At 33.7% G+C, this 72,089-nt stretch overlaps 2 protein-coding genes and 1 long non-coding RNA gene across 8 annotated transcripts; 2 read left to right on the forward strand and 1 right to left on the reverse strand.

Moving 5' to 3' along the window:
- Positions 1–32,606: 32,606 nt before the first annotated feature.
- LOC107917797 (uncharacterized) lies at positions 32,607–37,702 on the forward strand. 6 transcript variants are annotated; one of them, XM_041098147.1, is made up of 13 exons: positions 32,616–32,749; positions 32,902–33,056; positions 33,690–33,833; positions 33,933–34,069; positions 34,254–34,298; positions 34,388–34,441; positions 34,667–34,771; positions 34,854–35,057; positions 35,265–35,350; positions 36,000–37,015; positions 37,113–37,323; positions 37,418–37,463; positions 37,552–37,702. In XM_041098147.1, exons 1-12 carry the CDS (start codon positions 32,664–32,666, stop codon positions 37,455–37,457), a joined length of 2,283 nt encoding a protein of 760 aa, XP_040954081.1. In that variant the 5' UTR covers positions 32,616–32,663; the 3' UTR covers positions 37,458–37,463; positions 37,552–37,702. The 6 variants fall into 6 exon arrangements, with proteins under 6 accessions (XP_040954086.1, XP_040954081.1, XP_040954083.1 ...); XM_041098149.1 differs by having other exon boundaries at positions 36,000–36,091; positions 36,197–37,015; positions 37,418–37,702; XM_041098150.1 differs by having other exon boundaries at positions 36,000–36,091; positions 36,212–37,015; positions 37,418–37,702.
- Positions 37,703–51,142: 13,440 nt separating this feature from the next.
- Positions 51,143–51,892, reverse strand: LOC107908744 (uncharacterized). The gene is made up of 2 exons (XM_016836008.2): positions 51,575–51,892; positions 51,143–51,301 (listed from the first exon to the last, which is right to left on the reverse strand). The coding sequence occupies exons 1-2, from the start codon at positions 51,890–51,892 to the stop codon at positions 51,143–51,145; spliced, it is 477 nt and encodes a 158-aa protein (XP_016691497.1).
- Positions 51,893–56,708: 4,816 nt separating this feature from the next.
- Positions 56,709–58,380, forward strand: LOC121220395 (uncharacterized). The gene is made up of 3 exons (XR_005917565.1): positions 56,709–56,762; positions 57,233–57,318; positions 58,141–58,380. It is a non-coding gene; the product is annotated as an uncharacterized lncRNA (long non-coding RNA).
- Positions 58,381–72,089: the final 13,709 nt, after the last annotated feature.

Below are 72,089 nucleotides of genomic sequence, written 5' to 3' on the forward strand. Positions count from 1 at the left end.
ATGTGAATTAGATATAAATTAAATAAGCATGAAATCGAATCATGGCATGTTTTATTAAATATGATACATATTGAAATCTATTGTTTTAGATGTAGATTAAATGATATGTGATTGCCAAATGTGATTGTTAAGTGAATAATATTAGTTAAGTACTTAAGCAAATCTATTGTTTTACTTAAGCTTAAGAGCAAAGAGGATCAAAGTCGGATAGGGGAAAAGAGAAAGTAAACGAATAGCCGTGGATATCTAGTCGTCGACCACTTCCGAGGTAAGTTTTAAGTGATTAAACGTTGAGTAAATTCAATCATAATAGGACATAATGAGTTGATTTAATAAGATATGATGTGGCCATGATATGTCTTAAACTCAAATGGTAAGTTCATAAGTGTTTGGACTTGGAAATTTAAGAGCAAATTGCAATAATTTGCTTAGGACAGCAGCCGTAACGTGATTTTAGAAAATCACTATAAATTTTTGGTGTGGAATTATAGGCTGAATAAAATATGTAATCAAAGCTTAATTAGTCTAGTTTCTTATAAAAGAGACCGTGTAAGCAAAGAAATTTCCTATAAAGAGATATTTAAAGTTGTGTGAGACAGTGTCAGAATGACTCCGAAATCCCCTGTCCTGTATTTAGAAAATCACTATAATTTTTACAAAAATGGTTACAAGATAAAATTTATATGCTTAGACTCCTTAATGAGTCTAGTTTCAAATGAAATCAAATAGAACATATTTTGAATTCTGTACAATGAGAAATTTGATTCGTAGTGAAGAGTGGTCAGATTAGTCAAACAGTGAAATAGGGGAAACTTTAAGAAAAATCTGGTATTGATTGGCCAAACCTAAAATTCTGGAAATTTTATGGATGGAAGATATACGAGTCTATATTCAGGAAAAATTAACGTAAAGTGATTTGGAGTTTTGTAGCTCCAGTTATAAATAATTTAGTGACTATTTCTCAGGAAAAACAGCTTGTGCTGAATTTGAGATTATGTTGTAAACCTTGATAAACTTGTTTTAGTTGCTCATAAGCTATTGATTAAACCCATACGTGAATTCTAAATTGTGATATTGGAAAATGATAGATGTAGATTCAGCCAAGACAGTGTGTATACGTGAAAGTATATGTGGTATGTGAAGTATATTTGGATAATTGTGATGTGAATACATGAAAATTTATATTTTGATTTAGGATTTTATGTGATGGATGTGAACATGCGTATGTGTGATAAGGCCGAATGGCCAATGTGATGAATGTGAACCCGTATATATATGTGTGATAAGGCCGAATGGCCAATGTGATGAATGTGAACATGCGTATGTGTGATAAGGCCGAATGGCCAATGTGATGAATGTGAACCTGTATATATATATGCGTGATAAGGTCGAATGGCCAATGTGATGAATGTGAACATGCGTATGTGTGATAAGGCCGAATGGCCAATGTGATGAATGTGAACATGCATATATGAGATAAGGCCGAATGGCCAATGTGATGAATGTGAACATGAATATATGTGATAAGGCCGAATGGCCAATGTGATGAATGTGAACCCGTATATATATGTGTGATAAGGCCGAATGGCCAATGTGATGAATGTGAACATGCGTATGTGTGATAAGGCCGAATGGCCAATGTGATGAATGTGAACCTGTATATATATATGCGTGATAAGGCCGAATGGCCAATGTGATGAATGTGAACATGCGTATGTGTGATAAGGCCGAATGGCCAATGTGATGAATGTGAACATGCATATATGAGATAAGGCCGAATGGCCAATGTGATGAATGTGAACATGAATATATGTGGTAAGGCCGAATGGCTAATGCGAAACATGTATGAGATGGATATGTGGTAAAGCCAAATGGCTAATGTGAGATATGTACGAGATGTGTATATATATATTGTGGCCAAATGACAAACGGTGAAAGGTGTGTATTATTAGATTTTTGGATGAGGCAAATGAATTACAAATATGACAGTCGATGTGAATGTTGTAACATGTGATTAAATGTACATGAAACTTGGAAATATATTCCGGGTAAGACCCGATGACTACGTGTGGAGATTATGTCCGGGTAAGACCCGATGACTACGTGTGGAGATTTTGTCCGGGTAAGACCCGATAACTTCATGTGGAGATTTCGTCTGAGCTAAAGGTCTCGCTGATAATCCGAGTAGAGGTTACAGCTATAAGACTTCGTAATAAGAATTGCATATAAATATATTCAATGCGAAAGGTTAAATAGGTATGTACTCCAAGTTTATATGTGAGCTTGATTTGAACTAAATCATAAGGTAGTTATGTGATGCATATGAGAGCAATCTATGAGACTATTCCTATGATTATGTGACTTCGGATCAGTGTGAGAGGATATGTGAAATCATACAATATATCTATGTCACATGAGCTCACTTTTATGTGAAAGTTTATCTGCCTATTGTATATGATGAGATGTGCATATTCGGTAAAGGGATGGTATGCCTGAAGGAAGAGTGAAATAAAAATATGAACAACTATGTTATAATTTGATTGTTATCTGTTGTCATTGCTTAAAACTTACTAAGCATTGTAATGCTTACTCCGTTTACTTTGTTTTCTCTATTTTATAGATCTCATTGCGAAGCTATAGGCTCGGGGATCGTCAGCAACTAGTCACACTATCACTATCCACTGCTTGTTACTGTTATGTATAGAATAGACTAGTAGCGGAAGAATATTTTTGGCTAATGTATATAAGCCATGCGAAAATGGCATCTTTTGAATGTTTACTTAGAGAAGTTTAAATTTTATCCCTGGCTGTGCTTAGTACTTATTTAAATGAATGATCTTTATTTCAAGAAAAAGTTCAAAATTTTACTGTTCTGACATGAGTTACAAGTCCGGTAATGCCCCTTACCTATTCCAGCGACGGTTACGGGATAGGGGTGTTACAATTTATGGATATAGAAGAAAATTTGGAATGAATATGAAATTTAGCTCAATTAAATGATTTCATCAATTAAACATTGTGTATACCAGAATGTGTTAGTGAATTACATATTCATAAATTGACATTCAAAGTTCAGTTAGTGATATATGAAAATAACATGAAAAGATTTATGATTGTGATTAATATTGATTCTGACTTAAAGTGGATTCTTCAATATTGGATTGATTTAACAGATATATTGAGCATATGAATGGGTATGTATTCGGCCTCGTAAACCCTAATTAGCGACTCGAAGATAATAATTTGAAAGTTTTTAATTTGGATGAAATTTTATAACTCGGTTTAATATGTTTATAAGTGTATTTATTCTGGTAATGCCTCGTACCCTATTCCAGCGTAGAATACGGGTAAGGGGTGTTACATACAAGGTAAGACTGGTTGCAAAGAGCTACAGTCAAGTGGAGGAAGTTGATTTTCATGATGTTTTCTCTCCCGTTGTGAAACATATGTCCATTCGGACACTTTTTGCCCTTGTTGCATCAAATAATCTTGAGTCAGAGTAGTTAGATATAAAGACTGTTTTCCTTCATGGTGACCTTGAGGAGGACATTTACATGCAACAACTGGAAGACTTCAAATTTGAAGGTAAAGACTCTTACAGATGTTTTTGTATGGTTTAAAGCAGTCTCCTCAGCCGTGGTATAAAAAGTTTAACTCCTTCATGTTGAGTATTGGTTTTTCTCGAAGTAAGTATGACAATTGTGTTTATCTATAATGTGTTGATGATGGTTCTTTATATATTTGCTGCTTTATGTTGATGATATGTTAATTGCGACTAAGAATCCATTTGAAATTGATCGACTTAAAACCATGCTTAAATCTAAGTTTAAGATGAAGGATTTAGGTGTAGCAAAAAAAATTACGAGGATGGAAATTTTGAGGGAGACATTCTGGGAAATTGATTTTTTCACAATAAAGGTACATCAAGAAGATTCTTGAGCAGTTGGAGATGCAAGGTGCAAAACCAATAGGTACTCCTTTACCTGCACACTTTAAACTCTCAATTTCAGATTCCCCACAAAATGAAGAAGATGAAAGGTACATGTCAAAAGTACCTTATTCAAGAGCAGTTGGAAGTTTGATGTATGCAATGGTATGCACCCATCCTGATATTTCACATGTTGTTAGTGTTGTTAGTCGATATATGGCCAATCCTAGTAAGTTGCATTGACATGCGGTTAGGTGGATTTTTAGATATTTACGGGGTACCTCTAACATGTGCTTAGAGTTTGGAATAACTCAAAAGGGTTTAGTTGGATATGTTGATTATGATTATGTAGGAGACTTAGATTGAAGAAGTTCTCTCACAGGTTACCTATTTGCTTTTGGGAATTATGTCGTTAGTTGGAAAACGACACTTCAAGCTACATGGGCTTTGTCGACTACTGAAGCAGAATACATGGCAATTGCAAAAGCAATAAAAGAAGCAATTTGGTTAATGGGTCTGTTCAGTGAACTGGTAAGTAAAAAAGGGGAAATTGTCGTATATTGTGATAGTCAAAGTGTCATACATCTCACTAAAGATCAAATGCATCACGAGATAATGAAGCACATAGACATTCGTTATTATTTTGTTCGAGAGGTGATCATTCAAGGGGATATCCATATTCTTAAAATTGGCACAAAACATAATCTGATCGATATGTTCACAAAGAGCCTTCCAATTTCAAATTTTGAGCATTTGGTAAGTATCTAATGAAGAATCAGTTAAGCCCGTAATAAGGCTTGGCAAGGGAGTTGGTCCAAATACGAGTCAAGGTGGAGATTTATGAGAGAATGTCTCTTATTTTGGCTTTTCTTCTCCTAGCTAAACTCTATATTTTAGTTTCCCACTTAAAATCTAATTAACTTAAAGTTGTTGTAGCCATATATGTTATGAATTTCAGCCTATAAATAGGCCTTAGTTACTCTAGGTTTTACACAACAAAAAATATTTAGATTGAGAGAATTTTATTCTTAGTTTCGAAGGGTTTTCTTGTTGGGCTTCAGATTTTTCTTTTAATTCTCTCCATCTTTTGTACTCTCCTTTATTATAGTGAAATATCCTTTTGCTCGTGGTTTTTTATCCTCTTTTGAGGAGTTTTTCCACGTAAAATTTTTCCACGTAAAATATAGTACAAATTCTGTGTCCTAGAGGGTTGAGCTTTAAAGTGCACAATGAGGGGCAATTTGATTGAGTGTTTTTTTCGAAGATATCAGCCAAGCAAAAGGCGTCAGCGACAAAACCGTAATAAACTTCAAGAAATGATAATTCTTGAAAAATGACATTCTGCATTCATTCAAATGTCATTCACACATGTCTAGTTAGGAGCATTTGATGCATTTTATGCCATCCTAATCATTAGGCATAATTAGGTTCACTATACAGGTCATGTTCCCCAGAGAGCAGATCAGTGAAGATAACAGATCGAGTCTTATCGCCCTGAAGTTGCAGTGGAGCAGACTAAGTAGGCAAGTCTTATCCTCCTGAAGTTGCGGTGAGGCAGACTGAAGATGGGAAATCTTATCTCCCTAAAGTTGAGTAGAGCAGATTAAAGTCGATAATCCTATCTCGCTGAAGTTTCAGAGAGCAGATCGCATCTAGTCTTATCTCCCTGAAGTTGCAGCGGAGCAGACTAAGTAGGCAAGTCTTATCCTCCTGAAGTTGCAGTGAGACAGACTGAAGAGGGAAAATCTTATCTCCCTGAAGTTGCAGTGGAGCAGATTAAAGCCGGTAATCCTATCTCGCTGAAGTTGCAGTGAGCGGATTAAAACCTTAGATCTCATCTCTCTAAAGTTGCAGAGAGCATATCGTATTTAGTCTTATCTTGCTGAAGTTGTAGTGAGCAGATTAAAACCTTAGATCTTATCTCTCTGAAGTTGCAGAGAGCAAATCGCATCTAGTCTTATCTCCCTGAAGTTGCAGTGGAGCAGACTAAGTAGGCAAGTCTTATCCTCCTGAAGTTGCAGTGAGGCAGACTGAAGATGGAAAATCTTATCTCACTAAAGTTGCAGTGGAGCGGATTAAAGCCGATAATCCTATCTTCCTGAAGTTGCGGTGGAGTGGATTAAAACCTTGGATCTTATCTCCCTGAAGTTGCAGAGAGCAGATCATATTTAGTCTTATCTCCTTGAAGTTGCACCAGGAGTGGACTAAATCAAGTTGAAGCTATAAAAGTTGCAGTAAAGTAGATTGAAGCATTAGTTCCTATACCTCTGAGGATGCAGTAGGAGGGAATGAGGCTACTTGAAGAAGAAGAGTACCAAGATCCGACAAGACCGGGCAAAATTGGGCATTTTAAAGTCTTTGCTCCATTTTCGTTACACGACAATGAGCAAAGAGGGACAGCTGTAATGACCAATTTATGCTCGGCCCGTACCAGGTAAAAAATATAACAATAACAGTCCGGTTACAAAATGGGCCACAAGGCCCAAACCAAAACAAATTGGGGCCCAAATACGGACGCCCAAGACAGAGGATAAAACCCTAGGGTTTCTAATCTTCAACAGCACCGCAACCGAGCCAAGTCGAATCTACGTAATCTTCACCTGCAAACACAAAAATGGAAAGTCAAAGAATAGAAAATCAAATCGGAAGGAAATCTGTTCCTTTATTTATTTTATTATTATGGCTATAAGTAGCCTTTGAACATACTGTAACGAGGATCCCGATTTTCGAAATTAAAAATGAAAAACTACTACTTTCGCAATATAGAGAGCAGAAATCAAATCAAAGGCTGTTATTTATTTTCTATTGTTATATTTATTTTTTTACCATTATATACGTACGAATAAAATAACTAGGGGAAAAGAGAGAAATCACCTATGTTTTGAACCCTAGATCTTCGTGGATGGCCGAGGGTGTCGTCTCCGATGACAGACGACCGGAAGCCGAAAGGTTTCCCTACTTTTAGAGGCACTTTCATTGATATTTTTTGGGATTTGAGCCCAGATTTAGGCTCATGGGGACTAGAAGTCAAACCAGGGGTTTTTTTCCCTTTTCAGCCACCGCAGATGGTGGTGCCGGCACCGGAGATCGGTGGTCGGTGACCGGCCGATGACCGACTGATGGCGGGAGGACAGAGGGGCTGAGAGAGTTTTAAAAGGTTTTTTTTTGTTTTTCTTTTTTTGAAAATGTTTTAAAATGAAGTTTTTGAAAGAATGGGGGCTTTTATACGGTACCAAAACGGTACCATTTTTGGAGGGCCTCCAGACGCCCAAAACGGCATCATTTCGGGGAGGCCAACCCGAATCCGACTTGACCCGGCCTAGGATCCGCGTGTTTTTGAGCGGAGGGGTAAATTGCGCTTTTAGCCCCTCTCGCCTTTTAATGTTTTTACAATTAAGTTTTTTATTTTCTTAATTTACCCTTTCACTTATTATTGTTTTCAATTTCATCCAAATGTGAACGCTGTCGTTTTGAGAAGGGAAAATTGCCCTTTCAGCCCCTCTGTGTAATTCTCGCGTTCAATTTAGTCCTCCAGACTTGATTTATTTGCGGATTTACCCCAGTTTTTTTTACTTGCAGTCCAATTTAATCTTTTTTTAATTTTTCTTAAAATCAATTAAAATTGATAATATAATTGTATTTTTTTAATTTTCATATGTAATTATATTTATTATATATATATGTATACTTATTTTTATGTACATATTTATGCCTTAAAAAACTAATATTTTTTCGCATATTTATACATATACTTGTTTTATTTATTTAATCAATTTTGATATCATTTCAAACCTATATATTTTCATGTGTACATGTATGCATCTTCTTTGTTTATTTCAATTATTTGCTTATCAATTGATGTTGGCATATTTTTTTTATTTGATATTTTGTATGTGATTATTTTTATTATGTATATTGATTTTATTTATTCATTTATTTATATTATTTCTATGACGCTGTAATATTTATTATTGCATTGTATATTTAATGTAGCATCACATCATTTTTACTCGATTTCAAACTTTTCAAAATTGAGAGAATGCTCGTATTTAGGGTTTTCAAGGAAATTGAGCCTTAACGTATTGGGTTCCGATTTTTTTCGTTAAATCTAACAATCGAGCATTCCTCTTTAATCAAAAAAGTAAGAACTCATTATTGGGAATTCAACACGTTGTGTCCTAACGTATTGGATGTGACGCATTGATTATTCGAAATGAAGATTTTTTCTAAAAAATAATAGAGGAAATATTCCGAGTTTGGGATTTTGGAGGAATTGTGCCCTAACGTATTAGGCCGCGATTTCTTAAATCTTGAATAAATGGATATTCTTTTAAGTTTTCATTGTACGAGTATTTTGGCCTAATTCATTTTCGAGGACATTAGAATGTCGTGCCCTAACGCATTGGGTGTGGTATTTTCTTTCTCTGAAATGATAAGGGTTTTAATACATAACGTTTTTAAGTTTTTTCTAAGGATTATATTTTTTTTCAAATTTTCGACATTGAGACATTAATTAATTAACTAGGTACCAATTTTTTGGGCGTTATGAGGGTGCTAATCCTTCCTCATACGTAACCGACTCCCGAACCCGTTTTCTAAAATTCGTAGACCAAAGTCATTTTTAGGTGATCCAATCACACCTTAATAAAAGATTGGTGGCGACTCCCAATTTTTCATTTTTTTAAGTCGACATCTAAAATTTTTGTTTTTCAAAAAAAGGGTTTCGACAGCTTGGCGACTCCACTGGGGACATTTTAAAAAAAAGAGAGTCGAGCCACAAAGTTGATTAATTTTTGTCTTATGACCGAGAAAAATATTTTTTTTAAAAAAAGCTCGTGACATCCTTTCGTATTCATTATCTTATTACTTAAATATTGTTTGCATTATACATTTCATGGGTTGAACAATTTGACCCTTTTAAGTGGGAGTGAGAAGCTATGCCTTCGTGAGGTTTTCACCTCCGTGTAGGGTAGTGGATTGCTTCCGGGATACATCCGTACCTATGTCTTCGTGAGATTTTCATCTCCGTGCAGCCATAGGGAAATGTATTCCCCTGAACCGAACTCGATCCATATGAGCCTATAATGGGTGCGGATTGAGGAATCTGCTGGTTCGAGTACCTTTACTCTAGAAGCCGAACTTCATATAATGAACCTCAGGAATTCACCCTAGGTAGAACTATACTAAACCCTAGTAGATATCCAATTAGGGATTTTTACTATTTATTGATTATATCTTATGTTCCTATGTGATACTAACTTTTGGTGTTTTATTTGCATGACATGGCATTTCATTTCATCATAAAAGGCGTCAGTCCATATTCAGTTGCTAGATAGAAGGCTTATCATGGAAAGAGAGTTTCTTGATAAAGTGGAGGACAATGCGGCTGTCTGAACTTGGTCTGAAACAACGCAGCAAGAAAAGGGTGATAGTTTGGCTGATGGGCATGTATCGGAGTTATGGGACTTTACACATATCAGTGTAGCTCAAAACAATTTGCAAGAATTGAAGGAAATCTGGCGGTCAGTGGAGTGATGAGGTTAGACAGTTATTTTATAATAATATGGGGATTTGCCTTATTTGCTTGATGTAAAGGTAGACAAGCATTTGTTTCAAGCTCTCGCCCAGTTCTGGAATCCTGCTTACAGCTGCTTTACGTTTGGGAAGGTCGATTTGGTGCCTACAATAGAGGAATATATGGCTTTACTCTGATGTTCAAAGTTTCAAGTGGACAGGGTCTATTCGAGAGCGGTAAATGTGCCAACCTTTTCAAAGAAGCTGATGAGTGTAATAGGAATGAGTGAGCAGTAGGTTGTCGCACGAATTAAGTAAAAGGGGGATAGTAAGTGCGTTCCTTGGAGAAGCTTGAAAGATGCAATTCTCACACACCCAGATGTAAGGAAAAGGTTAGATGTTTTTGCTTTAAGTATATACTGCTTGGTTGTCTTCCCTAAACCCTTGGAGTATGTGGATGAAGCAATCATTGATTTATTCAACCGGCTCAATAAGAAGGTTACACCGATTCCAGCAATTTTGGCAGAAACTTTTAGGTCATTGAGTGCATGCCGGAAGACGGGTGAAGGTAGATTTATTGGATGTGCACAGCTTCTACTCACATGGTTTCACAGTCACTTTTGGAAGCTGGATAAAGTTTCGTATCAAGTTTTCTCTGAAAATTATTCACCACTAAAGGAGATAGTCGCTACGCCGAGGAGAGACGACATTTCGAAGGAGAAGTGGATGGAAATTCTTCAAAATCTTCAAGAGGAGGATGTTGAGTGGAGAGCTTATTGGTTACTTCCAGATGAGATCCTGTATAAGTGTCGTAGTTTTGATTGGGTTCTTTTGCTGGGTATTTGGGGAGCTGCTATATATGCCCTATTATTGGTACTAAGGCAATATAGGTCAAGGAAATTTATACCTGCGACCCAAGGGATAGCTGATTGTGAATTTTCGTACAAGGATGATGGTTATAGAAAGAAGATTCAAGAGATGTCTAGTGCGTGGAAACAGACTCACCGAATGAAGAGGCTAGCTGTGGGTCCAATGACAACTCCTGAGTATCATGAATGGTGGCCTAGAAGGATTAATGATAATACACCTAAGTTAAATCAGGAAGACAGTCAGTCAATAGAATAGCATTTGCGAGTCATTCCTTCTGAATTGGAAATCATAAGGCAAGATTTTGAGAGGAGAAATGCGGATTCGGAGAAAAAGATAGAGCAAATGGAGGTGAAAAAGACGAACTTAAGATTGGATATAGATGTTCAGAAGCTTGAAAATGAGAAGTTAAAGAAAGAGAAAAACAAGGCTGAAAAGGAGCTGAGTAGTCTGAAGACGGATTATAAAAAAATGCGTTTGTCAATGAGAACTGCTGGGCTGGGAAAGACTTCAGAACAGTGGCGAGTAGAAATCCGAGAAGAAAAGGACAAAGCTGATAAATGGGAACAGAAATTTCAGGAGATGCAGAGACGAAACGAAGTTTTAGAAAAGAGTTTTTCAGAAAGCCAAAAGGAAAAAGGCAAGCTAAAGGATAGGGTGGTTGTGTTGGAAGGATGTCTTCGTCAATATCGAAATTGAAATTTGGCAAAAGAGTGGAAAGCTAGCTTGAGCAAGATTGAAGAAATGAAGAAAAGAATCGAAGAGCTAGAAACGGAGCTACAAAATTGTGAGATCCAGATCAAGCACTTGAAAGCAAACGGGAGTCGTAATAATGAACAGCTTCATCATTTTCAGAGTCAAGTTAGAAGCAGAGATCATCTTATCGAGGAAGCTGTGGTCCAGATTCCAGAAGTAGCTGATCATATACAGACTTTAGCAGTACAGGCTGACACGCTGAGTGTGAAGTATGAATTAGAATTGGATCGGGGACAAGAATTAGCTTTGTTACTTAGAAAGATTAGAGTTCTGGGTATTAGGGCAAAGTCTTATTTGTAATTCACTTTATGTAAAGGAATTTAATTTCTAGTAAAGTTTTCTTATATGGAATTGAATCAAAATTGAAGCATTTCTGCATTCATTTCATGCATTGCATTGTTTCATATGCATTAAGAAATACATCAAGGGATTCTAATTAATTTAAATCACTCCTTAGTTAATCTGGAAATCAACCAGCCTACTAAACACCGCTACGGTACTCGATTGAAAACTAAGGATATGGATCAAAGGATGGAAAGGCTAGAACAATCCCAAAGGGAAATGCAGGAGCAGCTTTAAAAGCAAATGAATGAGCAGCAAAAGATGATAGACAAAATGATAGAATCTCAAGGGAGTATGATGGCTCAGTTAACTCAATGGTTCAACAAAGGAACTGATAAAGGAAAAGGCTCTATGCTCAATATTGAAGAAGGAGACAATGAGGGACCTGTCTATCCTCCAGACTTTACTCCCCAACAAGTTGAGATATACCCGCGTAGGTCCTCTGTTACCATTAATCCTCCGGGTGACGCTACAACGCTAATGAATCTCCAGGCAGGATCAGGCTCTAACCCTAGAGCCAACTTTGTTAATCCTGTTATTCCTAATTTCGATGAGACGACTGGAAAGGAGAAAATGAATGATGAATTGCCAAAATAACTAGAGGAAAAGTACAAATGGCTGGAAGAGAAATTTAGAGTGACGGAATGTGCAGAAGGCTACTATGGGATGGATGCTAAAGAATTGAGTCTAGTTCGGATTTAGTGCTCCCTTACAAATTCAAAATGTCAGAGTTTGAAAAATATAATGGAACCAGTAGCCCAGAAGCTCATATTACCATGTTCTGAAGACGAATGACCGGTTATGTCAATAATGACCAACTCTTGATTCATTGCTTCCAGGATAGCCTCACAGGGGCAGCATCCAAGTGGTACAATCGATTGAACCGTACCCAGATTAAGTCATGGAGAGATTTGGCACAGGCGTTCATAAAGTAGTACAACCATGTGACTGACATGGTACCTGTTAGGATCACTCTGCAGAATATGGAAAAGAAACCAAGCGAAAGCTTTAGGCAATACGCGCAGAGATGGAGGGAGGTTGCTGTACAAGTTCAGCGTCTCTTCTAGAAAGAGAGATGACGATGCTTTTCTTCAACACATTGAAGGCACCATTTATTACACATATGTTAGGAAGTGCTACTAAAAGTTTTTCCGACATAGTTATGAATAGCGAGATGATAGAAAATACTATCAGAAGCGGGAAAATAGATGCTGGAGAAAGTAGCAGAAGGGTGGCCTCGAAGAAGAAAGAGAATGAAGTCAACAACACAAGTTCATATTCGAAGACAGTTACAGTGAATCTACCGAGAAAAGTGGCTATTAACCAGCAAGGATCATCAAAGCAGAGATCTGATACAAGATAAAATACAGAGAATATTCAATTTACGCCAATTCCAATGACGTATAGGGAGCTATATCAGAATCTATTCAATGCACACGTGGTTTCCCCTTTCCACTTGAAACCTCTGCAGCCTCCATACCCCAAGTGGTACGATACAAATGCACAGTGCGACTATCACGCGGGAATTGAGGGGCATTCTATAGACCATTGTACGACATTCAAGAAGCTAGTGGAAAGACTTATAAGCATAGGTGTGGTTAAATTGGATGATTTGCCCAGTACAGAAAATCCGTTACCTAATCATAACGGAGTGAACATGATAGGTGGGAGCATGGGTAGAAAAATCAAGGAAGACATAGCTGAAGTGAAAATTCCTTTGAGGTGGGTCTAGAGAAATATGGTAAAAAGGGGATTGATTGTTCCGAATTCAGAGAGAAGCTTCGAAAGGATGGAAAATTACTGTGAGTTCCATCACGATGAGGGACATGAAATCTAGGAATGCACTGAATTCAGAGCCCTGGTTTAAGGCCTGATGGATAATAAAGAAATGGAACTTTATGAGGAAGTTAGGGAGGAAGAGAGTATTTGCACATCTGAATCCTCAAAGGTTCCAAGAGTAGCGCAGCCTGTGGTCATCATCTCGCGACCAAAGAAGGATGAAGTGAGAACGCCAGTGATGCTAAGAATCATAACAAAGAAACCTGCAACCTTTACTTACCAGGACAGTACGAAGGTTCCATGGAGCTACGAGTGAATACAACTGTCCCTGGAAAAGAGACTACAAAGGACCAGTGTGTGAGTGTCAAACCAGAACCTATGAAATGGGTCATAATAGGGGAGCAGAAAGGGAAAATAGTTGAGCCAGTGAAGGAGGAAGAAGTTGTGGAATTCCTCAAATTTCTGAAGCATAGTGAGTATAATGTCGTCGAGCAATTGCATAAACAACCGGCTCACATATCTGTACTAGCCTTACTCTTGAATTCAGAAGTACATCGAAATGCACTAATGAAGATGCTAAATGAAACTTATGTGTCCAAGGATATTTCTGTCAGCAAACTAGATCGGTTGGTCAATAATATCAGTGTTGATAATTTCATATTTTTCAATGATGATGAAATACCTCCTGGGGCATGGGATCTACCAAAGCTTTGCATATCACTGCACGATGCAAGGGGCATATTTTTTCAGGAGTACTGATTGACAATGGATCAGCTTTGAACGTATTGTCATTATTCACACTTAACAGGCTACCCATAGACAGTTCGCACATGAAAACATGTCAAAATGTAGTGAGGGCGTTTGACGGTACAGAAAGGAAGGTCATGGGAAGAATTGAGATACCCCTACTGATTGGCTCAACAGTTTATGAGGTAGATTTTATTGTAATGGACATCAAACCTTCCTATAATTTTTTATTAGGAAGACAATGGATACATTCGGCAGGGGCAGTACCGTTATCATTACATCAGATGTTGAAGTTAGTGTCAGATGGTCGGCTAGTGACAATAAAAGCCGAAGAGGATATAATAGCAGCTGTATCCAATGAGACACCATACGTGGAGACCAATGACGAGTCAATAGAATGCTCATTTCGATCTTTGGAGTTTGTAAATGCGGCATTTGTTTCTAAAGGGAGCAAAATTTTGGTGCCAAAATTATTCAAAACTACAGAGATGAGTTTACAATTGTTGGCGGGAAAATGAGCTTTACCCGGAAGAGGGCTAGGGAGATATCTTCAAGGGAGGACTGAGGTTCCAATGCTGAAAGAAAAGCAGGATCACTTTGGCTTAGGATACAAGCCAGATAGAGGACAGAGAAGGAAGGAGATAGAAAAATGGAAAGAAGGAAAAGGTGATTTACTATCTCAGCAAGAAATTCACTGATTGTGAGATGAGATATTCGCCTATCGAAAAATTGTGTTGCGCCCTGATTTGGACGACCAAGAGGTTGAGGCAATACTTACTCTATCATACGACTTGGCTAATTTCAAAATTAGACCCTTTGAAGTATATGATGGAGTCAACAACATTGAATGGAAGAATGGCTAGATGGCAAATCTTGCTCTCTGAGTTTGATATCGTATATATAAGTCAGAAGGCCATCAAGGGGAGAGCGATAGCAGATTTCTTGGCTAGCAGAGCTCTGGAAGATTATGAGCCTCTAGACTTTGATTTCCCGAATGAAGATTTGATGTATGTGGCAAATGCTGAAGAGGATCCCCAAGAAAATCATTCTTGGAGATTAAACTTTGACGGAGCATCGAATGCATTAGGCAATGGGATTGGGGCAGTCCTGGTGTCTCTGAATGGAGATTATCATCCTTTCACCAGTAAGTTGGACTTCGATTGCACTAATAATATGGCCGAGTATGAAGCTTGCATCATGGGGATTCGAGTAGCTATAGAGCGGAAGATTAAGATACTAGAAGTATATGGAGACTCAGCATTGGTTCTGGAATTAATTGAAGAGTTTGACAGCATTACCTTTTGTTATCTCCCACGGGAAGAAAATCAGATGGCTGATGCTCTTGCTACTTTAGCTTCCATGATTAAAGTGAATCAGTTAGAGGACATGAAGCCCATTCAAATTAGTATTTATGAGATCCCAGCCCACTGTTACAGCATTGAAGAAGTGGAGAATGATAATTGTCCCTGGTACCAAGATATATTGTTATATGTGAAGAATCGCGAATATCCTGATCAGGCAATGGAGAATGATAAGAGGACATTGAGGAGACTAGCTATTGACTATGTCTTAGATGGGGAGATCCTATACAAAAGGGGAAAGGATTGAGTATTGTTGAGGTGCGTGGATGTTGTAGAGGCTAAGAAAATTTTAAAAGAAGTCCATGAGGGTGTTTGTGGAACGCACGCTAATGGATTTATCATGGCTAGACAGATTATGAGATTTGGATATTACTGGACCACTATGGAAAGAGATTGCATCAATTATGCTAAAAAATTCCATAAATGCCAAATTTATGGGGATAAAATGCACGCGCCTCCTTCTCCTCTTCATGTGATGACTTCTCCGTGGCCTTTCTCCATGTGGGGTATGGATGTCATTGGACCAATATCACCGAAGGCTTCTAATGGACATCGTTTCACTTTTGTGGTTATTGACTACTTCACTAAGTGGGTGGAAGCAGCATCATATGCTAATGTCACGAAGTCAGCAGTCAATAAGTTTTTGAAGAAGGAGATCATATGTCGATATGGAATGCTTGAAAGTATTATATCTGATAATGCATTGAATTTGAACAACAGCACAATAGCAGAAGTCTGTAATCAATTCAATATCAGACACCATAATTCGTCACCGTATCGTCCAAAAATGAATGGTGCAGTGAGGCGGCCAACAAAACCATTAAGAAGATTGTGGCGAAAATGGCTGAAACTTACAATGATTGGCATGAGAAGTTACCATTCGCTCTTTTGGCCTACCGAACATCTGTCAGGACTTTTACTGGGGCAACACATTTTTCTTTGGTTTATGGAATGGAAGCAGTTTTACCTATTGAGGTTGAAATTCCTTCTCTCTGGGTATTGGCTGAGTTAAAATTGGACGAGGCCGAATGGATCCAATCTCGGTATGATCAGTTGAACCTGATTGAAGAGAAAAGATTAAAAGCTATTCGTCATGGTCAAATGTATTAGAAGCGAATGATGCGAGTTTATAATAAGAAGGTTTGTCCCAGAGAATTTCATAAAAGGGATTTGGTTTTGAAAAAGATCCTCCTTTTACAAAAGGATTTTAGAGGGAAATGGATGCCAAACTGGGAAGGACCTTATGTTGTGAAAAAGTCTTTTTCTGGAGGCGCTTTGATTTTGAGTGAAATGGATGGCAAAAATCTTCCAAATCCTGTAAATTTAGATTCGGTCAAGAAATATTTCACTTGAAGGAAGAGATGAGTCAAAGTGAAAACCCGCAAAGGGCGCTCTGATCTCCTAAAAAAACAAAAAAAGGGGAGAGACCAAGGTGAAAACCCGAAAAGGGTGCCTTGAGACCAAAGGGGGTTTGAGTTGAAAACCCAAAAAAGACGGCTCAAACATTGTCAGATTGGGGCATATGGTGATCTCGCTTCACTGAAGTCAACAAGAAAGGATATATGAGTCTTGGGGCATCGAAAAAGTACTGTAGATCCCCTAAACACATATTAAATTCAGAAGGGTTCTTGGCTTGCACGGAGAAGTTCAAGCGGCGATATCCAAAACACCTAGTCTTCATGTTATTTGTACCAAATTTGTTGGTTCTTGTAAATACTTCATTCTTTGCTGTTCTTGAGTACTTTTTCTTTTCAGGACACTTACTATCAATAAACTCTTGAATTAATTCATCTCTTACTCAGTATTTTTTATCTTTGCGCAAGCATGTCGCATTAGAATAATGATTGATGGACTAATAAACTTTCACAAAAGAAGTTTGGTATATTACTCTGGGAATTTCTAAATAATTTAGTAACCTGAAACAGGACTATTGTTTAAAACACCCCGAGTTCAAAAGATAAAGAACCTAAGAAGGAAAAAATCTAAATTAAGACTGCTTTTTCAGATTTGGTTGATGGGGTAGGAAGAAGTCCCCTATGGAAGGAAAGCTCCTCATTTGGGCATAAGCATTTGATAAGACACCCTGAGAGTGGTCTAAACAAATTTCATAATCTGTATCCTTGAATTACGATAGGAGAAGACTAAGACAAGTCAAATTTTCCTACTCTTAAGTCACGGTGGAAGAAATATAGTACAAATTCTGTGTCCTAGAGGGTTGAGCTTTAAAGTGCACAATGAGGGGCAATTTGATTGAGTGTTTTTTTCGAAGATATCAGCCAAGAAAAAGCCGTCAGCGACAAAACCTTAATAAACTTCAAGAAATGATAATTCTTGAAAATGACATTCTGCATTCATTCAAATGTCATTCACACATGTCTAGTTAGGAGCATTTGATGCATTTTATGCCATCCTAATAATTAGGCATAATTAGGTTCACTATACAGGTCATGTTCCCCAGAGAGCAGATCAGTGAAGATAACAGATCGAGTCTTATCGCCCTGAAGTTGCAGTGGAGCAGACTAAGTACGCAAGTCTTATCCTCCTGAAGTTGCGGTGAGGTAGACTGAAGATGGGAAATCTTATCTCCCTGAAGTTGAGTGGAGCAGATTAAAGTCGATAATCCTATCTCGCTGAAGTTTCAGAGAGCAAATCGCATCTAGTCTTATCTCCCTGAAGTTGCAGTGGAGCAGACTAAGTAGGCAAGTCTTATCCTCCTGAAGTTGCAGTGAGACGGACTGAAGAGGGCAAATCTTATCTCCCTGAAGTTGCAGTGGAGCAGATTAAAGCTGGTAATCCTATCTCGCTGAAGTTGCAGTGAGCGGATTAAAACCATAGATCTCATCTCTCTGAAGTTGCAGAGAGCAGATCATATTTAGTCTTATCTTGCTGAAGTTGTAGTGAGCGGATTAAAACCTTAGATCTTATCTCTCTAAAGTTGCAGAGAGCAAATCGCATCTAGTCTTATCTCCCTGAAGTTGCAGTGGAGCAAACTAAGTAGGCAAGTCTTATCCTCCTGAAGTTGCAGTGAGGCAGACTGAAGATGGAAAATCTTATCTCACTGAAGTTGCAGTGGAGCAGATTAAAGCCGATAATCCTATCTTCCTGAAGTTGCAGAGGAGTGGATTAAAACCTTGGATCTTATCTCCCTGAAGCTACAGAGAGCAGATCATATTTAGTCTTATCTCCTTGAAGTTGCACCAGGAGTGGACTAAATTAAGTTGAAGCTATAAAAGTTGCAGTAAAGTAGATTGAAGCATTAGTTCCTATACCTCTGAGGATGCAGTAGGAGGGAATGAGGCTACTTGAAGAAGAAGAGTACCAAGATCCGACAAGACCGGGCAAAATTGGGCATTTTAAAGTCTTTGCTCCGTTTCCATTACACGACAACGAGCAAAGAGGGACAGCTGTAATGACCAATTTATGCCCGGCCCGTACCAGGTAAAAAATATAACAATAACAGTCCGGTTACAAAATGGGCCACAAGGCCCAAACCAAAACAAATTGAGGCCCAAATACGAAGGCCCAAGACAGAGGATGAAACCCTAGGGTTTCTAATCTTCAACAGCGCCGCAACCGAGCCAAGTCGAATCTACGTAATCTTCACCTGCAAACACAAAAATGGAAAGGGAATCAAAGAATAGAAAATCAAATCGGAAGGAAATCTGTTCCTTTATTTATTTTATTATTATGGCTATAAGTAGCCTTTGAACATACTGTAACGAGGATCCCGATTTTCGAAATCAGAAATAAAAAACTACTACTTTCGCGATATAGAGAGCAAAAATCAAATCAAAGGCTGTTATTTATTTTCTATTGTTATATTTAATTTTTTTACCATTATATACGTACGAATAAAATAACTAGGGGAAAAGAGAGAAATCACCTGTGTTTTGAACCCCAAATCGCCGTGGATGACCGAGGGTGTCGTCTCTGATGAAAGACGACCGAAAGCCGAAAGGTTTCCCTACTTTTAGAGGCACTTTCATTGATATTTTGTGGGATTTGAGCCCGGATTTAGGCTCAGGGGGACTAGAAGGTCAAACCAGGGGTTTTTTTCCCTTTTCGGCCACCGCAGACGGTGGTGTCGGTGCCGGAGATCGGTGGCCGGTGACCGGCCGATGACCGACCGATGGCCGGAGGACAGAGGGGCTGAGAGAGTTTTAAAAGGGTTTTTTTGGTTTTTTTTTTTTGAAAATGTTTTAAAATAAAGTTTTTGAAAGAATGGGGGGCTTTTATACGATATCAAAACGGTACCGTTTTTGGAGGGCCTCCAGACGCCCAAAACGGCATCGTTTCGGGGAGGCCGACCCGAATCCGACCTGACCCGCCTAGGATCCGCATGTTTTTGAGCGGAGGGGTAAATTGCGCTTTTAGCCCCTCCGCCTTTTAATGTTTTTACAATTAAGTTTTTTATTTTCTTAATTTACCCTTTCACTTATTATTGTTTTCAATTTCATCCAAATGTGAATGCTGTCGTTTTGAGGAGAAGGGAAAATTGCCCTTCCAGCCCCTCTGTGTAATTCTCGCGTTCAATTTAGTCCTCCAGACTTGATTTATTTGCGGATTTACCCCAGTTTTTTTTACTTGCAGTCCAATTTAATCTTTTTTTATATTTTTCTTAAAATCAATTAAAATTGATAATATAATTGTATTTTTTTAATTTTTATATGTAATTATATTTATTTTATATATATGTATACTTATTTTTATGTACATATTTATGCCTTAAAAAACTAATATTTTTTCGCATATTTATACATATACTTGTTTTATTTATTTAATCAATTTTGATATCATTTCAAACCTATATATTTTCATGTGTACATGTATGCATCTTCTTTGTTTATTTCAATTATTTGCTTATCAATTGATGTTGGCATATTTTTTTATTTGATATTTTGTATGTGATTATTTTTATTATGTATATTGATTTTATTTATTCATTTATTTATATTATTTCTATGACGCTGTAATATTTATTATTGCATTGTATATTTAATATAGCATCACATCATTTTTACTCGATTTCAAACTTTTCAAAATTGAGAGAATGCTCGTATTTAGGGTTTTCAAGGAAATTGAGCCCTAACGTATTGGGTTCCGATTTTCTTCGTTAAATCTAACAATCTAGCATTCCTCTTTAATCAAAAAAGTAAGAACTCATTATTGGGAATTCAACACGTTGTGTCCTAACGTATTGGATGTGACGCATTGATTATTCGAAATGAAGATTTTTTCTAAAAAATAATAAAGGAAATATTCCGAGTTTGGGATTTTGGAGGAATTGTGCCCTAACGTATTGGGCCGCGATTTCTTAAATCTTGAATAAATGGATATTCTTTTAAGTTTTCATTGTACGAGTATTTTGGCCTAATTCATTTTCGAGGACATTAGAATGTCGTGCCCTAACGCATTGGGTGTGGTATTTTCTTTCTCTGAAATGATAAGGGTTTTAATACGTAACGTTTTTAAGTTTTTGCTAAGTATTATATTTTTTTTCAAATTTTCGACATTAAGACATTAATTAATTAACTAGGTACCAAGTTTTTGGGCGTTATGAGGGTGCTAATCCTTCCTCATACGTAACCGACTCCCGAACCCGTTTTCTAAAATTCGTAGACCAAAGTCGTTTTTAGGTGATCCAATCACACCTTAATAAAAGATTGGTGGCGACTCCCAATTTTTCATTTTTTTAAGTCGACATATAAAATTTTTGTTCTTCAAAAAAAAGGGTTTCGACACTTATGATTGCTTTGATTAACTTGTTTTATTTCTATATTTTCGAGGATGGGAAAGATTTTATCTGAACATTGATTTTAGTTCTCGATCTTGGATTTATTGAGCAAAATTTAGATTGGTAAAGAGATTTAGCATATTTTTTAGGTATAATTGTGATTATTTTTATGTTTTAAATCTGATTGAATTATTAAATTAGATTATTAAATATTGATGGTTTCATAAGGTTTACTAATGAACCTTTGTAACATATTATTTTTAAAGGATTATCGAATCTCTATAATATTTGAGCAAAAAAAGTTGTTATATATTGTTTTCTTATTTAATATTTTAAAGGCTTAGGTTTTGGTAGAAATATATTAATATCATGTTATTTTATATTTGAGAACATATAGTACTTTTTGTTTAGATTATCTTAAATGTTTTTTATTGTTTAAAAATATATATTGATTGTCGAATCAAACATAAACTTTTGTGATATTGGTCCCCTTTAAAGAAAGAATCTATGGAGATGTTTAAAAAGCCCATCCTATTAGATCTATTGCATCCTCCGAAGTAAATGCAAGCATAAAAAAAATTAAAGATATAATCATGGACGTGATAAATGACATAACAATAACCATTAGAAGTGGAAACATAGTAATAAATAAGAGAACAAAAAGAGATTCCAAGATAACTCTTCAAATGATAGAGATAATTTATATTATCAATGTGATACAAGAGATTATTAACCATGTACTTATCATACATGCAAATATTTTGTTCAACTATATTAATATTTTTTAAGAACAAAATATGTCTCGTTAACAATGTGATAATGAATACTATCTTTATAGATAGAAAATATTTATCTTATTTGGTACTAAAACAAACTAATATTATTATAATATTTAGTTGTACAAAATTAGTTGAAAGAAGAGCTAATATATCAATATTTGAAGGAACAAAATATTGTAAATCTTAAAGAATAAGATTTGTATAGAGTTTAAATCCCTTAAGACTCTCATCTTGTATATGATCTTTAATCTTGATCGTGGATGTAATTTAAATTACCGTTGGATCTGGGGAGGTTAACTGATGAAATGAGACTATTTGACCTATTTAAACTGGCCCAATTCATGGAACACATGGAAAAGGTCATCTACTTAAAGCTTTGGTGGAACACTTCAATAAAACTCGAATTACCATGGTTAATTATTGTAAATCCTAAGGGATAATATTGTATAGAGTTTAAATCTCTTAATACTCTCATCTTGTAGATAGCTTTAATCTTGATCGCGATATAATTTAAATTGTACTGTTGGATTTGGAGAGCTCAACTATAAATAGAGGCATGTTGGATCTAGTGTCCTAATTATAGTATTTTCGTCTAATTACATTTGAATTTTTTCAAATAGATTGATTAATAAAACAAATTCATTTATTACATTAATATACTTTTTATAATTTTCATCATATGGGTTTTGCATGCAAAGAAAAAAGGAAACAAATGTTGCTCATTGGTTGTCTAACATTTAATTGATACTAAGTGGTATTACATGGTCGGATTGTAATACAAAAAGACAACTTATATTAGTAGGTGAACCTAAACATGTCCTTAGTCTAATCAGAAATGAGAAACCCTATTAAAAGACTAATATGTCATCTATCAAGTCCAATTGGGGAGATGTTTTATCTTGGGCATCAGAGCGGATAACTCCCAGATGATTAAAACATAGATGTGATTGACTGGACTGACAATACATCGGACCGGACCCAAGAAGAATAGATCTTGAATATGTTTTTGAGTTTATTAATTTGTGACATTCATAATGTGGCATATCTAAATCCTGAGTGGATGACAAACTATGTATGTGTGACTCATACACTTTAATGTAAGTAATAGTCTGAGTTCGAATAGATAAGGAACCGAAAGCTTGTGCATTGGGTGTATGACTTCTGTAGTATGTAGCTTCATTTACAAAATTGAAATTCATAGACTGAGACCTGGGTAAATGATATCCTCTCATTAGAATTACATGGTTGATGAAAAGTAAATGTGGACATAGGTCATTCGTCTTTGTGATAAATGACTTAATTACTATTTGTTAATAACTGATTTTTCAAGAAAGAAGATGAAATTATTATAATGAGATAACATAGGATCATATTGAGAGAATATATATTATCCCAAAGAGATTAAGGATGTCTTATGAGGATAGCACACTTAAGACAAGGTCATTGGACGAGCACTGATCAAGTTGCTTTCATAATGGTATGTTGTTAGGTAGAGCTCAATCATGATACTTAGGGGTGAGCAAAACTGGATTTGACTCAAAAAAATCGAAAAAAAATTTAAATTTCGAGTTAAACAAATCGAGGTATTCGAGTTAATCAAGTTATTCAAATCAACTCGAATTTTTTTTTTAAATTTCGAGTTTGAATCGAGTTGAATTTTCGAATTCGAATAACTCGAATAATTCGAATAATTCGAATATCAAACATAATATTTTACATTTTTACCCCAAACTCCCAAACCTTTTTACTTTTCCCTCAAAACTTTTACTCATTCCCACTTTCCCCCCAAAACTTTTACTCCCCTCCCCTCCCAACCCTCCAATCTACCCAAAATCTATTTCCAACCAAAATTTTACTCCCATTTACTTTTTCTCAAAATTTTACTCCCAAAAACCCTCAAAACATTTCATTTTCCCCCAAAAGTTTTACTCCCTCCCACTTTTCCCCTAAAACTTTTATTCCCTTCCTATCTCACCTCTCATCTACCCCAAACCCTCCCCCTTCAATTTTTTTTAATATTTTCCCTCTAAAATTTTACTCCCCCTATTTACTTTTCCTCAAACTTTTATTCCCCAAAACTTTTTATTTTCCCCTAAACTTTTACTTCTCACCCTTTACTCTCAAATAAAAAATCAAAATTATCCAAAAAAATCACTAAACATAAATAGTAATAATTTTATTTTATCTACTATTTATATTATTAAATTAAACTTCACATTTTATATTATTTATATTATTGAATTGTTTAGTCATATTGAATATTTATATTAAAATTGAATTATTAATTATGCCATAAAATATTCGTGTTAAAATTTTATATTGGTATCAATTTCACATTTTATTTTAAAATAACTTTTATTAAAAAAATCATATTTTTACATTTAATATATTTTTTAATTCCAAAATGCATAGTGACAAGAATCTAAAGATAATTGAAACAACTAAGCAAGCAAAGAAGCTAACCAGTATATAAAAAATTAATAAATAAATTATGAGGTGATGAAAGTTAATAAAAATTTTGATTAAGGTGGACAAATTTTATTACGATGGGTGACAATGGTTACAAGGACCCAAAATTATTTTTTTAAAATTTAACTCGAACAAATATAATCGATTCGATTCGAATTCCATCTCACTCGTCTCGATTCGTGAAAATTTCGAATCAAATTAGGATGATAAAATATGATTCGTCAACTCGATTAACTCAAAAATTTTTTATTCGATTTGATTCAATTCGATCGAACACTCACCCCTAATGATACTATAGTGAAATGACGTATTGACTAAACGAGTTTATAATTAATAGACAAAAAGCTGGAACTTAAATATAAATAATTTAAGCCTCAATTGTATATTTCAATTGGTCCCTCTGCTAGCTCGTTAAAACCAAAAATAAATTGAATGATGGATCAAATGAACAAAAATGGATAGAAATGATAATGTTAGAGAAATTAGTTACATTCAGAAACGAATGTGATTTTCTTACTAAGTATGAAAATGACCTGAGAATTAATTTATGATTTTCCTAATTATTAATTAATTAATTAATTAATTAAAATTCGAAAATGAATTTAAATTAATTGGTCATTATGAATTCAATTGAATGTAAAAAAATTAAATATATTTTCTCATAGATTCTTTTACAGTAAAGTTGTCATGATTTTAATAGAATTAAAATTGAATTGAAAATTACTTAATTGAGAAATTAATCTATTTAAATTAATTGAGCAAATAATATTTAATTCTGGAAATAAAAAAGCATGTACTGTGTTGGAATAAATTATAAAGTGCTGGGTTAAAGTCCAGTAAACACATATAATTAGACCCAATATAGGAGAGGCCCAACTCCCCTTATATGGAATACAGGGGACGACAAACCCTAGTATTCCCATCCAGGGTTGTCGCCCCTCTCCCTAAATAATAGGGAGTTGGAGATTTTTTCTATCAAAACAAAATTATTTGTATTCTACCACTTTAACCAAGATTTTACCAACTCTCCTTATAAATAGATGGCACTGGTAGGCTTCAAGTCACACTAGCAGAAAGAGAAAAACACAAGTTTCTCTGAAGTTTTCAATATTGCTATTTCGACAAAAAAGTACTAGAAATTTATTTTAAGAATAAATTCTATTTTCTAGTAATTGCAATTCTAGTGGTTTCTATTTAAGAGAGATTTACTTTCCCACTAAAAGTAAATAAAATATTTCTGATTCTGTGTTTGATTCGATAATAGGGGAGAAGATTGTTTGGTTGAAAGACGAGAACGATAAAGATCCATTTATCTGAAAACACGGGTACAATTTTGGTGTAGGGTTTATTGTTATAAATATCACAAACTAGGTCTGTTTTCAAATTTTTTATTTTTTGCTGTACAAGAAAACCATTTTTGCTGTACCAGATTGTTTTCCAACAAGGCCTTCTCCTCATTTGTAATCATCCCATTCAAAATTATTAAATATATTTTAAGAACATTTACTCAAAAACTTGGTGTGCTTAGTTTTCTTGTGGCTTTATTGTTCACTTTTTGCTTCTTTGTTTGAGAGTTTGTTTCCACTTTTTTTAATGCCTTAGACACTTTCTCTCAAGAATTCTCATCTTTCGAGAGTTAGGCCGACTTAGGCAAATTTGAAGCAAAAGAATCACCTAAGACCGCGTAGTTTGCAAAACTAAAGTTTTAGCCTCGTGATAGCTGGTATTAGACCCAATGCTTAAAGGCATTGGTTGAGATGACGAAAGAAGTAGACGAGCAGAATGTCCCGATGGAAACTCATAGGAGGGGTAGAAAAAATAACAAATCGAAGGATGTGATGTCGACTTTGAAAAATTGAGTGGTCAATATAAAGGAATCCATGGGTGGTGTGAAGGAAACACTTGAGGTAGTTAAGGGGCGTACCGATGAGTTGGACTCAAAGAAAGAGTAGCTAAGGGACTATATGGCAGGGACTCCCAATTCTAATTTGAATGTGATGAATGGGGTCTTTAATGTCACTATGGATGATTAGATCGAGAAGCTGACTAAGAGGAATGATGCTCTCAATGTTATGATCATGACTTTGAAGAAGGATACTAAAGCCATGATGTCAACAATTGAGGAGCTCAAGAGAGAGCTCATTGTGTGCAGAGTTGTTGTGGGAAAAAGGGATGCTAGCTTTGGCCTCTAAGTAGCGTAAAATGAAAGTTCCCAAGCTGGAAGAGTTTAAGGGGATCAGATCCACGATGAACTTGGATAATTTTCTTTGAGGGATAGAATAATACTTCCGTGAGATTGGCATTAAGGATGATGCCACTAAGGTAAATACTGTTGTAATTTATTATATTGATGTCACTCTCTTATGTTGGTGTCGTAGGCCCATAGATGAGAAACGAGGTGGGACAACAATTGGGACTTGGGAAGAGTTCTAAAAGGAGTTGAAAAAGTATTTTTTACCCATACTATGTCAAGAAGGAGGCTCGAGCCAAGTTACACCTACTTATGCCAAAAAGGCACTGTTCGGGAGTATGCTAAAGACTTCAGTGAATTGATGCTTCAAATCTCTTACTTGAGCGAGAAAGAAGAATTCTACTGGTTCGAAAATGGGTTGAAGTCGTGGGAAAAAATGAGTTGTGTCGACAGGTCATCATTGAACTTACAATAGTCATGGCCAAGCCAGAGTCCTTTGTCGAGCTTGGTTCGAGGAAAGACAAGTTCAAGTCTTCCAAGCCCAAAGAGACGGGAAATGGTAGGAGAGACCATGATGAAGAACAAGATAAAAATGGAAATGGTGATAATAGTAAGAATAATGGTAATGAGAAACCACATAATTGGAAATGGAAGCCCAACAACAAACTGAAGAGGCCAATGAAATGCTTCCTTTGTGACAATCTACATATAATGAGGGATTGTCCAAAAAAACTATGATTTTTACCATTGAAGGGGATGATGAGCCAACCAAAGCACCGATGAAGCTTGGTTCAATCTTGAGTTCTATTGAAGCCAAAAGGGTCAAAGAGAATGCAAAGAAGCTAGTGAAGTGTTTCTTATGTTGTGATCCGTATAGGATGTGAAGCTGTCCAAAGCGATCCAAGATATCCACGATTAGAAAAGAGAAAGCAGATCCAAAGAGTGAGGCTTTAAAGCTTAGGTCAGTGATACTCAATTATGCAAATTCAATGACGGATTGCAAGCAAAAAAGGTTGATGTTTGTAGACATTAACATCACAAGTCGAAGGAGGAGTGCTCTTGTTGATACAAGGTTATTAGGCTTGTTCGTATCAAAGAATGCGACGAGTAAACTTGGCCTCTCTGTTAGAAAATTGAATTAAAAGATCAAGAAGGGAAATTTCAAAGAGGTTCCAACTATGGAAGTGGCACAAGGTGTAACACCCATATCCTATTCCGTTATCGAAATAGGGTTACTGAGTGTTACCGTACAAGTTAGGACATTTCATTTCAATTAGCATCCAATCATAAAAATAATTTCATAAATTTAGATAAGATTCAACATAAAATAAATCAAACATTTACGGGCCTTAAATCGAGCCTTCGAAGTCCTAAAAATAAGTTACGAACATTCATGGATCAAATCAAAACAAATCAAAATATTCAGGGAAATTTAAAAAAATTCAAAATAGGGGTCACATGGCTGTGTGGCACTACTCAAGCCGTGTGGTGCAAGGACATGGTCATATGGCCAACCATATCCCAGACCGTGTATCATTTGAAATGAATCCACACAGTCGTGTTGTAGGTCGTGTCTTAGACCATGTAGATACTGCACTTAAACACGCTCAGGGCACACACCCGTGTATGACATACGGCCGTGTGACAACCTATGTCTCAGGCCGTGTGTATCCAAAATTAACCCAAAACATGCTATTTTCTTCTCCCATATGCATACATACCTAAACATACTCAAACATACAATCAAATAGGTCATTTGACACCTTCAATATCAATCTACTCATGTAATATAATCAATCCTAAACCTAACCAATATGTCATCATAGACACCTCAATATTTCATTTCACTTCTATATTTTCATATACAAAGCACATCTAACACATCAAAATCTTACATCTATATCATTTCATATCATTAGTCATCATAGTGTCATTGTAGTTCATTTTGATTAACAAATTCTACCAAAGTAAAACATGTATACCTACAAAGGTTATCCAAACACAAAAACACAAGTTAAAGGTATAATTTTCACAAACCAAGTACTTATTCATTATATCCAAAAGGAGTCCTATTACATGCCATATATACCAAACCAAAATCTAAGTCTACCAAAAATTTCCAGATAGTATGATTCTTCGAACTGATCCAATCTCCAGATCCACAAAACGTATGTATAAGAAATAAAACAAATAATACGAGTAAGCTTTCATAAAGCTTAGTAAGTTCGTCGATTGAACGGTAAAGCTTATCGAATCAACATAATTATAATTCAACTAAAAATTAATGAATAGATTTCTTGTCAACGAGGTTATTATCAAAATTCCTATCAACCACAGCTCCCAACAGGTGAGTAATGCACAAACATTAATTCAAATCAATTTCCATATTTCAATAACATTCGTATTTCTTACTATCACAATACATAATCTTTTTAACATATCATAATACAACATTTACCACTTTTACACATATATACTATTACAAACCACTTACCGTTTCACACATCACATTTAGATCCTCATTTGTTTCCATCCGATGAATACTGTAAAGACGATTGAAACCTTGGTACATGTTTCCTATTGTGTCATAATCTAACTATGGTCTTACATATGCATTGTCATGGCCCTACCATGGTCTTACGTTCATAGTGCCATAACCCAATTATGGTCTTATCATCAGAATGCCATAACCCAACTATGGTCTTACATATAAACGCTGCCATGGTCTAACCATGGTCTTACGTCCATAGTGCCATAACCCAGTTATGGTCTTATCATCAGAATTCCATATCCCAGCTATGGTCTTACATATATACACTGCCATGGTCCCAACCATGGTCTTACATTTGAATAATTGACAATTCATAACTTTTTACAAATCATGTTCTATCAACAAATCAATTTAATGTTAGTAATTTTAATCAATTAAGCTCTAACATTCATAAACAATTAGAAATATAATTGAGTTCATATTAAATGAACTTATAGGACTAATTTGCAATAATGACTTAGAGTATCTCAATCAATGATCAACATAATATCAATTCATTATTTTCATTTTCAATTAAACACATCAATATAATCTAGAATTATGCAATTAGGTTCATATATTACATTTAAAATGTACTAAAATTAAATTCAACTAACTTACCTGACTGAATTGCAATAATGAAAAAGGTACAGGGACTATTCGATAATTTTCTCTTTTCCTCGGTTTTCTACTCGTTCTTGATCTAAAATAGTATTTTTATTCAATTACTAATTCCAACAGTAAAATTAAATCATTTTATGTAATTAAGTCCTTTTTAATATTTTACAAAATTTCCCCCAATATTTCACTTTTATTCAACTTTGTCTCTAAGCCACAAACACACAATTTAACCATTTTTTTCTTAAAACCCAATTCAGCCGAATCATCTATGACCTTTCAACAGTCCATATTTGCAATTATTTCACCTAAGTACATGCTATTTTACCACTTTAGCAATATAGTCCTTAAACGTTAAAATCATCAAAAATCACTTTACAAAATAGTCTTATCTGCCAAACCAGCTTAATAATCTAACATAAAACTTCATAAACATCTTAATTTCATCAATGGCATAATCCTCAACATTTGACAGTTATACAAATTAGTCATCGGGTTAGCTAAGTTAAGCTAATACGAGCTCAAAAATATAAAAATTACTAAAAGCGGATGAGGTTTGCTTACCCAATATGAGAACCAAACCTAACTAAACTCCCTCCTATGGATTCTTAGGGTTTCAATTCAAAATTATTAAGAAGATGACAAGTTAATTTTTAACTTGTTTTCTTTATTATATTTCATTTAATTACCAATTTACTAATTTACCCTTCCTAATTACTCATAATTTTCAAAATTTATAAGCCTAATATTGTCCACTATCCCTTCTAATGGTATATTTACCAGTCAAGGAGAGTTTAATTGCACAATTGCTCCTTCAATTTTATTAAATTCCAACTAAACAAACTTAATTTTCAATTTAATCCTAACTAATTAGGACTAAATGAGCAAATAGCCCAAAAGTTAGTGAATTTAATCATATCCACCACTGCTTGGACTTTTTACCATGTTTAATTACCATTTTGGCCCCTTTACTATTTTAAGTCAAAAGCAATTAACTTTTACCTCTTTTACAATTTAATCTTTTTACCGCAATTAAGCAATAAATCATCAAAATTACCGGACCAAACCTTAATTCATATATAATACGACTCTGTAAATAATTAATAAAATATTTACGGCCTTAAATTATGGAAGCAAGGTCCTAAGACCTCGTTTTCAATAACCACTTAACTTTTGAACCAAACCACTTATACTAACTTTTAATTCTATTGGTTAAAATTCATCATATTAAAATTCATTATAAAATTACTATTGACTCGTATAATTTAAATACTAATTATACGAACTTACTTGTCAGACTTGTGGCCTTGAAACTATTGTTTCTGACACCACCGAAAAGCGGGCTATTACACAAGGAGTTAAGCTACAATTCGGTAAGTGGAAAGGCAAGGAAGATTTCAAGGTAATTCATGTAGATGATTACGACTTTGTTCTTGGCTTGAATTTCTTTGACCAAATTAATGCTCTGTCGATTCCTTTTGCGGATTGTATTTGTATCTTGGATACTCGTCAACAACAATGCATTGTGTTAGTGAGTCATGATGAGAAAGGTAAAACCAAGGTATTCTTAATAATCGAGCTGGTCGAGAATGTTCATTGTGGTAAAAACATTGACTTGGTAGATTGGAGTGCTAAGGAGACCCCCTTGGAAATGCTAGAGGTGCAACAAACTGATGTGAAGCCTACTAAGTTATTAGTGAGGCTACAACCTATAAGAGATGTGGGTTGTGCATCAAATTTTGTGGGAAAAGTAGTGATGCAAACTGGGTAGTTAAATCGAGTAAATGCTATGAGTGAGGTATATTTCAAACACTTTCCTAGTATTTTACATTATAACTTATCATTGGCTTGGCAAAGACATAAAGACCCTTTCAAAATTCTAAAGTGGGTAAATCGAGGGGCTTATAAACCAAAGTTAGTGACAAACTAAATGTTAACTTGGTGTTCAATGTAGGTGTGTCGAAGCCTATTTGTGATGATCAAGGGGATCCTAGTCAAGGCAAGTCACATTGGGGGAAAATAAGAGTAGAGGGCTCTTGCAAACGAGATGTACAAAAGAGATAAACAATTCAATTTAGATGACAATAGAGATATAAACTGAAGCAAATGTTTCGAGGGGCGGAACTACCCGATAGAGAGACTAGTTGAGAATTGGCCGATGCATTGAGGCAGTTCCAAGACAAGTCAAACCAATGTTATTCCGAGGATGCAACGACGACATCGCATGAATGGGTGAGGGAGAATGTCACAGGCCGCGCATTAAAGCCCATGACGAATGTACACAGAGCGTCCCATGAAGGTTAACTGATGAAATGAGGCTCATTTGACCCACTTGAACTGGCCCGATTTGTGGAACACATGGTGAAGTCCATCTACTTGAAGAATTGGTGGTTTAGTATAACACTCCAATAAAACTAGAGTTATCATGATTAATTATTGTAAATCCTAAAGGATAAAATTATATAGAGTTTAAATCCCTTAGGACTCTCATTTTGTAGATAGACTCTAATCTTGATCAACGATATAATTTAAATTGTATTGTTGGATATGGGGGAGTTCAACTATAAATAGAGGCCTTCCCCTCATTTGTAGTCATCTTATTTTGAGTTATTAAATATACTTTGAAAGCATTTACTCAAACACTTGGTGTGCTTGGTTTTCTTGTGGCTTTTTCGTTTACTTTTTGCTTCTTCGTTTAAGAGTTTGTTTCCACTTTATTTCGATGCCTTAGAGAATTTCTCTTGAGAATTCTTAACTTTCGAGTGTTAGACCAACTTAGACAGATTTGAAGCAAATGAATCACCTAAGATCACGTGATTTACTAGACTAAAATTTTAATTTCGTGACACTAGTATCTTTATAAATCATAAGGCCAAAAAATGGAGGTTAATGAGGATTTCTGTTTTTGGTTTGGATGGGGTGAATTGATGGAAAATAATTAAATTTGGGAGAGAAAGAGAAGTTTAAAGCCCAATTGTTACAAGGGTGTAGAATTGGGTTTGTTTGGAAGAAGGTAAAAGGGAAGTGTTTGGGATTTGGGACATTGAAATGGACTGCTTCATTTCTCAAGTTCCACGTCCGTCATGGAGTCTAAAACATCACGTTGCCACCAAAATCTTCCACCTCAATATCATGTACGTTTTCGTTTTCATTTTCATTTTTTTTTAAATAATTTTCTTGCTAAGGAGGGTTCCCCTCTCCACCTTCATATATATATATAGCCTGTATATATATATTTCTCTTACAATTCGCTCCCTCGGAACTCTCTTTTTTTCTTCCGCAACAGTTTTCTCGGCCGATCACTTCCTTGTTTTTTCTCGGTTATTTTCCCTTCCACCAAACACTCTCCAATCCCCTGCTCTTTCACTGTAACTCCTTGCGATCGCTTAAGATTCTGTCTCTCCTCTAATCGATCTCTCTCGCTCTCTCCCTCATATACTGGTACGTTAACCGATCGCTTCACTTTCCTTTCTTTTCTATCATTTTTTTGTTTTGTTTTTACATTCAACCTTTTATCTCAGATCACGTGAATAGAAGCCCTACTCACTTCTGTTGTTTTTAAATTTGTTTTAATTATTTATTATGTTGATATGGAGTTTAGTTTTTACAAGCTCTGAAAATTGGTACTAGTTGGAATTTGAATTTTACGTTATTTGAAGAATGGAATTCGGCCAAAACTGAGTTCAATAGTTATATTGTGGCTCAATAAAGGAAAGGTTTAGAAAAGGCCTCCCCCTTTTTGCTGCTAATGGGCAAATGAAGGTTCGGGAAGTTATTTATTTGTAAATGTAGACGGAGTTTATTGGACTCTGTCCTTCTGCAATCTTTGGTTATCTTTTTTTATTGAGTTTTGGTTTGGGAATTTTTTTTCTTGAAATTAGAATTTAAATATTTGCTGCCTGCTGATGGATTTTAATATTAATTCTTAGGTTAATTATTTAGTTGTTTTGCTGCGAAAGAAATTCCTAGCGGACAAGTTGGTTTCATTAATGATTTTTGTTATAAATCCCTAGTGGTTGTGACTCTGTTTGTGTGCTATGCCTGTTGCAAAACTCAAGGCTACCAGTTCTGCAGATGTAATGAAATCAGAGGAGCCAAATGATTCTTTGGACACTTTCATCAGACAAGCTATTGGAAAAGAGCCTCTCCTTTCTTTCTCTAGGGCTGGGGACAGCTCAGTCCAATGGATTCAATTACTGCATGCCTTAGATCAACAAGGTACTTAAAACTTAGTTGATGGTTCAAATCATTGTGTGTGAAAATACAATATAATTGATGCTATACTATAACTTGATTTATTGCCTATATGTCTGACAGAAATCCCTGGATGGCCTTTACTCACTCCTCTGAAGGTGCAGATGCAAAAGTGTGATAAGTGTTCGCGAGAATTTTGTTCGCCCATTAACTATAGAAGGCATATACGTGTGCATCATAGGTTGAAAAAACTTGATAAGGTTTTCTCACCATCTTTGAAACATGATTAGTCCATTATGTTGATTCTTCTTCAGATTTTCTCCTGCAATTTCTTCTCTTCCAATGCTTCTTTAAGATGCTAGCCTCTTGGACAATTGAGATCTGTGGATTTATATTTTTAACCCTTTAGGACTCCTCTAAACAATGTTGTTTTACACACTGTAGGATTCTGCTAAAAATAGGGACTTACTAGCGGCATTTTGGGGCAAGGTGTTTCTCTCCCCACTCCCTCTCTTGCTTATTCGTTTTAGGTTAACCTCTTTCTCATTTCTTGTGGTTCTTATTTATATCATTTACAGCTGTCGGAGGATGAGGCAAAGGAAGTTGTATCATTCAAGGATGCGGCATTGGAGGTAATTGTTTAATTTTTCTCTCCTGCTTAATCCTTGGTTCAACATTTAATACTATTCAAGTGACATCCAGATCTGGTTTACAATTGTATTTGTTATTTTTATACCATTATCTTGTATCCAAATGATTATTTCTTGCTAGAATATACGTGCACATATTGTATGATTATTGATTTTGTTTGTTTTTGTCTCCTAAACAATTGCCTGCTTGCTAACTATGCCTTCTAGGAAGTTCCAGGATCTTCAGTTATAAAATCATTGACAACACTTGTAAAGAGACCAGGGTTTTCGGCTTTGCCACAAGTTTGCTTGAGGGCAGGTTCTGCTCTACTGGTAAGGAACATAGTGTCATAGATCTGAAAGCATGCTAACGCATTCTTATCCTATAGATGTCATATATTCTAATTCTATGCAGGACCTTGTCCAAGCTAGACCATCAAGGTTTCCAATATCTTCCCAAGAATTATTTAGTATCCTTGATGATGCAAGTGAAGGGACTTTCCTTTGTGGTGCAGCTGTGTCGATGCAAAAGTATATTTTTGATGGGGAAGCGGGAAAGATTGGTCTCGACACCAAAAACTTGGTTGCTTGTACCAGCTTCTTGGTAGAACAGAAATTGGTACCTTTTTTTCTTTTTCTGTCCTTTCAAAGTTGATTTACTTAAAAGCTTTCATGCACACACTTATGAATAATTTGGTTGGCAAGTATTATGCTATCCCTAACCTTTGGGACAAGCAGTACGATGGTGTGCACATGAATCTGTCATCTTTTGTACATTTTGCCCTCGACATATTTCCTGATCAAAATTATCTTTGTTTTTGTTCAGGTTAAAGCATGGCTTGCAGATAAGGATGCCGAAGCATTGAGGTGTCAGAAGTTGCTAGTGGAAGAGGAAGAAGCTGCCCATAAGAGGTGCATATTGCTAATTCTCCTCATCAAATAAAGTTATTTTTAAGTTTGTCGTATTTGACATGTGCAAAAAGGTTGGACCGTTTTCAAATCCTATCCTTCCCCCTTTTCTCTCAAAATTTTCCTCTTAGCATGAAGAAAGTAATTCTTTAAATTGTCTTTGAGAATGTCTGGGAGAAAGAAGATATCAGTAAAGTATTTTTAGTAATTTATTCTTTTCCATGAGTTAGTAAACCCTGCATATGGCGTAATTACTAATTTACTTCCAAAAGATGTAATGTAGACAACCTTTTTCCCCACCAGATATAAATGGTAAAAAAGGGGAAGAAGATACAGGTATAAGAACTTTTTTTTGATTTCTGGAAAAGAAAATAAAATTGTGGAAATCTTTTTTCTGTCAACAATCAACTTTCTTAGAGCACATGCATTGAAGAGGAAAATTGTTAGAATTTGGTTTATCAGTTCTAGTCTACTAAAGTTCAGTCTGGGGCTTTTTAGTTCCTTGATACAGGTGGTAACAGAACAGGTAGGTCCCCTAAGTTCAGTGTTATAGATTAATGACATAATTCTTCAGGAATAGCTCTTCAACATCTTACGAAAAGCAAAATGGAAGACGTTTGATTAGCTGATTTATTTCCTGATTCTTCACTAGGCAAGTCGAGCTTCTTGAGAGAAAGAGACAGAAAAAACTTAGGCAGAAGGAGCAGAAAGCAAAGGAACTAAGACCCTGGGAGATGGAAGAAGGTAAGCAGAACATGGATGATTCATTGGAGGATAACACCCCCGCTGAAACATCCAGCCCTAAAGCTGTTTTTGATATTGATGGACAAAATGCAATCATATCAACAGATCAAGTTCTTCCAGCCCTAGAACCCATTCCTTTCCCCAACCCTGAGGAGGGTGTAGATTACAGAGTTCAGACGGAGTTTTACAATCAATATTGTGAGCCAGGAACTAGTCAGAATGGAGAAAGACGAGTAGAGCAAGTTGATGGATGTCAGCGAATAGTTGTTGCTCGATGGAAGACTCCACCCAAATCACAGCGAGTGGTGCTTAATGGTTTCCATGCTAACCAGAATTCTCATGGATTTAAATCTGGAGGCACGAATAAACATGGAACAAACAGGGAAAGGATTGCTGCAATGGGTAATAGTAATAAAATGTGGAGCCGAAAATCTAAAGCAATAGATGATGGGGATAGTTTGCAAATTAAAGCAGGGAAACAAGCTACAAATCAACCGGATCAGAATAAGAACCCAGAACTTGTAATTGGTTCTATATCTGTCCCACTTGGAAAGAATCTGGCTGAAACCCATGATAGGTGCCCTGCGGAGTGTCAAACACCAAAGAACAATGTTCAGGAGAGTTTCAGCAAACATGATCATGTTCAGATTGTTGCAAACCGATCAACCATTAAATTTTGGAGGCCAGTGAGTCGACAAGAACGAAAAAGTTCACTGCCAGTCCAAAATGGTATTAAAGAAGTTGAAGTGATTGCTGAAAATGATGGAGTCCAGATTTCATCCAATGAAAGCTATCGAAGGTCATCTGCAGTAGATGGTAGCGATGGTGTAGTAAGAATGAATCTTTCTTCAACACTCAAGGAAAGCGTGCAACCAGGTGGCTTGCAGTTTGACGGCAATGCTGCCAAGGCTTTTCTTGCTGAGAGTAAGTTGGGATGTTTGATATATATATATATGCGTGTGTGTATTGGCTTTATCACTGAGTCCATTTTTACTGAATGTCTTTGATAAACATCTGATAGGGTGGAAGGAGGCTGTTGCAGGAGAACATGTGACATTGGTTCTCTCCTCGAACCCTAAGCCTCCAGGGTGCTCAGGGGTTGAAATTGATTCATCAGAGAAGTGGATGGTCAAGGCAGGGGCCTGTGAGGCTTCTACTGTTGGGGCTGCAATAGCCAAGTACAGAAAGAAGCCTGAAAGGGGTGCTAAAACAAAGTACATTCCAAAACAAAGGTCGGCAACCTAGGAGGAGGAGGAGAGATAAGGGAATATTTATTAATGAGATATGAACAGAGATTAGTAGGTCATGACTATATATTTTTTGCAGAGGTTCCAGTTTTACCAGTGGTCTTCTGTTGGAAAATTGAAGAAAGGTAAAAGGTTTTACCAGAAATGTTTTATGGTTTCTTTCTTTTTACTCTAAATTTTGGGTGTAATAAATTGGGGCTGATGCTATTGCAGAGGTCTTTTTTGGGGTCGAAGTGGAAGTTCATTTTTGTTGTTGTTTTTCTTTTACTTCTGTCCTGTGGGTAACTTTTTTGCTGGAGAGAAATTGGGCCTTTGGAGGACATCAAAACCAATCGTAATAAGACTAATATAATTCGTTTACTAATTATTATTCCATTTAACGATTTTAATAATTTCATTTAGCATCTAAACAAAAATAAAAAAGGCGCTCTTGGATTATGTAGTCACAAATTCCATTTTGGAAAGATTGATACAATGGGAATAAATTGAAAGGAATGTAGGACTGGAACACTCTTCTACTCTTTTATTACCTTTAACTGTGTGTTTGTAAATTGTAAACAACGCATTTCATTTATTTGGTTTTTTTTAATTTTTTTTATTTAAATTTTCCGTTTTTGACAAATATTTTAAATTCAAAGGTTAAAGAAAAGCTTAAAATTAAATTGAAAATTAAAATGATTTTTTAATTATAAAATGTTAAAATAAAATAAAATTTAGATTATTTTGTCTTATTGTCCCGTCGGCAATATATTTCAGAAAAAAACTTTGAAATGACTTGAAAGACTCAGAAAGAAAAAGAAAGGGTAACAAAGTTTATAGAAACTCAATGGGTCGGTTAGGGTGTAAATGAAGCTTCTCAAACTAATGTTACCATATTTATGTTGCTCAGTTGGTTTATTTAAGATAACTATTTGGATTTAGTTCAAGTATCATTTAGATTTGATTTAATTAATTCTTTACGGACAATAAATAAACTTATTTGCAGACACCAAACAAACATATCATCAAACATTTTCTCCACTATGCTTACAACAAACAAACAAAAAGTAATTAAATAAGCAATCTAATCAATTATTATTAAATTACACTCACATTGAGCGTTCAACTGTTTGATCACAAAACCTTTCAAAATAAGTGTTACAAAGATAGAAACAAAACCATGAAAAATCTTTGGGACAAAAGCATTGACAAGACTCGCAATTTCAGGCCACACTCCGGGATTAGGATTAATGATAATAGAAGCTGGAATTTAAAAATCAGAGCATGACTAGCTGCATTCAAGCAACAAACAAAAACTTTGAACATGAAGAAGCCCTAGTGTTGGGAAAACATTTGCAAAGCCAAGCTTCTGCCTAAGATAAAATTCTTACTTTAGAACCCTCCCCCACAAGAGCTAGAGGAATGGAGGTCCCGACTAATTATCCATTATGCCTCAACCATGCTGAAATGATTGAACATGGATTGCGACGTAGCAAAAGGATGGTGGGCTGACATCAGTTGCAGCATACTTATTAACAGTGCCAACAATGACAGATGGGAAGAGTGGTTAGCTAAAACTCTGTCTTCGAAAAGCTGGCTTAACTCACCAAAAATTCACTTCGCCCCCAACCTTTGGAATATGGCTGATTAGGAATGCCACAATACATGGGAAAACACCGGACTTGAAAATAACCATGTCCACCTTGCAATCTCCCACTCCTCACGCATCATTCCTTTGGTAGGAGTGTCATGGAGTAAACCACGACAAGGTTGGATTTCCCTATTAAATTTGATTCTATTCCGGTAAATTTATGTTGTCTTATTTTTAAGATTGCATGCAACTCTACTCAATTACGCAAGATAAGATCTAATCTTAATCAGGGTCTATTCAACCACCATTTAAACACATCAATCATGTATCAATAATATAGAAATATTTAACCAAGAATTAAGCACACATAATTGAGAATAAGAAACTAAGTATTTATTGCATAAAATAAAAATCAAACGACAAAATCTATCATAGGATTCATCTCCCTAAGCATTTAGAAAATTAGTTCGTGCTTGAAAATAAAAACATCCAAGAAATAGTATAACTAAAAGAAATAAAATAAAAAAAAACTCATGATAATTCCATAAGAAACCAACTGCGAATCTTTAATCTTGTCGGAGATTTGCTTCAGAATCGACTTCAATAGTGCTTTTCGAGTTGTTTTCTTAAATATTCTATGGCGGCTCACTCCTATCTTCTTATATTTGTCATATATATGTCTTAAAATGCATAGAAAACCTAAAAATCATGATTTTCTGTTGTTTGGTGCGTAATTCTGTGAAATCGACGTGGTCTACCACATGCTCGTATGGGTCACACGACCATGTGATCTAATTGCATGGCTCCTGTAACTTACTCCAACGCTTCAAATTTCACTCGTTTTTCACTCATTTTGCTCCCAAGTGCTCTATTAAGCATTAAAACATGGATTTATAGGATTAAAAGCATAAAATTCACAATTAATATCAAATAATCACCCAAAAACACATTAAAAATGAGGTTAAAACATATTACTTTTAGCAGCTTTATATTACAATTAGTTTAAAAATTTTGAAAGATAAAATTATTATGATAATATTAATTATTATATGTTACATATAATTTTAATTTTAGTTTTTTTAACATACTATTACTTATTACATTTCATCTATTGCAATTAATCAATGCACGGGTTTATGATTGCGACAATTATAATATATTAATGCACGTTGATCGTGATTTTATAACACATCCCAACAATTCGAACATCGAAACTATATACAATAATAATTTAAGGCATTATTTTTTATTAAATAAAATATATAAAAAGTTATAAATTTATTTGTAATATCAATTATAAAATTAAAATTACATAAAATCATAAATTAATAATAATATTATTAATGCATGAATATAAGATACACTATCAATCTGCACATTACTATATTTGTCACAATCATAATATATTTATGCACGAGTTAATACAACTCTAAATTAATTGTAAACTACTTCCTAGAAAAGAAATTGTAATTTAATATGACATTAAAGAACAAAAGCAATCTAAGCAGAGAATTTTAAAACATAAAAACATAAACATCTTCCCTATCTCAATAATTACCTGAAATTCAATCTCAACAAGAATTAACATCATTACTAAAGTTCACTCAAAGCACTCAAGGTGTTTAATGTTCAAGTAACGTGCACTCAACAGTCAAACAAGAAATACTATTACCATAGGCTTGGTTGAAAGTCAAATCTCCACCACTATATAACGAGATGATACACCAATCAAGAGGTCTTTTACGAGGTTGTAACGGAGCTTACGTTAAGGGTACAAAAAATGTCAAAAGAGGTGGTTACAATCGAGAGTCGAGTTGATAAGTTACCAAACCAAAAAATCAGTTGTTGAATTAAAAGAATTTACATCAACAAGAAATAAAGAGTGGATATGAGCTTTTATACAAAATATGAGACTAACTATTCAAGCTCAACAATTTTTTTATTTTGCTTTATTTTTTTTAAACAAAGAGTAATGCAAATGATGAAACATAGTCAGACAACTAACCAAATCGAATATTGGTATTAAGGAAGTCAATAAAAAAATTACAACATTAATGTAGGTTTTCAGGTTAACATGAATGATTGTTAAGTACAAAAATGTGTTAGGATCAACGGGGTTTACTAGGGGTTAATTCAACAGGTAAGCTGTTTCAAGGTTAGGTGGGTTAAATCCTAAGTGTCTCTATCATTTCAATATATCAAATCAACAATTTGGTCTCAACATATATAACTGAAGCAAGTTTTAGAATAACAAATCAAGTTGACATACTCACAACCAAGAATAAGTGAGCACAAAGAAAATTTGCTCTATAGGCTCAAAAACTCACAAAAAAATATGGTTTTGATGTTAAACTTGTAAATTTAAAATTTCAGAAAAAATCTTCAGTGCAAGGAGACAACCTAAAATAATAATTTTTGAAAAATGGTTTATCATGCTTGACTCTCTCGTGTCTTAAAGTATAAATCACACAACGCATAAAAATCCACAAATTAAAAAAAACTTTAATGTTAGGTTTGAGAAAATTACTTAATCACAAACAACAATTCAGGGACTATATCACACAAACATATAAAATCCTCCCTACACTTAAGATGTACATTGTCCTCAATGTACAAACAAATATAATCACAGTAAGCAAAGTATCATAAGAAAGGGAGAAAAAGAACTAAAACTGCCTTAAATTTGAATGATTTTGCCGAAATAGAGAAATCCAGAATCATAGGAGTTCTTAAATTAATTACATAGTTCCAAGCACACTAATAAGAAAATAAACAAAACAAAATAAGATAAATGTGACGAAACAAATAGAAAAACAATTGAAAAAATAACAAGAAAGTGCATAATAAAATAAAACATATAAATTCGAAAAAAAATAACAATAAAAATGAAAGTAAAACTAAAAATAAAAATAAATAAAAACATAAAACTAAATAAAGTCACTGATCGACATCATGGGAGATGTTACGATCGAAAGGCGTAGGTACAATGGGGGGATCGGGTGAAAAAATATGAAAATTCTGAAAAAATATGAAAATTCTGGCACATCTGTTGTAGATAGGTCTCAATGCGATCTTGCTAGCGCTAAAGCTGGTCGAAGTGCTTTAAATGTCGTTGCTCAAAGCGATCGATCCAATCTGAGTACTACTGCTAAATGCGATAGATGTCATAAAGCGTGACCGTATATGCAGGCGCAACAGTGGAGTGACTAGCCGGAGGACTGGGAATGGGTCGCGGTGGTGGTGGGAGGTCATCATCTAGATGCTCATCATCCTCAGTCTACTGAGTCGAATGTAGTAACACGTTCTAATCACCGAAAGCCCCTAGCTAACGGGTGACCATCCTAATATGTTTCATTATACTAAAGCCTTGTGGTGCCAAGCCCCCAATCAGATTGAGAGTGCCGATCTGCTCAGGGGTCTCGAGGAGGTCGAAGTAACGGGCTAGACATGTCACATATGGACCCATACAGATAGGTTCTTTCTATAGACGTTCACTCTGATGCCAACAACACTGAGCCACGAAGTGGGCTATATCAATCGGGTATTGCTCGTGTATGCTCCATAAAAAAGTACACATATAAAGTGCCCACGATGCTCATACTCTTTTTCTGACCAGTCAAAGTGTGGGCCAAAATAGCATAAATGTAGCGCAGAGTTGGGGTAGGTAGCAAGTCTTGGACTGGCTCGGATTGTACAAAGTAGCAATCTCAGAAATGTCAGACCAGTAGAGAGGGTTCAGTCGATGGATGTGCCGTGGGAGGGTAGAGAACTCAGCCATAGCCAAGAAATCATCAGAATATATGCCGAGAGCAACTCCGAATCCCATAATACTCAAATGCCAAATGATGCCCCAAGACAAAATGAGATTGCTCGAGATTCATCCCCTGATGATAGCACAGTCTATAGGAATAATGTGGAGCAAAACTTGAAAGTAAGCTCAGTATACGTCGGATCCACAATCGCAAAGAACTGTTCTCATGGTATCGCGTCCAATAAAGTATGAACATGTGCGGATAGACCCACAGTCTGAAGGGATTCACAGTCGATACACCGTCCCAAACCCAATGATTTGTCCTTCAAGTGCTAGTACCTCTCTTCATGGGGTGGATGGTTGAATGTGAGGTATCAGTGTCAAGTGATTAAAGTCTGAGATGAGGAAGATGTGGTCCCAACAAACTTTCGTTTCTTAGACTGAGGTACCTTACTTTTCCCCCGTGTATTTGGCATTATGTACCTAAAATAAGATTTAACAATAAGATGTATCAAACTATTGTCGGTAAGCATCACAAACCATGAAAAACAATACACTATAGGGTCCTAACTACGTGCTCAAAATGATTCATATTCAACAATAACAAAGGGCACTAGTATTCAATAAAACACCAAGATCAGCTAAAACAGAGCACCAGCATTAAAATAAACTAAACTAAATTCAAACAACGAATTAAGCAAAGCTAATCTAAAATTTATGAAAAACTAAACAATCAAAAGATAAAAAATAGAAAAATGAAAATGAAATTACTAATAATAATCATAACCTATCATAATAATAATAATAATAAACAATAATAAAATAAACAAAAGACATGGATGTTTGGGTGTGTTGGTATCGAAGGCAGCGTGGGGGTGGCATCCGGTGGTGGCAGGAAAGAAAATGGAGGGATAGCTGGTAGGGTACAGCAGAGTTAGGGTCGATGGTGGAAATGTGTTTGAAGGTCGGCAATTTACAATGAGAAGAGTGGACGGTTGAGGGGTGAACGACGGCGTGGGTAGAGGGGGAAATTAGTGAAGAGAGGTTACAATGTGATAGAACGGTGAGTTACAGTCGGTGGTTGCGTGACAAAGACGGCGGCGGATAGGTGGAGAAAAAAAACCAAATGACGGGTTTTTTTATGAAAATAATATATATTATATATAATTAATTATGTAAATGGTATGGGTTGAAGATTGTAATACCCAATTTTAGCCCGGGCTCACATATGGAAACATAATCTTCAAGGATATATAATCTTAGATATGATATGCAATCTTAGATATGATATGTAATCTTAGATATGATATGCAATCTTAGAAGATATGATTTTGTAATCTTAGAGATTTAATTTGTAGATACCTTTTAATCTTAGCCGTTGATGTGATTAATCTGTACCGTTGGATTTGGGGAGGCTCAACTATAAATAGATGCCTCTCCCTTCATTGTAAAGGATTGAAGTTAGGAGTAATAATAATTCTTAAGAGTATTCCCTCAAATTTCTCTTTCTCTTGCGTTTTTATTTTCTTTGGCGTGTTTAATAGGGTCTTTTTGACTTCATTTATTTGCGGATTTAGGCCCAGAATTTATGTCAAAGCTCGATTTAGTCTTTTTTTTTATTTTTTAATTTTTATTTATTTTTATTAAATTTGATTTTCTTGTTATTAAGTTATTATTATTACTATATATATACATACGCATATTTTTTTACAATAATATATATACATACATTTGTTTAAAAAAAACTTTTATAAACACATGCACATATTATATATATATATATTATTCTATTTGCATAACTTTTATATACATATATATACATTTACATTTTATAGACATATGCATTTTTTATTTCCTAACTTTTATATGCATATATATACACTTTTATATTTTTTTACTTTGATAAATATGTATATACGTATGTTTTCTTATATTATTCTTCATAATTTTTTATATATATTTTTTTCTAAATTAATTAATTTCAATATATGTAATTATTATTATTTGTTTTTATATATATGTAATTATCTTTTTTATAATCTATATATATGTAGATAATTATTTTTTTATATATGTACATGTATATATTTATATATTTTTTCTAATGAATATTTTTTTATATTTATATATATATACATATATATCTATGTTTTTTTATTTTCAAAAATGCTTAAATACATACTTATATTTTTAATGCATATTTTATAATTTATATGTATATGTTTATATATTTTTCTTTATTGTATTATGTATTTTGTTTGTACAAATTTATAATCCAAAATTTTATATGTAAATCATATGTATGTCTTTTATTCTTCATAATTTCAATGTATATATTTTGTATTTTTGTATTTTTTATTTCCTTCATTTGTTTATTGATTTATGTTTTCATTTATATTTTGTTCATTTATTTGATACTTTGCATGTCATGGATTTTTTTTTGTATATTAATTTCGTTTATTTATTTGTTTATATTATTTCGATGCCATTGTTGTATTTGTTATTGTGACATTTATACATACTTTCAATATAACATTACGTCATCTTTTTACTCGAATTTAAAAATGGAAAATTTTCAAAATAGAGATAATACTCGTATTTAGGATTTTCAAGAAAATTGAGCCCTAACGTATTGGGTTCCAATTTTCTTCGTTAAATCTAATAATCGAGAATTGCTCTTTAATCAAACAAAATAAAACTTGTCATCGGGAATTTAATATGTTGTGTCCTAACGTATTGGATGTGACACGTTGATTTCTCGAGATAAAGATTTTTTTTTAAAATAAAGGAAATATTGAATGTTTGGGATTTTAAGAAATCGTGCCCTAACGTATTGGGCTACGATTTCTTCATAAATTTTTGAACAATTAAATATTTTCTTAAATTTTATTACACGAGTTTTTTTGGACTAACTCATCTTGAAGAAAATAAAATGCTGTGCCCTAACGCATTGGGTGTGATATTTTTCTCTTTTTTTTTTCAAAATGAGAAAGTCTTAATAAATAATTTAATTTAACTAAGGATAGTATTTATTAACTCTCGACATTAAGACACGAATTAATCAACTTGGTACCAAATTTTGGGCGTTACGAGGGTGCTAATTCTTCCTCGTACGTAACTGACTCCCGAACCTGCTTTTCTAAAACTCGTAGACCAAAGTTATTTTAGGTGATCCAATCACACCTCAATAAAAGATTGGTGGTGACTCCCGCTTTCATCGACAACTAATTTTTATTTTTTTCCAAAAATAAAAATGGTTTCGATAAATATTATTTACAAAAAATGATAAGTTTGCTACAGTAACTCATAGTGTCGCGACACTACCTCAAAAAATTCTGCAATCATGACCAAATTATTATACCAAAAAAAAATAATATTTTATGTGGTGTCGCGCCAAGCTAAAGAGACACCAAAATTATATAATATTTTATTGTATTTTTTTAAATCATATATGATCAAAACGATAATGTGGTGTCAATGTATAGTAACTTGACATATATGATCAAAACAATAAAGTATTGTCAGGAATTGAGAGAGAAAATATGGAGAATTGAGAAGATACAATGGTTAATGAGAGAAGGGAAAAAAAGAAAAGAGAAATCTGAAGAAAAAAAAATACAAAAGTGACCCTTGTGTGATTGGTCATGTCAATGATTGGTGCGACACCAGTTCCCGATGCCACCCCAACCATTGACATGATGAATCACACAAGGGTAATGGGTTTGAAAAAAATCTAAATTTTGTTTACCCCTGTAAGGTCCTTTAGATCCCAACAAAGATTTTTTTTTTTTCATTTTGTGCAACAAGTTGGTAGCAAGATATGTATGTTTTTATTTAGTGATAAATTATAATATAAATAAATTTGTTGAAATATGTTGTGGTGGGGCATTGGTTTAGGTCAACATAAAACTTGTGTGAGGAGTTTAGCTTTTCGAAAAAGGTCTGTGATTTCTGTTTATTTTTGTTTTTAGAATTATTTTTAATATAATACAGCCAATTTTATATATGTTACAATATTTAGTTATAGTGTTTGTATGTGTTGGTAGCATTGAAATTTTATATTTGTTAAAATATAAAGAGTGATTGTTATATTTATTTTTTTGGTTGAAAAAATAACAATTATACGATTACATTCACTGGTTTCATTACAATACTAAGATTTTATTACAATCCTCTAATAAAATGTCCTTTATTGCCTCTAAATGAGCAATAAACAATTGTAAACTAGCAAGTCAAGTGGTTACTTTGGCCATGCAATCTGTAGCTTCATTTTGAGATCTCAGCACATGACGTAATCATATTTTCCATTCTTGGTGCATTATTCCATGAATCAACAATAATTCCACCATTTATTTTTTATTTGTAATATAAATACAACTATACATTTGATAAAATTTAGTTATTTATAAAGTTAATAATATTATTAAAAGTGAATCATTTATATACAAATGTATGGGGTATTAAGAATATTTTATATATTTATTTCAGTTTTTTATATTGATTTTTAACCATGCAAGTTTATCGAAATGGAATCTTTATTAAAATTTACCCATCACACTGTGTTAAGGATTTTTGAATGGGTAAAAACAATTTAAAAATCAATCTTATTTATTTATGTAGATGGCACAATATGTCTAAACGTTCATGCATGAAAGGATTAATTAGTAATTGCAAATATTGCATGTCACTTGTAAATAATATTTTTTCAAGTTTTTTTTGTTTGTTTGGTTATTAGATATTTTAATTGGTGATTGGATAGGTGTAACACCCCTAACCCATACTCGTCGCCGGATTAGGGTTACAGAGCGTTACCGTACAAGCAAAACATTACAACATACATTTCATACATTAATATAAACATAACATAAATCATTCATTCACATACATATCATCCCTAAATCGGGCCCTCGAGGCCCTAGAAACACCTTAGAAACAATTCAGCACCAAATTGAAAACATTTGGAAAGTATAAGAAAAAGTTAGAAAAATTTGACTGCAGAGGTCACACGGCCATGTGCCTCACACGGCTGAGGCACACGTCCGTGTCTCAGGCCGTGCAACAATCGAAATAGAGACACACGGCTGTGTCCCAGCCCCTGTCCTCACTCGTGTAACTTTATGAGTAGGGTTACATGGCCAAGTCACACGCCCGTGTGCTAGGTCGTGTAGCTGTCGAAAAAGCCCCACACGACTGTGTACCAGGCCGTGTGCTAGGCTGTGTAACTACTTGACTTGCACGCAATATAACCTATAGGCGGACACACAGTCGTGTCACTAGGCTGTGTGTCACACACGGCTAATTCACACACCCATGTCGCTAGGTCGTGTGGACATGAATTTGCCCAAAATTCAAGCCAATTCCATCACCAATTCATGCATATGCCTAAAAACCTTTTGTACATATAATCAAGGCGTCAAAACATGACCAAAACCTATGTGAAATGACTAATTCAATAATCCAAGATCATTCAACCAATATACCATACAAGGCACCTCAAATGCATTCATCTATAACTTACCTAAACATGCAAATATTTGATCACATTTTCATCATCAAACAAAATTCAACTTCTAACAAATCATGTCACAAATATGATCATTAACATTTCATCACAAACATGCTATTTGAGCCATACCATTCATGCATCACAAGTACCCAAAATGACATAGTTTGGCAAGTATCAAAAGGTACCAAATCCAAACAACTTATACATGCCAAAAATAATCAACTAACATTCAACTAACTACCAAAACAAATCCACCTATGCATGCCATTATAACCTTGGCCAAAACATAAAAAAAAACTACCGAAATTTATGTTGGATAGTGTGATAGATCTCCGACAAGCTTCCAAACCGATTGAGCTTCCCATTATCTAAAAAACATATGAAAGATAACTTAATGCTTAGTAAGTTCGTAGAACATGAAACATGACTTACCATTTCATTAAATAACATTAAGTACAAGCATAATGTAATCCAACCACAAGCTTGGCATAAGCCTAAGCACCATCATCAACACACAAGTTAGTGCATTCATACATAATTCATTTGAATTAAACATATGATGTTTCATTTCCATGTGAACATATATCATTTAACCTTTCCATGAACATATGCATATTACTATATGAGCACATACCTTTACAATCCTTTTCATTGCCCTTTGAACCATATAGAATAACATCGGATACTCGAGAAAGCTCACACGAAGTGTGCTTAAACATATAATCATAATCTTTCCTTTACATTGTTGCTCACACAAGTTGTGAAATGGGTCTGCTCACATGAGCTGTGGGTCGGAATGTAGGCTACACGATGCTGCTCACACGAGTTGTGGAGTATCCGTAACAAATGCAGGACCTCAACCATCAGTAGGACATTCAAGACCAGCACCCGAAACATGAAATCCCTAATGACATGTTATTTGTATCCTATGAATTCCTGATGTTCAACTGGGATTCAATAACCGTCATTAGGGGTGAGCATTTGACCGAATCGAATCGAATTGAATCAAAAATTTTTGAATTAATCGAGTTTTCAAATCTCATTTTATCATCCTAACTTTATTTGAAGTTTTATCGAATCGAATCAAGTGAGATAGAATTCGAATCGAATCGAATGGAATATTTTTTTCGAGTTAAATTTAAAAATAAAATAAAATTAGTGTTGTTTATTTTTATGTAATTTTTCAAAAAAAAATTCTTTAAAGTTTTTAAACATGATCATACAACAAAAAATTGAAGTAAATAAGTGAATAAATAAAAGCAACACAACATCAACCCAAATAAACAACATGATTCCAAATAAACAACAAAAATAATACAAAAAGATTATAATAAAAAACATAAGCAAAATTACAAAATGCAATAGAAACCTACACCAAAAGAACACAACAAAAGTCCAATTAACCAACAGCAATAACAAACCAAACCAAACTAATAACAATAACACATCAGTTCAAAAACCATTATAGAAATATTTAACTTTTTTCTTGTGCTTCAAACACCGTTGATAATCTTGAAACATCTAGTAAAAGTATTGAATGAGTTAGTTAAATAATAAAAAAAATTGCAAAAATAAATTAAATAAACATTTAACTTTATAAACTAATGCTAAGTATGTTACCTTCTTGATCTTCGGGTATTTTGGATAAGTCTAGCAAATGTAAAAACAAAGTTGTTAGTTAAATTATGGGAATGCTTACTAATATAAAGAATACAAAAGCTTATTTTATAAATTAAAATTTATATATTACCATCTTCCATTGTTTGAAGTTCATCAAAATAATCTTCAAGATTGATGGCATCATTAGATTTCCGAAGCCAATCTTGTGTGCAAACCAAAGCTTTGACCATGAGAGGAGTTAGAGAACTTCTAAAACTATCGAGAACACGTCCACCCGTGCTAAATGCACTTTCCGAGGCAACTGTTGAGATAGGAATAGTAAGAATATCTCGAGCCATTTGTGCAAGAAGAGGGAATCTAGGACTGTTCATTTTCCACCACAATAGTAAATCAAATGAACTTGAATTGTTTACTTCTTCATCCTCACCAAATATCTATCCAAATCAGATTTGCTTTCTAATCCAACTTGTTTCTTCTTCTTAAGGGATTTTTGTTTGGCCAAGCCCGTTTTCATTTCTGACTGATCTATTTCCATTGAACTGCAAAGATTTGTCGAAGAGCTAGATCTACCTTCAAACAATTCAATTCTCCCGGCATTAGAAGAATACTCATTAAACAAGCAATGCAAATCTTTATCAATCATTTTCATAATGTCATTAGCAACATTAGGAAAAAGCAAGTTGACCCCAAAGTCCAAAAAACTCATTTTACATCACAGATCAAAGATGACGCCAAGTAAACTAGCATGTTGATCTTGTTTCCTTCACCCCAATACTTATTATATTTCTCTCTCATTTTTTGAAGTCATAGAAATTATGTCTAGATCTCCACAATCTTGCCACCCATCAAAAAGACAATGCACATCTGTCAATACTTCAAAAAGTGAATGAGAGGTAACATGCAAAGATCCGGACACCTTCAATGTAAGATGATAAAAAGGCTCTAATACTTTTATAATTCTTCGAACAATTATCCAATCATCAAATGTAGGAACTCCATCTCCAGCAGTAAGGTCAAGAAAAAAATTATGGTCATTACGTACATATGATTCAAATGCACGCTCATATTTTTCAGCCACCTTTAACATCATATATGTTGAGTTCCATCTAGTAGGCACATCTAAACACAATTGAGCCTTACTATCTATCATTTCTTCTTTTACCCGTTGGTTGAATTTTGTCAACCTCGATGGTGATGCTCTTATATACCTCATAGCACCTCTAACTCGATCCACAGACACAGAAGCATCCTTAATACCGTATTGCACAATGAGATTAAGAATGTGTGCAACACATCTCATATGAATAAATCTTCCATTTGCAACAGAAGCATTTTGATGATTCAATTTATTTCTCAATTATTCAATGCCAACACCATTGGCGGATGCATTATCAATTGTAATAGTGAAGACCCTCTCAGTCCCCCAATCTCGAAGACATTTTTCAATGGCTTGACCTATGCTTTCACCTCTATGAGCAGATATTGGGCAAAAATTTATAATCCTTTTTTGCAACCTCTACTCATCATCCACCCAGTGTGCTGTTAAAGCCATATAAGATATCCTCTGAAATGAAGTCCAAGTGTCTGTCGTCAAACAAACTCTACTTATATCTTTTTCAAAATAATTCTTCATCACACTCTTCATGGAGTTAAATAAATCAAGACAATCCCTTCTAATTGCCCAACGAGATGGAAGACTAAACCGTGGGCATGCTATAGAAAGAAAGTATTTAAAACCCTCTCCCTCTACAATTTTAAAATTTAGTTCATCCATAATTATCATACGAACCAATGCTTTTCTAACAGCATCTTTATCAAACACCCAAGTTGATAAATCCGTTGTTTCTTGGCTAACCTTCACAAATGTTAATTCTGATTGCTTCGGATTAGAAGTATTACCTCGAGGTCTTTTTAGGCATGCTTTCAAATGGTTATTCAAATTTGTTGTAGAACCCAAAGTTGATTCCATTGTGTAAGTAACATCACATGCATTGCACCTTGCTCTCTTCTCCCCCTCTTCAGTCACAAATTTGGTGAAATGGTTCCAACAAGCTACCCTTGGAGTAATCTTTTTTTCAAACATTTTCCTTGGTTGTTGTTTGATCATCTCTACTTAGAGAAGAATTTTGTGAACTTTGAGTTGAACCATCTCGCTTTGGATCACTCATCTACAAGTAAACATTTGTTGCAATCCGTAACCATGACCAAAAATTGGTTTAAAATCAAACTTAATAAATCGATTAAATTAAAAATTAATTAATATAATAGTACAACAGTGCAAATTAAACAAAAAAAGTATGTTAAACTACATTTATAAAAAATGGTTGAATTGTTTTATTTTTATAATTATAAGTTTTTGAATATATAAAATAATAACTAAATTGGAAATTTTTTTAAAAGCATAATAATACAATACAAAAGCATGGTAGGATGAGCAAATCGCTTGTGATGTTCTGGTATTCATTGAAAATACGAGATGTGGCCAGTAAACAAATTAAAATATGAGATTGAATTTTACAGCTATTATTTTTACTTAAACTACATAAATATATGCAATTTTATATTAAAATAAATTTGAATATAGCTCACGTTATTGAATTTAAACCTATGATATTTATGCAAAAAAATTGTTAATTGAGTTTATCTATAGTCACTTAAAAAACTTCAACTGTTGCATTTAATTGAGTTTTCTCATTTTAAAATTACAAGAATCAAAATGCATTTCGTGGTATAATACAAGGAGTTGTATAGTATTTTTACCATAAATTAAGAAGGAACAAAAACAAATACAATCTCTTAAGAGTAAAAAATGAGCAACCAAAACTGGTTATAAAAACAGGAACAATGACATTTCTGATTTGAATATGTAAGTCAGGAATATATGGAAATTGCAAGGAAAACCCACTATCCAACCCCAAAAACCTCTACACATCGTGCATGTACAATTCCGAAATGAATCGGTACATAAATGAGAAACCAAAATATATAAGCACTATCATGATTCATGTCATCTAAAAGACTTGTGTCCGCCATAAATCACAATAAATCACAAGAAAATAAAAGGGGGTTCTCGTGAATGGAAATGGCAGTAGAACATAGGACACAAGCTCTGTTTGCAGCCAGCCCTTTGTTTGCAGCACTCTAAAAGGCCTAAAATCTATCCTTTCAATTGATGGTCCCGCTAGAAGCCTTAGATTTAGGAATTAGGACCATATATTGCCTCACATACAAAGACAAAATTTTAAACACACAAAGAGCAACAATTTCTGACTTTCTGCTGTTTACCAAGACTAGGATCAAGTGTGGAGCAGTATAGGTAATTGGGAGACTCCATTTATTAATGTACGAACAAATAAAAAATAGAAGACTATCAAACCCTAAACCTATTTTGTATGTTTTTTTTTCTAAAGGTACCAAATAAATAAAAGCATCAATTAAAATGAAAGGCATGCTTGTGCAATACAGGTTTTACAACTTTAGCTTGAGAGTAGTCTTACCTAGTTGCTAAAAACTTTTTGGATGAATGTTTAAAAATAAATTATCAACTTTACAGACTCCATAAAATAAGCTTTTGGAAGGGGAGAAAAACAACAACAACAAAAAAAGATTTTGAAATCTGCTAGAAAAATAATAACAATAAACAATTTTTATATTGTGATTTTAACAACAGCCCACTCAATAGGACATGTCTTGGAACTTTAGAAAGTGTGAAATTAATCTCAGGTGACTAAATATCCACTTAGGTACTGAAAGAAAAGGGGTTGAAAGAAAGATCAAGAACAATCAGTGATTTTGAAGAATTAATACTATTGAAAGATGGATCATCTTCTAAACCACAAGCTGACAAGTGCAACTCTAACAAAGAAGGAAGTTTGAATGTTACCTGTACCCAATCAGTTGCTTTAGAAAGATTCGCAGAGCTCAAATCAAGGTACTGCAATGAAGAAAGTCCAGAAACCCATTGAAGACTTTTGAGATCGTATATAAATACAGTGTAAGGAAAGGAATAAAAGTTAACATACCTTTGAAATTCAAACGTAGAAGACGTAGAAGCACCGCTCTAAGCCTCTAACCTCTAATTCTGGAATTGGGTGGAGCCGTCAGCCGTGGAGGATCGGAGGTGGATCGGTGGAGGTGAAGATTTTCGAATTGGGAAAAAAAGGGAGGAGGGAGGGCACAGACTTAGTTAGGGATTTTGGAAGTGGTTTTGTTTTAAATGTAGTGTATTTTAAAAATAAAAAAAATATAGTTTATATTTGGTTTATTCGAATTATTCGAGTTATTCAAAATCGAAAATTCAACTCGACTCGAACTCGAAATTCGAAAAAATATTTGAGTTGATTCGATTAACTCGATTCGAATAATTCAAAATTCAATTTTTTTTTTTATTTTTTCGAATCGAATCGAATTTTGCTCACCTCTAACCGTCATAGCATGATTTTGGATATACATTGTTCAATAGCACTTTAAATACATATTAACATATAATTAAACAACATAAACATAATAATCCATACATACGAACTTACCTCGACAACTAGGGCGTAAAAACGAGATTGACTAATCCGAGGCTTTAGCTTTTCCCCGATCTAGATCCGTACGTGACCTGTCTTTATCTAAATAGACAAATTTAATCCATTTAATACTTCTATTATTCAATTCGGTCCACATTTCATATTTTTGCAAAATTACTATTTTTCCATGAACATTTTAACTTTTCACAATTTAGTCCTTAAGCTCATAAATTGAAATTTAAGCATTTTAATCCTCCATTTAAGCTAGTCGATTTCATTAGGGACCTATATCAACTCATACAAACCATCATTTCATAAATTTAACTTGATCTTTTACTAATTTTACAAACAAGTCCCTAAATGCCATTTTTATCAAAAATCACTTTACAAAACTTGTTTATTTATCAACAAGGACTCATAATCTTTCATTAAACATCAAGAATCACACAAGAGCATTCATAGCACAACCCTAAATCTTTAACAGTTTTGCAAATTGATCCTCGGGCTAGCTAGATTAAGTTAAAACGACTTCAAAAACATAAATATCATTAAAAACAGGATAAAAAATCATACCATGCAAGAGATATGAGTGACCGAATGCTCCAAGCTATTTATCTAACGGTGGTTTCAGTTAAAGCATGAAAATAATGAAAAAGATGATAACTTTTACTAAGTAATTATAAGTTTATTTACTTAATTACTTTTTTAACCTTTGTTTTTAACTTAAAAATCACTTAATTTGTATCCATAAAAGTCCACTAATTATTTGAATGATCTAATTACCATCTAAGTCCTCTGACTTTTAAGTTTCATAGTCATTTGGCCCTTTTAACAAATAGAATTCTATTTTTGCACCTTTTACTATTTAGTTCTTTTCACTTAATTAAACATGCAAACGTCAAAATTTCTTAACAAAATTTTAATACGACCTTACTAATGTCCCATAGACATTAAAATAATATTAAAATAATAATTTACTTATCATATTTGTGGTCTCAAAACTACTATTCTGATTTCACTAAAAGCAAGTTGTTACAACAGGGATATTATTGCATTCTGAATACAAGGGTGAATGCACCAGGATACGAGTCAGACTCGCGTATTTTGACTTATTTAACTATTGTGGGTTTTAGCACAGCATCACTAATTAGGCCTTGGATTGAGGTTGGATTTAATATTAGCCTTGGTTAAAAGGTAGCGACCGGAGATGTAATAACCCTATACCCGACTTGATTATCAAATTAAGTATAAGAATGCCACATTGATTACCAGATTAAAAGACTATTATATCCTAACGATAGAAAAAATATTGTATATTTAATATTTTGATTTAACCATCATAACTTTTTTGGTACTACAGTACGGGACGAGCCCGGATGAATCTTTCGAGCATTCATGCAATTAAAATAACTTATGAAAAATAGGTTCCAAGTATCGATATTGGGCATGAAGTATCGATATCGTTGTTGTAGGTATCTGTTCCCCTGTCAAGTATCGATAATGTTTTGACCTTTGAAGTTTCAAAAAATCAGATTAAATCCATTAGTATCGATACCTAGGTTTAAGTGTCGATAATTGCCACTAAATATTAGTACCTTGACTATGGTATCGATACCAAAATAGGTTTCTGTCATTTGGAATGCAGGGTAATTGCTAACTTCTAGACTTTATATATTTAAGTCCCTACGCACCAATTTCTTCAACATATCTAAACCAATCCACAATTTCAAGCACATAAATCAATTATAACATCAACAATTTAAACTTAACTTAAGCATGTTATGAATTTGGATTAAATTCTCAAAATAGATCAATTTTATATAGTTTATATATTAGTCCTTCATATCCATATCCTGTGCCAAAATACCTCTGTACATGCCAGACTATACCAAAAGTTAGTATCATACTCTTCTCCAATCTTGGCGATGTGATGAGATGAGTAGCTCACTATCTTTGTCCTAGCTTGTCTGATTTAGTTTCTATAACAACCCGATTTAGACCCTATTCAGACATAGCATTTCGGGACCACAAATCTGAGTCAAAAAAATATTTTAATATTATTTTGTGGGTTTATTATGTGTGAATTTATATCCATGAAATTTTCGTGTTTTAATTTTGTTGTTTGAGTGCCGATTTAATAAAAAGGGTTTAATCGCGTAAAATGAAAATTTAGAGGTTAAATCCAAAAGGGCTGAATAGTGGTTGTTCTTTTAATATGGAGTCTTTATTTTTGTAATTTAGCCATTTATAAGATAGTGGGTGGCAATGGACTAAAATGACCTTAGTGTATATGTTTTATATTTTAATTAGTAAAGGTTAATTTTGTAATTGAATAATAATATATATGTTATAATAAATAAAATAAAAAAGAGCTATTATGTTCATCTTCTTCACCGAATGTTGAAAAGAAAAAGAGGGTTTGAAAGCTTGAAACATTCGGCCATTGTTGGAGCTTAAATTAAGGTTAGTTTTTGATCGGGTTTTGATAATTTTTACGTTTTTAAGATCGTTGCTTCGTGTTCTTCAAAACCCATGCTTTAATTTTTGGAATTTATGATGATTTTGTGATGTTCCATTGATGATAGTTTGTGATTTTTGTTGGTTGATAGTAGAAAATAAAAGATATGTTATAGATTATAATGTTTGTTTTTGAATTTTTGATGAATTTGATTATTTTGAGTTAAATTGTAAGAAATATTAAATTGAGGGACTAAAATGTGAAATAAACGACATGCAAGGACTTATATGAGACTAGGGAATATTCGGCCAAACTACATTGTGATTAATTTGGAATATTTTGTGTTTTGTGCAATTTGGACTGAATTGTAAAAATGTTAAATATTAGGGGCAAAATGGTAAATTACCCATTTATGTGTTTTTGGATGAAATTGAATGAAATTATGTTTGAATGAGTTAAATTTGAATGTGTTTAGATCAATAAATAAAGAAATCGAACTTGGATCGGGGGAAAAATAAAGTCGTCGATTAATCGTTTTGTTCCGGTTTATCGCTATCCGAGGTAAGTTTATAATCAAATAGATGTTATAATTTCTGAATAAATATTAGTTACATATGCCGAAATGAAAGTATGCAAATATATATATAGCTGAATATGTTTTAGTCGGAAAGTAGAAATAGACGTGAATGTGATTTATCAATATTTAGCACTAAGTGTGCGAGTATGGGATAGCTACAGCTATATGAACGACACTAAGTGTGTGAAACTAAAATGATGATGTTGAATAATAGGCACTAAGTGTGCGAAATTAAAATGATGATGTTGAATAACGGGCACTAAGTGTGCGATACCGAGAGCAATTTGGTTAGATGAGAAAGAGCACTAATTGTGCAACTTTATTATGGCATCGACCAATTATTTAGTACATGATAGGTCAAGTATGAAATGGTTGAATAATACATGATGTCAAGGTAATTTGGTTATTTCAATTGTGATAAGAAAATTTATATGAGGTAAATGAAAGTATATGAGTATATGAAGGTCTATATTCGGCCAAATGGTAAGTATATGTGATATTGTAATTGTGAATTATATGCATCTATATATGAATGAGTACATTTGGTAAAGAGTGGGTATATGATTTGAAAGTAAAAAAAAAATAGGTACGTTTTTATTTACACGTATATTCGGCCGAGTTGAAATTGATTCATAGTTACATATTAGATAATTAAATTTTGCAAGCTCAAATGTATATATATATGAATATGATTGCATTATTCGGTTTTGTTATTGAATTATTAATATTATTGAATTGTCTAATTGATTATGACTTACTAAGCTGTCATAGCTTATGGTATATGTGTGTTTCCTTCGGTTTTATAGATTTTGGAAGCTAGTTACGGGCTCGGGGATCGTCAGCAATGTCAATCACACTATCGTCCGTCCATCCGTATTTATAAAAGTTAAATATAAAATCTATGGCATGTATAGGCTAAACTACCCTTTTGAATATATATTTTGAATGAAATGTGTATATATAATAAGCCATGCGAAAATGGCTTGTTTATTTTGTTATGAATGGTTTCATGTTTTGATTAAATATTATGGTTGATGATTTGGCTATGTTTCGTAAATGGTTGAGATTAATATAAAATTCTTTGACTTGATTTATTATATATATGAGAATAAGATGCTAATTTAATATCTTTATATTCGGTAATTGAAATTGAATTTGGATTATCATTCACTATGTGAAAGTTGTATATTGATTTACTGTGATTATAGGGTAGTTGAAATTGGTTATTTGCATAATGAACCTGGTTTATGAAATTGGTATTATAAATGACCTTTGATTCATTGGGAGAATAATTATTACTAATATATATATAGGATCGGCGTTGGTATGTTTGGCATGAAAATGTTAGATGTTGTTGAATTTGACATTGGTTAAAATAAAATTATATTTGGCTAAAGCTTGAAAAGTTTACCATATGAATAGTAACTTTATTTATTTGATGAACAAATATTTATATGCAATTTGATCAACAGTTTTGTGTATTTGAATAATAATATGTGAATATACTATGAAATTATATAAAGGCTCATGGTATATTCGACCCAATGTTTATAAATGTTTGTATTTATAAGGTTTGGTATAGGTACATATGTTAAAATAAGTAAATTTTAAATGTGAGTTTTATATACATAATTGTGTCGTTGTTGTTTATAATTGATTTGTTAGTCAAGTAGGCGAAATGAGGTATGACCAAAAGTGGTGTTTGAAATATTTTGCATAATTTTTAATTATGAGTTATGTGTTTACGAATATGTTCGATGCATGATATGAAATGACTCGTAATAAGTTGATATTACCTTTTTGATTTAAGACTTGGTTGGTTTAGTAGGTTGAACATGTGTACATCTATGATTATTCGAATTTGAATTTGGTTTGGTAATACCTCGTAACCCTATTCCGGCGACGGTTATGGGTTAGGGGTGTTACAGTTTCTACCAACGCATTGAAAATAAACACTTTAAGCCGGTGAAGGCTTAGTAAGTATAACAAGAATTTAGATCTTTTAATTAATAATGACTAGTATATTCTTAATAAACATAAACTTACTTCATTTCAAACCTAGTCCCTAATGTTCAAAATTTTACCCTTGCAAAGCTTACCATGACTTGCCATCACATTTTATCAATTTCTTAATTTATATTTCATAATGTAGCCCAATCTAGATTAAACTGAACACTTAGAATATACGGAACAAATACAAAGGTGCATCGAGGTACATTTGCGTAGCAGTGAGCATCGTAATTTTTAATAGAACAGTAAGCGTACTAAACTTCCTTTATGACATGCCTCTACATCCCAATATCTCTTATCTCATCTACATGGGCTTCATTTTTTATCGAACCATAGCATTTATTCAGTCAAGAAATATAATATAACTTTTTAGTTCTCACAATTTGGCCCTTTTTTTCACAATACAACATGACTTGTAAATTTACTTCGTATTTAATGGACAAAACATAACCACTTTATCATTTTTCCATTTAAGTCCTCTTTTAACAGTTTCCAGTTTGATGACATATTTTGTCTATTTGACTATTTAGTCCCTTTTTCAATTGTCAACATAAAATATTACATATTCACAACATAAAATAGAATTTAAATATTTTACATAAATTTTCACTAAGGTTTATTATACATATCAAAATAATACTAATAATTAAATTATTCAATTAACATAATTTATGATTAAAATTTATGCCAAACAAGGTAAAATTCTTGAAGTACTTACAACAAAGGCTTGGATAATGAATTTTTCTTTTTCTTACTCATTGATCACTTCTTTTCCTTTGTCTTCAATTTGAGTCTTACATTTCTTCTCTTTTTCTTCAATTCCATATCAAAACATATAATATTTACATGTTAAAACCATAATCAAATATCATTTCTATACTATCTTATTGAAATAAATATGTATTTCATAAGGATTTCATTATCTTTTACCTTAATAACTTGAAATCAAAACCTAATTCTTATTTTCTCTCTCATTCAACACATCTATGGATTTTCTTCTCATGGAATTAATATGACTACTAGTCTTCTCTATTGCATTTACTAAGAAAACATCAAAACAATTAAAGGATTTGAGCTTGAAATGGCTTAAAAATGGTGGAAGGACCTATTTGGAATAAAGGAAAAAGTTTGGATTGAGGGTTTTAGAAAGTGACTGTTTGCATTCTATGGAGAAGGATGATGGCTTTTCATCTTTTCTTCAATTTTCTACACAATTCTACAAAAAAATCTTAATTTAATAATTAAATATTAGTTTTACAATTTGACCCTCCAATCATCATTGAACACAATTCAATCATTAGTCATTAAGTTTCCATAATCATCTTATTTAACTAATAAATTTTTTATCCTTTATTTTTTTATAATACCATATATGAATCATACTCTATTTTGGCAAAATTTCATCTTTAATTCTTCCTACTTTTTCACCAATTCCATGGATTCTTTTCTAACTTTTAACTTGCTACTTTTGCCACAACACTTTCTATTCTTCTATAATTTAGTCAATATCTCAAATTAATTTTCCTAATCTAAAAGCATTTTCTAATTTTCTATCGGCTCTAACTACTTTCTATATTAACACTAAAATTTCCTATATTATTCGTTTCTAAAAATTCTCTAATATTCCTAACTCGGCATAGCACTGTACCTAGCTTCCCATTTTTCGTATGGAAAGTGTACCATCATGTCAAAGGGTGTTGCATTGCAACTGGGTCTCCTAATAGATGCCATTGCTTTTATGGGTTCTAGTTCAATCCTCTATTTACAAAGTCATTGCCAGAGATTACTTGGGTGAGTACCAATTGGTGGTTCCTGATTTAACTGGATTATCCATCTAATTGGGAGATGAGTTGTGGTGCTTGGGCATACATTCTGGAAATGATAAGGGGTAATCATGTCAGACTCATCTAGTAATAGAGTCCACTTGATGTATTTTCCCCTATTGGAAGATTTTAACATTGCCAATACTTATAGTTGGGGCTTCGTGGTTTTGTTGACATTATACTATGAACTTTTTCACACAACAAATCATGATACCCAAGACATAGTTGGGTGCTTGATATTGTAGTCTTGGGTGTTCTATAGGGTCCATTCATGACCCAACTAAGTACTCAAGTCATTGTTTTCCCACTTGAAAATAGGTAAAAAAAATTAAACAGTAATTAGGGTATTTTTTTCAGAAGGTTTAATCATTCTCCAGGGATTAGAGTTGGGGATAAGCTTGGTGTATATAGGCAAATTATCAAAGTACATGTCGAAGATAAGGTAAACTTTATCAAGATTAATATCTAATCATGTTATGAAATTTAGTACGGTTTAGGGTTTAAATAGTCAATAATTTTATAAATAATAAATATAATTATGTTATTAATTATGCAGTTGGTTTGGAGGCTATATATTGTTAATAATGTTTCAAGTGTAATTCCATAGTCGGCTTTCCTCCAGTCGTATGTGTGGTGTATTAACACGCTCATAATTAATTTTATAACCGTTGAGTGGTACAATGGGGACCAGGTGTTGTGACAATTCGATTGTATCCAATCTGTTCTAGATGATCTACTTAATTTTGACAATGTCCACGATTTGAATAAACGGGGTAAAGATTCAAAAAATTGGGCCTTGGAGCATCAGTGTTGGATCTCAATTTGGAACAACCGAATAAATAGGAGGCCTACAATGACCATCTCTGTATGGGGGATTTTCGAGCCTGTCTTTCACCAATGGCATGATGCACTTACAAATTAATTTTGCAACTAGTTTCTAATGATCCTAAGCCATCCGTGCAGTAGCACGTGTATGAGGCCCTACAATATATACTGTCAGTTTAGATACAATGACTTTGTAGTCTACCAACACTTCATGTTATACTTCTTGATGGCAGCTACACTCGCCTCCTTATTTAGGAATTGTAGACCTACAATCAACTCTTGAGATTTTGACCAGCACCAGCCTATAGAAAGGTATTATATCTAGGTATTCTAGGAACTCAGATGTATGCGCTGTATTGGGATCTCTGCTTAACATGCGGGCTGAAGGTTCGTTCCGGATAACAATTCCATGAGTCGAATTCCCAAGCAGAGAGGCATTTGCCTTATCATCATCACCATTGCCTTTGTCATTAATATCATTCGAAACCTCATTGAGATTAGGGTCACTAAATTCCTCCATCTACTAATCGGGATCATCATCACCATCATCATCATCGGGTGCTTGTTCACTATTTACATGAATACTAGATACCAATGAATGTATCTCAAAATTAGGACCTGAATTAAGGTTCCTATACAAAGTAGACATATTTTATATTGCCGTCCGATATCGATGTCACTCCATGATCACATGAATCTACCCAACAAACATTCAAATTAAAGTCAAACCCGTGTACAAAAGATCACCTATCCACAGATGTTCTCAATACCTCTATATATGGAGCTATTGAAGTTGTAGGAATATTAGCTGTAAAATTTCCCAGCTCAACATCTACCAACTCAGCAAACAACTCCACTAGTTCAATGCTACTAGTTGAGAAATGCAATACAATCATTGTCTCCACATCATCATTATCTACAAGTTTCATCTCCCTATATATATATATTTTTTCCGTTTACAACTTGACCCATATTCCTAATTTTTTCCGTTTACAACTTGACCCATATTCCTATATATATATCATCTTCCCACTTTGGAAAAAATCTGGTTCGGAAATAATTTTCTTATAAGTGGAAAATAAAAATTTTGAAAATCTACCCAGTTTGTAATATTATAGCTATAAACCCTAGACTGAATTCGCACCTATGTTTTCAAATAGACAAATTCTTTTCATTCTCGGCTTTCAACCAAACAATCTTATCTGCTATTCTCGTACTTGGAACTACTTCGAGTGCGGGCTTGAACGATTTGAATCAAACATAGAACTAGAAGTAGTTTTCTTTTCTTTAATTTGAAAACAAAAATTCTCTTCTCAAATAGAAAATGAAAGAATCATTATTCCAGAAAATATATTTAATTCTTAGAGAGAGAAAATCCATCTATTTTCGGGTAGAATAACAATATTTGAAAGTTGTTTAAACAGTCCTACCGGTGCCATCTATTTATAGGGAGAAAAGGTAAAACCCTTGTTGAATTGTAGAAGTTTATTTCAACTAGAAAAATGAACCCCTGGTCTAACTAGGAGTATAGGGGGCGGCAACCCTATTTAATAATACTAGGGTTTGCCGTCTCACCCTTTTACATAAAGGGCTTTTGGACCTCTTCCATATATGGTCCAATTAATGTTGAAAAAATGGGTTTCAAAAACGCAGCGGAAAATAAAATTAGGGAAAAATCAGAGTTTTAAATTCTTTTCCAAAACAAGATCTTGGTTGTGATATCTAAAGTTATAAACACTTAATCAAAATTGTACCTTCTCGACTCCTCTAGGATGAACACTTCGACCAAGTAGTCTTCTCCACTATCCTCAAGCTCACATCTGTCGAGTGTGGGCTTGCTTCGAATCAGAAATTCTTCACAACAATTACCAGTGGGATAATTTTGTAATTTCTCTAAACTTTTGGGTCAAGTTGTAAACGGAAAAAATATCTCTAGAAATTTTCTGGAATAATCTCTTTAGAAAATTTTCTCTTTACAACCTTCTCTTGAAATAAAGTGTATACAAATAATGACCCAAGGCCCTCTTTATATAGGGAGAGTTTAGAGAGTTCAACTATTATTAAACTTAATCACTTTAATATTAAATTAATATAATATTTATCAATATAAATATTAGATTAAATTTAATATTAAATCTTATTAAAATAATAGAATGTTTATCTACAAGATAAATATTAAATTAATTTTAATATTAAGATAACCACATTAATATTAAATTAATAAAATACTATTAAGATAAGTATTTAATTTAATTTAATTTAATATTAAACTATTAAAATATTATTATTTTTAGAATAATAAATCTGAAATCAAATTCTCTAGTGGAATTCCAGTAGGAATATAACTCTTCCACTGCTCAACCACCGACGACCAACCGCCCCCAGCTATTGGCACCGCTATGTTCGGTGATCTAGGTGTGACACTTTTACGAAACCCCAAGCTGATTTGGCTGCTGTCGGTTAGGTCCGGGTCAGTGACGACCCGACCAGTCCAATCTACCCACTAGTTGGACCGTCAGCTCGGTTTTACATATCGGGCCTGGTTTGACCAGTTTTTAGGTTTTGGTCTTAGTTTTGGGCTCCCAAGTCCAATTTACGATCTTAGGTCTAATTTTCAAGTTCAATTACCCATTGGGCCAATTGTCTGACTTGAAAATTAACTTTTAAAAATCATATTAATTTTAATTGATTTGATTAATTTAATTTCACTTGGTCAAAATTAATTCTTTCAAAAATCACTTAGATTTTCCAAATTAATTTTTCAAGAAAATTATTTAATCAAATTTTCTAGTTGAACAATTCCTACGACCACCTAATTTAATTCCACATTAAATAAATCAACTTAATTAAATTATTCCCAAAGTCATAGAATTTTCTTCTGATTCAAATGCAGTTCGATCGAGCCTTTGTTAACCTGGCGAAGGGACCAATCGAACATATACAATTAGGCTCTAGTGATTGCAATTATGTCCAGAAGCATCGTTCTAATAATTTGCAATTACTTAATCATGGAGTTTGTCCACAAGAAGTACCATGATTGAAAACTCTTTATTGTATACTCTTTAGGAAAGTAATTCATCCAACCGCTTTGTCCAATGACCTCGTCATGTGTTTGTTACCCTCATATAACATCCTCGATTCCTTTGAGTTAAATTTGTTCACTCAATACAATCCTATTTTATCTCATTGACACAATTGTGTCTTCTTAATGATAAACATGATCATCGTCAACAAATGGCTGTGATAAATTGCTCGTTCAAGAACAAGCAACCCGAGGGCACGTTCCATATTTATCAATCCACACAATGCTAATGAGAAGATATCATTAACTCTTTAATTAAACTATGAATTCCACTTCTGCTAGTAAAGTTATGCCATACACAAGTCATGTACCCAACATACCGACTATGGGCTCTATCATCTTTAGAGTATAAGCCTCCACTTATATCAAAGCACATGAGTTGCATACGCATGGTTAGTGACTAACTTTGGATTTAGGTAAATTGCACCATGAACATCACAAGTGAATTAATTCATAAATGGATTCAAAATTAATTCATCTTAGGTCCAGTCCAATTTATCATTCTACCAATGAATACATCTATGTCTCTACTCGTGGAGTCAACTGCTCCAATAGCCAAGACTAGCCATCTCTCCAATTGAAATTGTAACGACATAATAATCCTTCTCAATATTTGAATCAAATGCTCAATTTGATTATTTTACGGGATTACGAACTCATTTAGATTATCTAGTGAAGTAAGTTGTCTTTCTCGCAGTGTAAACGATTTTTACAATGCCACTTATCTTCAGTTTAAAGTTTAGACAATCAATGAACTAATATTTGATTGCCTCAATTTCGCTATACATGCAAAATATAAAAGCCATAAATACAAAAGGAATAATATTAAAATGTGAAATTAACTTTATTTATTTTTTCATCATTCAAATGAATAGAAAACAGTTATATGTTTACTACAATATGGGCACATATGGGTACATCTCCCAACAATTACAAGTAATTCACGGGCTTTTAACCCAATACTTTATAATTTGATCTAACCCAATATTTGTTTTTCTATTTCCCAAAATAAACTTCAATATTTCCAATTAAATCATTTTCTCAACCCAATTCTAATTCCGTTAAAATCATGACGATTTTACCGTAAAAGAATCTGAGAAAATTTATTTAATATTTCTTCATTCAGTGGTTCACTATGACAAATGATTTATTTTCATTTTCGAACTTCATTTAATTTGAAAAACATAAATTTATTTTTCAGGTAAATTTCATTTTTCATTTTTCTTTTTCATTTTCATTTTCATTTTCATTTTGGAGAAAACCATAATCATTTCCAAATGTTTCCATTTATCCATTTATCCATTTTTACCATTTCTATTAAGTTCTGTTTATTTGATTCAACATGAAATTTATTTCCAGTTTCAACGAGCTAGAGGAGGGATCAATTAGACATATGCAATTGAGACTCAAATGATTTATAATTAAGTTCTAGCTTTTCATCTATTAATTATAAACTCATTTAGTTACTAAGTCATTCCACCATAGTAATGTGACTAAGCTCTCCCCAACGGTATACCATTACAAAAGAAACTCGATAAAAGCTCTCCCAATGACATTGTCATAAGTGTGCTACCCTCATAGAATATCCTTAATCTGTTTGAGATAAATCTGATTTCCCAATATGATCCTATTTTATTATATGGTAACTATGATACATTCCTTCATGAAAAGTCAATTACTAACAAATAGTAATCAAGTCATTCATCACAAGGACGAATAACCCATGCCCATGTTTACTTTTCATCTACCATGTAATCCCAATGAGAGGATTTCATTTACCCATATCTCGAGCTAAGAATTCTACTGTTGTGAATAACTCTACATACTATAGAAATTTTATACCCAATGTACCAACTTTCGATTCCTTATCTATTCAAAATCATACTTTTACTTACATCAAAGTATATAAGTCACGCTTACATAGTTCATCATTCACTGATGATTAAAGTATGCTACACTATGAATGTCACAAGTGAATAAATCCATAAACAGTTTCAGGATCTATTCTTCTTGGGTCTAGTCCGATGTAATGTTAGTCCAATTGATCGGAGGCGCATGTGCGCATTAAAATACTTAATTTATATAATAATTTTTAAAGTTTAGTTTGATGGTAAGCGTATAGGTCAATTGTTATATTTATAGTGTTACAATAAAAAATCGAAATATTCGAACGATAGAACCCAAAGGAAGAGGCGATTGAACAATAACTAGCATACACAATAGAGTCTAAGTGTCTACTAATATGATTTTATAGTACTCCAGTCCATAAAAGATGATTTTTGCAAGAAAATTAAATATTCTACCCTAAGGGCTAAATTGCAAGAAATGTAAACTAGAGGGACTATCTAGCAAATAACTAATGGGGGTTGGTTGACTTCGATGTGGTTCACCAAATTTCTGACTTTGGACATAAATCGCTTCAATTACTAAGTGGCTCCATTTTATCTTCCAATCTCAATTTTATCGATGTAGACGAATTAGGTCCAACTTATCTTCCAGCCTCACCGGTCTCACTTTATCTTAATATTCCCTTAGAGGCGTCACTACCTAAGTTCGTAGTTCTATTCAAATTAGTCCTATTTGTTATGATTTAGTCCTTTTTACAAGGAATGTTAGTTTACCCACATCTCCATCAACCAACCTCCTTTTAGGTTTAGCTACTTATGCTCAAAGTAAAGAAAATAAACATAAACATGGAAAACAAGGCAACCATTAAACTAAAGCTTGAGAAAAATATAAAAGTTGAGGGTTTTATGCAATAAATCTTAAATAGCATGGAACCGAAAGCATTTAACAGAGAAATTTCAGGCAATAAACATAAAAGGATCAAGTTTTAACATATTAAAAGTAAAATAAACCGAAATACATTAAACTAAAACTTAGATAGTCTTGAAAGCAAAATACAATGACTAGAAATGTAAATAAACCTTAGCTACAGTGTTAACCAACTTAACTAACATAAAGAACAAGAAGAACAAGAAGTAAATGCAGAAAAATAAACTCTAATCTAAGGTAGAAGAAGAGAAAAATAAGAACCCTAGAAAAAGTTGAAAGAAAACTAAAGAAAACCTAGAGAAAACTAAACCTAAACTAAGCTAATGTGTGTGTGTGTCTCCTCGTCAGCAAATTTTGGATGTTTTGAAGTGTATTCTGATAACTTTTTTATGCAAAAAATGCCCCTACATAGGCCTTGTGTGATTGATAGGTCGGGTAGACATAGGTTGCCCTTTTTGTCCAAGTTTTTCCCCCTAACGAAGGTGATATCGTGATACCCCAAAGAGGATATTGCGATATCTTGAGCAGTGTTGAAACTTAGGGTCTTCCTTGGGAGGTGGATATTGTGATACCCAAAAGGATATCGTGATACCACTGAAAGAAATCCTTGGTCTTCTATACTGTCTGGGGTGTTACGATTTCAAGTGTTGGATATCGCGATACCCTTTCCCTCGATGTCATTCTCGCTCGTTTTCAACCTCTGACACATCCCTACAGCACTCAAACACATATTAGGCTTCCAAATGGCACTAGCGGCCAATTTGGGTCAAAAAATAGACAAAATTGAGAAATTTTCACTTATTATAATAAAATATGAAAATAAAAAAAATATACTAAAAACTTTATTTTTCTCGAGAAAAATCTCCTGAAGTGTGTTGAAAATGCCTAATTTTCCACGTCGATTTTTGGTAGATCACCAGTTAATCACAACTATGTTTGTATCTTCTGGAAGTCATCCGCTCCGATGCCCGAGACAAAGCATCTCCCTAATTTGTAACACTCATTACCTGTCTCCATCACCGGGAATAAGTTACGGTGTGCTACAATACGGAACAGAACTATAATAAATAATTCACAGTCCAACATAGATATTTTGAAGGCTACATTAGCCACCAAAATGGATAAGCTAACTTACATTACTTTTGAAGACTTTAGATAAACTTATTTTAGAGAAAATTGTAGTTGTACTTTGAATTAGTTTAAAACATTCATTTATTAGGTCATGTATACTTAGTATTTACCTTATTATTGATAGTGTTGTTTTATAAAAAAAATGTTTGTTCATCGCTTTACTTCGTAAAACCTTAACATTAACTAATGCAATGGAAAAACCATTATTCATGTCATTTTGGAAATTTAGTCACCTTATTGATTTTTTTTCAAAAACGATTTCTTTGTAGTGCAGTGGAAATTAGGGAACAATGTCAAGTTTTACTTAACCCCGATATCATGCATTTCCTGGTTATTATGCTTGAGTAATTCATGCGTGCAAAAATTCCCAAATGAAAAGTTACCAAGCCACAAACTAGAAATAATTAAAAATTACAAACCAAAACTAATAGATACTGATTAATACTTATTAAAAATAGTTCAAGGTCAAAGGTGATTCTTCGTATGCTGAGTCCGGTCCTAGTTTCAAGGTTTACCTGAAAAGTTAAACACTATGGGGGTGAGGTTATGAAAGCTTACTGTGAGTCGAAAAATTATTTAAACAAACACAAATATCAAATACAGTGAAACATATTAGCATTACAGAGGAATACAGAACCATCATAGGAATTTCATATCATTACATAGTCATTATCAAATCGATGTCAAACGGTGTATGAGCATGACCATTTATTCGAGTAACAATCATTAATTTCGATACCATTCAATACAACACAACACAATACGTAGCATAAATCAATAATATTCAAGTATGTCGTGAGCAGGATGCAATGCAAAAAGGTTCTTACCCATACCATCCGTTACACAGCACGAGTTCCCCAGAACCCGTCATTCAAACTCCAACGAATGCAAGCATAGGTCGATGTGGAAAAACCACCGAATGAAAATAATGCAGTAAAACTGTCAAATAACAAATAATGCGATATAATCTCCAATACCCTCGGTACTCCAAATGCAGTGCACTGACTACGAATAAATGCAGACTTAATATGTCGTCGGTACTCGACGAAACTCCTCCGTCAACCACAAAATATCTCATCTCATCTCAATGCACATGCAATATGTCATACAATCTCATACATAGCCATAATTTAATATTTTTCAAATTTAATTGACATGCTCAACATGCCCTCAATAATCGAATACTTTCAGTGAATGAAATAAATGTTCCATCTTTCAAATTACCATTAAGATGGTATCATTCAACATTACACAATTTCACATCTTTTACAAATTTCCAATGCGCATGTATAGCAACCTTTCCAATATAACATAGCAAGTTTTTCATACAATTATATCATGCATAAACACATATTTCATCAAATCATGCTATACATACAACCAATCTCATGCTAAATAACACAATCATACATCACAATATCAATCATGTAATTACACTATCAAACTAGCAACTTTGCTAACACATCAATGTTTTAAGGCTCGAAACATACCTGATTCGACCACTTGTAAAATTAATTATTTGGCTATTAAGTCAATCCAATCAGCAACATAAATCATCAAGTATAACATGATAATTATCATTATCAAACAAGATTATGAGTTTAGGACCCATACCTTATTTTACGCTTTTTTTAGCACATTAGCGAATCTTCCAATTTCCTTAATAAACCTTAAAATGAACGTAAATTAAAAATAATTATAAATTAAATTAATTCACCTCTTAAATATCCCCCTAAAAACCTACTTATGGGTTCAAACCAATCGTCACAATTACAAAAATTTTACGAATCCAAACAAGTTAGATATCTTACACTGTTTTGATGCGAATCGTACGCACGAACGTCTTTCGACCTTTACGGTTGACTTGGTGCATTCATTTCAGCACCTAACACGTTTACATACTAGAAAATCCAAAGTCAATATTGATTAAAATCCTCCATTTAATCAATCTATAACATTTACCTAATAACTATGTCGAAACAACAAACTAGCTTGCATTTAATCGAACTTACGCTTCTCGATTTTTGAGATCTAAATGGCCAATTGATCAAGAACATTTTTCCCACATTTATATGTGATTAGAGGCTGATTAGAAGGGTTTAAGAACTCAAATTAATCTTAGAAATAGATGGACAAGAATTTAGAAACAAAATAGCCCCATTTCTTGCACCTAGGCGCACGCACTACCACCCATGGTGGCCAAAATTGGGGATGATTTTAGAATGATTTTGAGATCCTTTTAAAATATAGAAAAATACCTTTAAAATCTTTAAAATTTTTTGCATAAATGTTAGTAAAATAACAGTAATATAAAATATTTATTTAAATCACAAGATTGAACCAAAACAATATATAGGCATATATATATATAAATTGGAAAACAGAAAATAAAATTAGATTGAAATATTATATTGGTAGTTGAGGCCTATTTTTGGTGTTAGAAAAATGTTGGTTGACTATCTCTTAGGATACAACAACAAGATGATCAAATTAGTAGCACGGCTACAGTGATCAACGAACAGTAACCTTGCCTTCGTCTATCATCGAGAACAGTTTGGAAAACAAGTAGGGAAAAGATCTCAAAATTTTGGAAAATTTCAGTGTGTATCTTTTGCTATCAGATTATTTGTTTTAAAAAAATCAAGAACTTTTGGAAATCTTTGACAAATGGAGCAAAAACATGTCTGTGAATTAAGGAGCCATTTAAACATAAATTGACGTTTGAATTAAAGGCATTAACTCCTTTTAATTCCAAAAAGATAAGCTCTTCTGATCCTAGAAGGCTCGACCGGTCTAGACATTTCGTGTCGCCCACGTCGTGCGAGTGCCCAACCCCGACGGGTTTGGATTTTTACCCCCTTGCACACGATGGAGAGTATTAGTTTATTCATTCAATAACCACCAAGTTGGTTCACATGTATAAACATATTCCACACTTGATATCTAACCAATGTGGGACTAAGCTTTCCATTTTCCTCAACATAATTCACAAGTAGCTTACATTGAGTATCAATTTCTCATTCATCACTCAACCATTTTGAGCATATGATATACCGTTGTAAAGATCTCATGGAGTAGAATATAAAACCATAGTTTTATGATTCAAATC

Source organism: Gossypium hirsutum, chromosome D08 (genome assembly GCF_007990345.1).
Source record: "Gossypium hirsutum isolate 1008001.06 chromosome D08, Gossypium_hirsutum_v2.1, whole genome shotgun sequence".
In the NCBI taxonomy this organism is placed as follows: Eukaryota; Viridiplantae; Streptophyta; class Magnoliopsida; order Malvales; family Malvaceae; genus Gossypium; species Gossypium hirsutum.

Bases quoted from the DNA above. Each gene is read 5' to 3' on its own strand.
- LOC107917797 (XM_041098146.1), top strand. From the start codon at position 32,664: ATGGACTGCTTCATTTCTCAAGTTCCACGTCCGTCATGGAGTCTAAAA. The intron at 35,058-35,264 runs GTACCTTTTTTT...GTTTTTGTTCAG, and splicing joins TCTTGGTAGAACAGAAATTG to GTTAAAGCATGGCTTGCAGA. The intron at 37,016-37,112 runs GTAAGTTGGGAT...AACATCTGATAG, and splicing joins CAAGGCTTTTCTTGCTGAGA to GGTGGAAGGAGGCTGTTGCA.
- LOC107908744 (XM_016836008.2), bottom strand. From the start codon at position 51,892: ATGATCAAACAACAACCAAGGAAAATGTTTGAAAAAAAGATTACTCCA. The intron at 51,302-51,574 runs GTTCGTATGATA...GATGATGAGTAG, and splicing joins ATGCTGTTAGAAAAGCATTG to AGGTTGCAAAAAAGGATTAT.